At 42.8% G+C, this 72,089-nt stretch overlaps 2 protein-coding genes, 2 long non-coding RNA genes and 1 pseudogene across 4 annotated transcripts; 3 read left to right on the top strand and 2 right to left on the bottom strand.

Annotated features, from left to right (window-relative positions):
* Positions 1-3,969: 3,969 nt before the first annotated feature.
* On the top strand, positions 3,970-4,880 carry LOC123407073. The gene is made up of 2 exons (XR_006612537.1): positions 3,970-4,361; positions 4,450-4,880. It is a non-coding gene; the product is annotated as an uncharacterized LOC123407073 (long non-coding RNA).
* Positions 4,881-5,025: 145 nt separating this feature from the next.
* LOC123407072 (G-type lectin S-receptor-like serine/threonine-protein kinase At2g19130) lies at positions 5,026-8,030 on the bottom strand. Its single transcript, XM_045100113.1, has one exon. The coding sequence runs from the start codon at positions 7,814-7,816 to the stop codon at positions 5,246-5,248; it is 2,571 nt and encodes an 856-aa protein (XP_044956048.1). The 5' UTR covers positions 7,817-8,030; the 3' UTR covers positions 5,026-5,245.
* Positions 8,031-13,083: 5,053 nt separating this feature from the next.
* On the top strand, positions 13,084-18,789 carry LOC123407075 (adagio-like protein 1). The gene is made up of 2 exons (XM_045100114.1): positions 13,084-13,665; positions 16,819-18,789. The coding sequence occupies exons 1-2, from the start codon at positions 13,325-13,327 to the stop codon at positions 18,428-18,430; spliced, it is 1,953 nt and encodes a 650-aa protein (XP_044956049.1). The 5' UTR covers positions 13,084-13,324; the 3' UTR covers positions 18,431-18,789.
* Positions 18,790-19,408: 619 nt separating this feature from the next.
* Positions 19,409-20,342, bottom strand: LOC123409344 (annotated as a pseudogene).
* A 13,643-nt stretch (positions 20,343-33,985) lies between these two features.
* LOC123412420 lies at positions 33,986-34,749 on the top strand. The gene is made up of 2 exons (XR_006613508.1): positions 33,986-34,040; positions 34,436-34,749. It is a non-coding gene; the product is annotated as an uncharacterized LOC123412420 (long non-coding RNA).
* The last annotated feature ends 37,340 nt before the right edge of the window (positions 34,750-72,089 follow it).

Raw genomic sequence — 72,089 nt, forward strand, 5'->3', positions numbered from 1 at the left:
GCGTTTTAGGAGCAGCAGCAGCGTTTTAGCAGTAGCAGTAGCAGCATTTTAGGAGCAGCAATAGCGTTTTAGCAGCAGCAGAAAGATTTAAATGTGTTTCTTTAGACAGTCATACTGATACGTGTTTTGTCTGAATTTGTGTGAATGTTGTTTCATCGGTTGGTGCGATATTATCTTTAGTGTGCGGAGTTAGTCCCAAATGAAATCTTACAGTACTATTTATTATTTGTTCATACTAGAGTAGCTTTGCTGATTCTTTTTTGTCATGGTCTTTGCTAGCATGTAACTAGGAGCCTCATTGATGATTTTTCATCAATACGTGTTCACTTGTAAGGCTTGCAATTAATAGTGTAATTTTCTTGAAGAATGTCTGCCGATTGGAGTGATGACAATACTACGATCTTGACCGAGCTCTTTGTCCAACAAGTGTGTGCTGGCAACAGGCCAGACAAGCACCTGACTCCAAATGCTTATGAGGAAGTTGCAAATGATTTCAAAGTCAGAACAGGTCTGGAGTACACCAGGCTCCAACTGAAAAACAAGTGGGATAAGTTGAAGGCTGATTACAACAACTTCAGAAAACTCAAGTTGAAGGACACTGGTGGTGGGTGGGACTATGAGAGAAACACTGTCAAACAAGATGTTGAATGGTGGAAGAAAGCAAAAATAGTGAGTCATGACTTTTCCTATTTGTTCTTACCATATAAGCAATTGTTCGCGGAGTAGTGATGTTAATCAATCTTTGTTTTGTTTTATTTCAGGACATCCCTGGTTGTGGCAAGTTTCAAAAGCGTGGACTTCAAAATGAGAATAACTTATCTATCATGTTTGGTGATATCACGAGTGATGGTACAGATCATTGGAATCCCGCTTCAGTCACCATTCCCCAATCTAGTAGTGCAACTTCAGTTTTCAATGTGGACAACATACACGATGTTGATCTGGAGGAGACACAAACAGGTGAGTCGCATGCTGATGGAAAAGGGAAGAGACTTGGCAGGGTTGTGGATGGCAATAACAAGAAGCAGAAGACCTCACTTTTTATACAAGAACAGATAACCAGGGTTGGAGATATCGTACAGAGGACCCAATCTAGCTTTGAGTCATACATGAAGAAAGAAGAAAGTTCATCGGTTACTTCTGTGATGGATCTAGTTGTTGAGTGCCTGTAAGACTATTTTGGTTTGAACTTCATTAGTCTTTTCTTCCCTTGTTTTAGATGTGTGCCTTCATTTACCTTGTTTCAGCCGTGTCTTCAATCTTGGTAATCTTACTTGTGTTGCTTCGATCTTGGTAATCTTGTGTTACATTCTTACTTATCTTCTTGTTGTGACTAATCTGGTTGATAATTGAGTACTAATTGTTGTTACTTGTGTATGTTCAGATGTCATCGGATAGTGACAATGATAGTGATAGTTATGAAGAAAGGAAGAAGAGGGTATGCCACCATGTTCAATCAATGTCCAACATATATGTCGGTGCATCAGTACTTGCACGGAAGTATTGTGACAACTATTTGATCAAGGTAGACCCAAGGACTTCTATTCTCAGTGGGTTCGGATGGCTACAGGAGACAGTGGCAACACCTGGAGAAACATATACAATGTTGAGGATGAACGCTCGCCTTTTCTTTCAATTGCATGACTTGTTGGTCGAAAGGTATGGCTTCAAATCAACCTGTTTCGTGAGAAGTTATGAGGCACTTGCAATGTTTTTGTGGACTTTAGGGGGTTGTGAGTCTAATAGGAGAACACAAAACCGTTTCAAGCACTCGGGAGATACAGTCCATCGTAAGTTTCATGAGGTTTTGCTCTGTGTGATCAAGATGGCAGCAGATTACCTCAAACCTAAGGACCCAAACTTTAGTAGTGTGCACCCAAGGATTCAAAAGGATAGAAGGGCTTATCCACATCTTAAGGATTGCATCGGTGCACTAGATGGTACTCATGTCAGAGCTTCTATTCCTGCTGGCGACCAAGTTAGATACATTGGAAGGTCGGGATCAACAACTCAAAATGTTCTCGCAATCTGTGATTTTGACATGCATTTCATGTACGCATCAGTTGGCCAACCTGGTTCTATGCATGATACCAGTGTCTTGTATCATGCTATTGAAGCTGACAAAGATACCTTTCCTCATCCTCCAAAAGGTTAGTAGTTCCTATAATAGTTTTGTTTATTCAAATTCTTTATAAAAAAATCATAGGCTTTACATGCAATCTGCCTGTTGTTTGTAGGTAAGTACTATCTCGTGGACGCGGGCTATCTTAATAGACCTGGATATCTAGCACCTTACAAGGGAGAGAGGTACCATGTGCCTGATCTTCAACAAGGTGTGGCACCAAGAACACCTAAGGAGAAATTTAACAAGATACACTCATCCAAGCGTAATGTAATTGAGAGAGGGTTTGGTGTGTGGAAAATGAAGTGGCAGATTTTACTAAAGATGTCCAATTATTCGGTTGAAACTCAGAAGATGATAGTGGCTGCAACTATGACCCTTCACAATTATGTTCGATATCATGATAAGGGTGATCTTCACTTTCTTCGAGTCGACAGAGATCCCAACTATGTCCCTACTATCCCTTCAAGGTATCAACGGTACGCCATCCCTTCAAATGCATCAGACGCGTCAACCTCAGAGGCTAGCGATAAAGACATGGACATGTTTCGTAATAAACTAACAACTGATATTGCTCTTGGTTGGTGACTTTCGCTTGTGCTATAAATGTGAGTACGCACTAGTTTCTACCCCACGTATGTGTTTATATTTGTTAGAGTCCTACAGTTGTGAATCCTGAAGATGTCGAAAGTGTTTACTGTCTTTGTTATTCGCTGAAATATTAGCCATTATATTACTTGTCATTTATTCCCTTGTGGCAAGATGCATCATACTAGAATCCGGAAGATGTTGTTAGGTAGTTTAGTGACTACGTGCTTCTTTCACAATTGATGTGTATTTGCATCTATTAACAAATTTCGTACCTTTTTGTAGGTGAAATTATCTGAAGCAGAGTATACATCTTTTTTGTTCTATTCAAGCAATCACGAGCTCTGCACAAAGATTTTCATGCGTTAAAACATATTTCTGCAGGAACTTCAATAGAACTAGATTGATGTCTACAAAATAAATATGTGTTTATGCTGTTTTTATTCATGTTTGTCATCTGAAAATCCTATTTTTTATGTTGCTAAAATCCTGTAATTTCAGGAAACTCATGCTGAAGTGTTCTTGTGTGATAAATGTCATTATGTGTGAAATTTTGCAGAACGAAGTTTTGTGTCAGATTTGCAAAATGTCAGCATTATTGACCAGCAGTGTAATATTGACTAGTGTCAAAACAAGTTCGATGTGTGTGGGGAACCAATAACCTAGGAGTTGGAAGTTAGTTGCCGAACATGCTGCTCCTGATTTTCCATGGGGAGCCGGGAGCTGGGAGCTGGGAGTGGAGTTAAGATTTCCCAGAGTGGAGTGGATCCAAACACGTCCTTAATCACCAGAAGTGCTGGCTCCAGCCCCAACAGCTCCACCGCCCGCATGGAGTGGAGCGTAGACTGGAGCTACAACGGACATGATTCTACAGCATAAAATGGACGTGTCGCAGATGCTGGCTCCAGCCCTTAACAGCTCGACTGCCAGAACGCGTCGCATCAGCACCGACAGCCTCCGTCGACGACGCGAGCGGTGACAATGCTGAAACGCCATCGTTGTTGGCGTTGCAACTCTTGTCAGAAACGCCAAAGTAGCATGGTGTTTCAGGAAAATGAAAACGCCACAGTAGCCAGGCGTTTTGGTGGTGGTAAGAAACGCCGCACTAGACTGACGTTTTGTAGTGGGGCAGAAACGCCACGGCTTATGACGTTTCAAAAAGGGTTAGATAGTGAAATCTTTTCAAACTGGGTTCATTTTATGCTCAACTTTAAACCATGGGTTAGAACAGTGAAAAAATTCATCCCTATCCGGTTTTGACCTGGGACCCACCCGTCAGACCTTTCCCCATCCTCTGGCTCCGCCTCCCCGAGCATGGCAGTGCAGCCCTGCCGGCGCGGCCAGCAACACCGCGCGATGAGAGCCGGCGGGCTCCTCCGCCTCCCGTCGCACAGATCCGCACCGGACCGACTCCTGCTTCCCGAGCATACAAGCCTTCCTCTCACTCTCTCGCGTGACCTCGCCTGTAGCAGCACGCGCTCCCGCCGAGTCGGCTAGCCCCCCTTTACAAAAGCAGAGGCCGGCCGAGCACCTGCGCCTCGTTCCCCTCCCCTGTATCACTTTCCCAACTCCCATCCACTCTCGGATACCCCCGGAGGCGATGCCCGAATCGGAATCGGGTCCCCCGCCACGCCGCCCATTTCCCCGACCGGTGAGCCTCGCCCATTTCCATTCGCGTCACGGTGGGTGCGCCTGCGCCACAGGTCTCTATCTAATTCCCCCCTCATTTAATTTTCCAGGCTCCCGCACCGGAGATCGAGATCGTCGCCGTCTTCCCCACCGCCGGCAGAAATCGCGAGCTTTGGTGAGGTTCTGCACATACTCTTCGCTGCAATAGCATCATGTTGGCTGGCCTCCTGTGCTCCCTTTCCAACCAAAATGTTTCCCTGACCACGCGGCATCACCGGCACACCACCCTATACTGGTATGAGTGCCAAGCATATATGCACGGGGGTTCAATTTCTTATATCCCCAAGCCGCCTGGCCAGTTCCTCGACGGCTGTGGCACCGAACCGTCAAAGTTCATGGATATGCCATTCTATGGTTCTTATGGAAGTATGGAACATCGACTCTTATCATTGATTGCAAATTTGTTTGTTGCTATCAGTGATATGATAATATTGACTCTTTTCAAGAAATACAACGGGAGACAAACAAATTTGTTTAAGCATATCGAGAGCATAGCAAAGTCATCACATACCCTTTTTTTAGAACATATTACATACCTAATTTTAATTATCATGGCTAACATTAAGACATATTTAGACAGTGAACATTACATACCTAATTTTAATTATCATCGCTAACATTAAGACATATTTAAACATTGAACATTACATACCCAATTTTAATTATCATCGCTAACATTAAAACATTTAGTATCATGGCTAACATTAAGACATATTTTAAGCATATCATGGCTAACATCAAGACATATTTCATCTGATACAACTCTTGTTTCAAATATAACACAAGTATCATAACATCTTGGCATTGAATCTAGATAGTATCGGTTGGAGAAAAAAAAGGACATGATCATGTTGAATGCGAGCTTCCACCAATAGCTTGAAGAAGTCTTGGTATTGGGGGCATTCTGATATCAACTAGACCCTCAAGAATCTGAACCACCTCTCCCATTGTTGGTCGAGCAACCTCCTTATCTTGGATGCACCAACATGCAACCTTGCAAACCAGCTCAGCCTCATCAAGATTGACATTACCATCTAACTTCTGATCTAACAAACTCTCGATGTCTCCTTCAAGAAGCTTATGTGTGGCATGCACAGGGAAATAAACATCAAGATCGCCATCAGTCGTACATGGTCCACATGAGTTCCTCCTTCCAGATATTATTTCCAGCAACACCATCCCGTAACTATAAACATCAACTTTTGGTGTAATAGCAACACCAGTAATCCATTCAGGTGCAAGGTACCCTGCAGTTCCTCTGACTGTAGTCAAAACTCGGCTATGACCCCTTCCTAGAAGCTTTGCCATCCCAAAGTCTGCAATTTTTGGAAGGAATGAAGCATCAAGCAGTATGTTTTCTGGCTTAATATCACAGTGTATGATGCAGTCTCGGCAGCTCTCATGCAAGTAGGCTAACCCTCGGGCAACTCCCAGGGCTATCTGATAACGAGCAGTCCAACTCAACACAGTGGAATTGTTTTGAAATAGATGGACGTCAAGGGAGAGGTTTGGCATGTATTCATAAACAAGTAATCTCCTAGAACCCTCACAACAGAAACCAACAAGCTTAACTAAATTGATGTGCTGAACAGCTCCAATCGAGCTCACTTCAGCTCTAAAGTGCTTCTCTCCTTGATAAGCACCATCAAGCCTCTTCACTGCTATGGAAACTGAGTCATTTATAAGCCCCTTAAATACAGAACCAAAGCTGCCTCTCCCCAACTTCTCTGTGAATTTTTTCGTTGCACGGAGTAAATCAGTGTATCTAAATGCAATGATTCCATTACAACCGTCATTCAGTATGCGGCCAGAGCTCTTCCTTTTGTTTCTCCAAATAATTACTAGGATGCTGAGTCCGAATAAACCTAGAGCACAAACGCCTATACCAGTTGCGACTCCAATGGCAATCCTTTTTCTGTTATTTTCCAAACTTTGGATATCTTTAGCAGAAAGGCGAAGGTGAAGAGTTTCCAAACTTTGGATATCTTTAGCAGAAAGGCGAAGCTGCCCCAGAATGCCACTACATTCTAGTTGTCTTATGTTGAGTAGTTCATTATGCCAGATAGAACATCCACTATTGCTGAAGGAATACGCGGTGCAAGAGCAATTATTCAGGCAAAATTGTGCACACTCATTCGCGCTTTTGGCAGCTTCTACATTTGCGGCATTCTGGGGCAACCCAACGCATGGCACGGAGTGGAAGTTGTCTGTGGTATGTGTTGTGTTTTTGTTGCTAATGCAGTCTAACAAAGTCTTTCTCGAGCACCCACCAGTTCGATCTCCTAACTCCCAATCCTTGGGGGATGTGATGGTGAAGCCCTTCATACAGTCGCAGTTTAGAGCCGCATTATCATTGCAAATTGTGTAAGGTCCACAAATTGAATAGACATCACATGGACTTCTTGGTTGGGCGAAGACATTCTGCCAATATTGTGAGCGCTCGTTCCAAACGAACACTTTTACTTGGCCCGAGACGTCAATTACATGATGAGTAATCCTCTTTGCTTGAGCTAAGCTATATGTGTAGTACTTCTCATGGCGGGTGTCGACAAATTTTGATCTCCAGATCTTGTTTTCTGCCATCTCTGGCATCAATTCAAAGTACTTGCCGTTCCATGCACCACTGTACCAATATGGTGCAGAGCTGCTCAGCGGTCCAACAAATAACTGGTTGGCACCACTATGGTCTAACTCGTAACGATACACACCAGTAGCTGGGTTGATTGAGTTCTTCCAAGAAACAATACGACGGTTCAGGCCTGTGAGCTTGTCCCATCCAAGTTTTGCCTCTGGGAAAAATGTATCTGTGGGGTGATCAAAGCTCTGCCACAAAACTTCTGATGAGTTTGATGAGTCTGTTAGGATGAGATTCCCATTATTCAACAGCATAGCAGTGGTGCTATTTCTTTTGATGTTTGCTTGTGTGCTCCAGATGATGGACTTGGTGGACCGGTTCAAGATGACAAGGTTGCCATCCTGGGAGATTGTGAGCTCCGATGAGGTGATGTTCTTGATTGGCTTATCCCTATTTGCGACCCATGCAGAAGTGAATTTGGGGACCGTGTTGAACCACATGCCGAGGTACCAGTTGGTGGTGCCTTGGGAGGACTTGCTGCTGTTTGTTTCGAAGAAGCCAAGCGCGTACCTGCCGTTGTTGGAGACGAGTTTGTCGTTGACGGCGAGTGCTTGGCCGGACAGGATGGTGTCCGATGTCGCGGCAGAACATGCTGAGATGTACAGGAAGAGGAGCAAGGCGGTATCTATGAGGATATGCATGATGAACTGAAGCGGATCGCGCGAGGTTGCGGACGCAGAGGCCGCAAGCACAGGATGGTTGCTCAATGGTCTGGTCATGGAGCAGTAAATAACCGCGGTTTCAACAGTCAAACAAAGCTGCCAACCTAGTTGAATTGACATTTATTCTGGTGGTGATTGTCCACCGCGTGCCCATCCACTTGAAGGTGGGGTTGACATGTCGCCTTGTTCTGGGCTGAGTTTCTTTCTCTTTGACAGTGTGTTTTAGTCTTAGTTTGCATGGTGGAGACGAGAGCAGTGAACGAGAAGGTGCGGACACGAGCTCCATGCATCTGGGGCTAGTTTCAGCTTGGTTGGTTGCCGGCTCACGTCAAAGGTATTTTGCCATCACAACTGTTGCTATTAAGTTGCTGTTTGTTTTCAAGCTGTCTGGTGTAGCTTATGACACCACATCAACTTACCTCCACTTTCTCTTTTGGAAGGCAACGTGTTATTGCTGCGAGATGGACTCATATGAGAAAACACCTGTTTGGTGATACATACAAAAACGTGTTAGGTTCCCCTCAGCGTAACACTTTGCTGTAACAGGTTATACGTCCTAACCTCTTTTCGTATTTTGGTTTACAAGCAAGAGGGGACAGAAGCCCATCACGTGCTCATTTTAGTATAGCTATATACCAAACAATCTTGTATCTGTTGTCATTTTCTTAGGGTGTCCAAATTTGAAAGGATTTTATATTCCTCGGGAAAAATATTTGGCATGTACTCTTTGATTCGAAGTGTATAGAACTTTGTTTGTAAAGGATCCGTTCGCAATATTTGTATTGACTCTTAACTTCTTTTGGAATTTTTTTTTGCATTTTTCTTTTGTAGCAGTAGAACATCCTCTGTAAATTGTATAGGATTTAAGGCCGTGGCTGTAGAACCTATGTTCGCTTAATCTACTTACAAACTACTCGGCAGTGTTGTTAGATCACACTAGGAAAACGGTCCGTGCTTTGCAACGGGAGAAAAAATATCATAATCTTTAATGGTCATGACCACATTTTGCTGCATGGCAAAATATATACTATAACTCTCATTTTCATGAAATCATGAACAATTTTTGAAAATCATGAAAAAGAATTAACTCGTGAACATATTTGAAATCGTGAACATTCTTCAAACTCACGAAGATTTGCTAAAATCATGAACAAATTTTGAATTCACGAAAATTTTAAACTATTGGCAAACATTTGTTTTACATTTTTCTTGAATCAAGGAACATGTCTAGAGTCTGACGAACTTTTTTTTGAAATTTGGTGGAACAATTTTCGAAATTAATGGTTTTTTTCTAAATGCATGATCTTTTTTGAATCAATGGACATCTTATGAATCAATAAAGTATTTTTTTATTTACGATCAGTTTCTGAATTTTGAGGAATTTTTCAATTCATGAGCATTTTTTTGAATTAGTAAAATATTAATCAATTTCATTAACATGTTTTAATACTTGAACTTAAAAAATCAAGAATGTTTTCTGATTCCCCGAACATTTGTTTTAAAAGTTGCGAACATTTCTTGAATATGCGAACATTTGAAAAAAAAACATATTTTTTCTGAATCCACAAACATTTATGAATTATTAAATATTTTATTTGAGAATTCACTTTTTATTATTTTTCGAATTCCCAAATTATTTAAACTATAAAAAATATAGATGGAAGAGAAAAACAAAAATTAAGAAACATGTCGCTTGTACATGGGCCGGTCCAAACATGCACGTTGTGTGTTGTCCTAGCGCGTAGAGCGCATTATAGGATGTTCCTACTCCATGGGCCGGCCTAGTCTAAGATTCATATGTGTGAAACATATTTTTATCATTTATAGGTGGCGTTGGTGGGTAATGTTTTATAACTTTAGGGACAATTTCAATGACGAACGAGCAGAATCACTCTTTCCTTTATTAGTATTAGTGGGTAAAGATGAGGGAAGAATTCTAGGAAGAGTAAGGAGAAGGGAGAAAAGGAGGAAGCTTGAGGGAGGCCGGTCACAACGGTGATAATGGTGAGGCGAAATGGTGGCATATGCCTCGGATGCCAAATGGGAGGAGAAACGAAACAAGTGAGGGAGAAGGTGGAGGAAGACGGAGTTACCTAAAATTGTGATGATGGCGATGGGGTAGATGCCCCCGATGGCGTAGGCCATCGTCGCTAGAATGATAATGCTCCAATCATGCCTAGAAGTGCACTTGTCTGGTCCGGAGACGCACAATCAAAGTCGAGGAACAACAAAAGGAAGAAAAGCGCGTAAATTGGCAGCACCGTAGGGAAGAGGAAGCATGAGGTCCCATGTTACGTGTATGTACAACATCCAATACACAAAAGAGAGGGTGCGGAGGGAACCCGGCCGAACACCACGAGAGGGAGCCGCACGTGCGCCCGTGTCTAGGGTTCCTAGCATCGCTGCTGCCTCCCCCTAGCGAGTGCGTAGCCGCCGTCGCGACCGGAGTCCGTCGTTGCAGTCAGCCCCCTCACCCCTCCTTGCGCCCTTCGCGTCGCTTGAGGGGTGATCGGGGCGTCGTCGCTCACCTGCGCCCCCAATACCCATCCTTCACGCCCCTCTCTGTCGCCGCGGGGCAAAGCCCGGGCGGTGTCATCAACGACGAGATCTCCCTTCCCTGTGTGTACCGGCCTCTCGTTTGGGGGTGAGTCCGGATGGCGGTGTTCCGGGTGGCTTGTCCGCGGTGGTGCTGCCCCTTGGTGGCGAGGTAGTGGTAGCCGGTGTGCTTGTCCGACGCGTCATCCGTGTCCCAGATCTGGGCCCCTGGGCCCATCTGGGTTATGGGCAGGCTGGTTCGGTGCTCCGGCGGTGCTGCCCCTTGGTGGCGAGGTAGTGGTAGCCGATGTGCTTGTCCGACGCGTCATCCCTGTCCCAAATTTGGGCCCCTGGCCCCATCTGGGTTATGGACGGGCCGGTTCGGTGCTCCGGCGGTGATGTTGTCTGTCGGATGGAGATGCGCTCCTGCTCGGACGTGGAACGACGGAACAATGGCACACCTGCTGCATCGCGGTGGTGGGGGCTTGTATGCCTCGGCTGATGCGCTTGGTCGGCCCCCCCGCATGCCTATGGTGCTGTTGCTCCTAGTTTCCAGCATAGGTGCGTCTCTTTCCTTTAGGCCTCGCGAATTAGCTTCGGTGAGACAATGTCGATGATCACAAGGGCGTGGTGGCGCATGCTGGTTGATGGTGTGTGCGGTGAAGGGCTTCGAAGCGTCTGGGGTGTGATGAGGGTCGAAAGAAATCCGTGTCGAAGTTCGATGCTGACGCGAAGATGCGTGCAGGCGCCATCATCCATTCCTGAATGGCGTCGGGTTTTACCCCACCCACCTCCCTCGACGTATCGGGGGAAACTCAAGGACTTGTCCGTGCAATAATGTCATCACCGTCGCTTCCCCTCCTGAGGGTGTTGCTTGTTTCACGACGGTTCAAAGCACTAGGAGCGTGGTGGGACAACTTCGGCACGCGCATCACTTGCGATGTCTTCTTCATCTTGTTGATCCGTCGTTGTTTTCTTTTATGTTTTTTCTCCTTTTTCTTTTGGGCGCCGTTGTGCTACTATATTAATATAAAGGGATGCAAACCTGTTTCGAAAAATACACAAAAGAACTATGAAGCGAAAAAACCCGTACCAGATACTCACAGGTCCCAGCTTTTAAGTGAAAAAGCTCAGGTTTATCTCGTACCGACATATTTGAGTAAAGACAAATGCACAAATAAGCGAGATGAAACATATAAAAGAAGGCGCCGATCAAGAGTGTACTGGGGAGCAATGCTACACATACATAACTTTACATAAGTTTTACAAACAGATGGATTTTGATTGGAGATTAAGGGGGATGAAGGCCCCACCCCCGTTGAAAATCAAGGAGGGGGGGGGTTGTTAGTTACGAAGAAAGAATCCTAGTCAGCGTGTAACCTTATGCAACTTTTTGTATGTCTAGCATTTTTTATGTACTGGATGAGCGCACTCAACCAAAAAACACCCTAAGCGTCATTTTTTCTTCAAAATTCTAGAAGTTCAAAAATATGAACTGAGCTCAAATTCATCGCACCTGTAAGAGCATCCTTAGTGGATGGTGTATATTTGAACGTGTATATCTTCATATACACGTCCATATACACGGCGTGAAATTATACACGTCCTAGTTTTTCAGTGGAACGTGTAAATTAGGACGTGTATATTTCCCTCATTCTTTCCCACTCTGCAAGATAAGAGATTCAGTAGTGCACACAGGTTCAGAGAACAAGACAGGGGAGCTTCGCCGCATTGCAGTCGTCTCCCTCGTCGCCGGCAGCCTTCCCCGTGGCATCCAAGATGTCCATGGACTCGAGGGTGCCTCCCTCGTTCCATTCCCATCGCTAGGGTGACCGGTGGGCCACCACAGCGACGGCCCAAACCTCGTCTCCGGCGAGTACCCGGAGCCGAAGCCCTGCAGCAGGCCGAGCTCGAGCGGGTGGAGCAGGGAGCATCAGGAGCCCAAGCCGCCGGCCCCTCCTCTGCCCAGGCTGTCGGTCCTCCTCTGCCAGGGCGCCGCCCTGCCCCTCCCGCACCCCGCCCGATCTGGAGCGCCGCGCACCCCGACCTTTGCCAGATCTGGATCGCCGCGCACCCCGCCGCCGCAGCGCCGCCAGCAGCCCGCCGCCAGCAGCCCGCCCGCACCCCGCCGCCGCAGCGCCGCGCACCTCGCCCGCACCCCGCTGCCGCAGCGCCTCCAGCAGCCCGCCCACACCCCGCCCGCCACCAGCACCCCGCCCGCACCCCGCCCCGCATCCCGCCCGCCGCCAGCACCCCGCCCGCACCCCGCCCCGCACAGCGCCGCGAGCTCCACGAGCGTGGCTGACTCGTGTTTATTTACACGAGGAGTAGCCTCGTGGATGGACGTGTATAACTTCCACGCCCGTATACGCGTTCCACTGGGAAGCATTTTTCTGTTTGCAACGTGTATATTTACCATCCACCTCCATATACACCATCCACTAGAGATGCTCTAACTAAGCAGCTATAGAGGTGAGGGTACGTGAGCACGTATGAATATGTGCGTATGCGTTTGTACCGTGTTAAAAAAAGTTATATATTCTTTTTAAAACTTTAGTTTTTTTTTATTGAAACTTGCTACGGAGAGGTGAGAGGAGAGCGAGGGGAAGCAAACCGACCGCGCCACACCGGGGGCGCGCAGCCGGTCGCCCTGGTCCCGTGTGCTTTCGCCAAGCACGCGTGCAGGCGTCGACATTTCGAGAAGCAGCAGATCTGGGCCGTCGACGCGCCCCCGGAGATCCCATCCGACGGCGCAGGCCCACCCACCGAGCGGGACAGGGCACCAGTGAGTGGACGGCGACGTCGACGAGGCCGTGCTCACGCCGCCCTTTCCCCGTCCACTCGTTCGTCTTCCCTCATTCTCCCCTCCCCTCACATCCCCGACAGCGAGGCAGAAGCAACCCGAGCCGAGCCGAGCCGAGCCCCAGCCCACCATCTCCCCCACCTCCTCCCAGCCCAGAACCTCCTCCTCCTCCTCCACCTTCGCCCAATCCGCGCGCCCGCCCTCCACGCGCGCGGGCGGGCGCCCATGGGATGAGCCGCGGCGGCGGGGGAGCCCGGATCCGGACCTAGGGTTTCCGGCTGCCACGCGCCATGGAGTGGGACAGCGAGTCCGACGGCGGCGGCAGCGCAGGGAGCGGGGACGAGATGGAGGAGGAGGAGGAGGGAGGGGAGATGGTTGTTGTTGGGGGCGCCGGCGGGAGCGGGAGCGGGAGCGGGAGCGAGGGCGGGGGAGGAGGAGGAGGAGGGATAGGAGGCGGCGACGGGGTCGGCGGGATGTTCACGTTCGCCATCGAGGGGATGCTGCGCGGGGCCGGGCCGTACGGGCTGGTCGTCACGGACGCGCTCGAGCCCGACTGCCCTATCATCTACGTCAACCGCGGCTTCGAGGACGCCACCGGGTACCGCGCCGAGGAGGTGCTCGGCAGGAACTGGTTCGTCCCCCCTGTCCTCCTTCATAGCTTTGCTCTCCCTTCGGTTCGATTCGTTTGTAAAGCTGCTAGAATCGATGCCACTTAGGATCGACCAAACTTAATTTTTTGGTTTGTTTGGGTTGTTACATGTTACGTCCCGAGCTTCTATAGTGGTGACTTGTAGCAATAGAAGTGTGGCTAGATTGGGGAATTCTCCGGTTTATAGGTGTTGAAACGCTTCCTCTTTGGACCAAATACCAAGCCGTGACGTGGGTTTGTTATGGTGCAGGATTCCCTGTGCCTGTCTGTGCCTATTTGGCTGTGAGTAGTCTCCATCAGTATTGTTCGCTTTCGGTTAACCGATGCTACAAATGCTTGATGTAGGACTTCTGTTTACGTGTGTGCACCGAATAGACTTAAGTTAGTAGTAACTTATATCACCAAAAAGTACCATGATGTTTTTGCATCCTGAGCCCCTGGAGAAGTTTTCCTACCTTAAATTGTTGAGTTTGGACCATATCTTGAGGCTGTATTTACTCTATATGTTGGAACTGCTGAACTGCATCTTGGCCTGATATGCTAGTTTTGGAACCATGTTGTTTGAGTTCCCCTTGGTTCGCTAACTTTGTATCTAATGCGACCCTCCAAGATTGACTTAACTCTGATACTTCCACGCTAGTGTTTTTTGGATTGGTTATAGACTCTTTTTGGCATGATACTACATAAGTAATGACAAACAAAAGCATGTTTGTATGTAGTTTAATCTTTTTTTTTATGGTGATCATGTCTTATGTAGTATCCTTTGAGCAAACATAGTTGTTGGAATTTCGCAACTAAACATGAAAATGAACAAACATAGTTGTTCGAACTTTGCAACTAAACATGAAAATGAACACATATTTATCATGACAATCTCTAGAACAGAAAGGGGTGAACCTGATAAGTTAAAGAAGTATTCTCAATCAAGATTTGTTTGATGATCTGATCATACAATGCTATTTTGCACTCATCAATGCATCAGGAAAACTATACCTGTAGAGTTAGAGCAGGTTGTGAAAAGGGACTTTAAGGTAGTTAGCCTTAATGAAAATGAGCCATAAGTGCATAACACATAAGGGATAACACAAAATAGTGATGCCTGGAAATGAGTATTTTTTGGGTCACTGATAATCTCCTTTTGGAATGATATTACTACATAAGTAATGAAAAATAAAAACATGTTTGCAAGTACTTTTAATCATTTTTTTTTGTTTTAATGAAAAATAAAAACGAGGTTGTATGTAGTATCCTTTGAGGTTTGAGCGAACATACTTGTTGGAATTTAACAACTTCACATGGAAACGAACAAATATTTATCATGATGATCTCTATGACAGAATGGGGGTAAACCTGATAGGTTAAAAGTACTCCCTCCGATCCATATTAATTGTTGCTGAACTAAATCAGCGACAATTAATATGAATAGTATTATAATCAAATTTTGTCTGTAATGTTAAGTCTGCCGGAATCCCAGGTGTTTGTTGATCTCAGAGTTGACAATGCTATTTTGCACTTCTCAGTAGTATCATGGTAAATAATGATACCTGTAGAGTTAGAGCAAGTTGTGAAATGGAACTTTAAGGTATGTAGCCTTAATAAAAAATGAGCAATAACCACATATAACACAAAAGGGAGAACACAAAAATAGTACTCCCTCCATACCTAAATAATTGTTGTTGGGGAGAACTACGGAGGAAGTAATATCTATATCTGAAGGATCTAAGGTATACTTGGATAAGTGGTAAATTGTGACCAATTCAGGCCTTGCAAAAATAGTAATAGTAATATTCTGAAGTTCTCTCAAGCGCCATCTGCTTTGTAGAATGACCTCACGTATGATTATCTTGTGATATTTTGTTATTATTTGCATATGATAGATAAGTACAAAAGAGGGAGGGACCCGTAGATGTCTGTATACTACCATGTCATAAGAAAAAATTAAGGCCAATAGTATATTATTATGACGTTGAGTCGGTGACAGTAATTTAGACGGCAAATTTAGTTCTACTAATGTATGTGATGGAACAACTGTTTTCAAAGTATAGAAGGCTTAATCGTAGGAGTCATTGCATGCTTATTATGTTGAGTTTTTGATAGTCAAGGAGTGGGGGAGTATGCCCGCTCAGTTATCATGTATTAGGGTATTACCGCACATGTAATCTTAAGTTGTTTTCTGTTTGTATGAAAATATGTACCAATCGTGCTGGGCGCATGACAAAATTATGTATTCTATATTGACAGCATGCCTGCATAGACCCCCCCTCCCCCACAACACAGTCACTGACCCCACCTCCTGAAGAGAGCAGTGCTCAATATATTTTTTCTTGTAACCATAAAACCTGTTTGCTTTGCATGTACAAATTTGGAAATATGAATGTGCAATTTCCAAGTTCAATAGTCTATGTGATAACTCATACAAACTTTGTGGACCTATAGTAGACTGTACTCGGTTGTTTATCTTGTGCTATATTGGCAGTCTAGCACTTATATACCTACTACTTTTGATATCACAGTTACCTCAGCCTGTAGTCCTTCGTCCTAAGAAATAAATAATTTTCATTATTTACTGAAACATATTCCAATGCCTTGAGGGATGTTTGCTGCAACATAAATAATACAATATCGCTTGTAATGGCAAATTGAATTTGCGAAAGCATGGTTTACAATGTTCTGCCAACTGTTGTGCTTGTGCATCTCGACCATGAACATTGAATTTGATAAAGTCGTTCGCTGTCTTTGGCTGACATTTTGCATCATTATTCACCTCAAAACAGACATGATAATTAAGAGAATGCCGATGAAAACTCCTGAGAAAACAGGACCCTACCACCAAGGGGTCCTTGTGATACTACCGGGCATTCCTCGGTGATATAGATTCTTGTATACTACCTGCTATTCCTGGGTGATAGTGCCAGAAAACGTCTTACATTATGGGACGGAGGAAGTAATTAAATTTGGAAATGGCATTTTGAAATTAATGGTAACAAAATATATCCTGTATGCAAGTGCTGTTCTTTTCTTGAACCATTTCTCCTTTCTTAGCTGTGCCATGATGTAGCTTTGTGTGCAGTAGTTTACTTTTGAATTTACTATCCTTGATGTTCTTATACGCTGCTGTTTGTCCTCCTCTTTCAGCCGGTTTCTGCAATGCAGAGGCCCATTTGCTCAAAGAAGGCACCCATTGGTTGATGATGCAGTAGTTTCTGGGATTCAGAGATGCATAGACAATGGTACTCAGTTCCGTGGTGATCTGTTGAATTTCAGAAAAGATGGCTTTCCATTGATGAACAGGTTGCATCTGACCCCTATATATGGAGATGATGATATCATCACCCATTATATGGGCATTCAGTTCTTCACTAATGCAAATGTTGATTTGGGACCAGTACCTGGCTCAGTTACAAGAGAACCTGTGAGATCTACACGGTTTGCTCCGGATAACTTTTTCCGGCCCATAACCACCGGACTAGAGCAGGACAACTTCTGCAGGGAGTATTCCAGTCTCTTCCAGCTAACTGATGAAGTACTTTGCCAGAGTATTTTGTCAAGGTTGTCTCCAAGAGATGTCGCATCTGTGAGCTCTGTATGTCGACGGTTGTATGACTTAACAAAAAATGAAGATCTTTGGAGAATGGTTTGCCGTAATGCATGGGGTAGTGAGACTACTCAAGCTCTTGAGACTGTGCCTGCTGCGAAAAGATTGGGCTGGGGTCGGTTGGCCAGAGAACTAACCACCCTGGAAGCTGTTGCCTGGAGGAAATTGACAGTTGGAGGTGCAGTGGAGCCATCTCGATGCAACTTCAGTGCTTGTGCTGTAGGGAATCGTGTTGTTCTCTTTGGCGGGGAAGGTGTTAACATGCAACCGATGAATGACACATTTGTGTTGGATTTGAATGCTAGCAATCCGGAGTGGAGACATGTCAATGTAAGCTCAGCTCCTCCAGGCCGCTGGGGCCATACACTATCGTGCCTAAATGGATCTTGGTTAGTTGTGTTCGGGGGATGTGGAAGGCAGGGCCTTCTTAATGATGTATTCATGCTGGATTTGGATGCGAAACACCCAACTTGGCGGGAGATCCCTGGTGTTGCACCACCAGTTCCGCGTTCATGGCACAGCTCCTGCACTTTGGATGGGACAAAGTTGGTGGTGTCTGGTGGTTGTGCTGACTCAGGTGTACTACTCAGTGATACCTTTCTTCTTGATGTAAGCATGGACAGACCTGTATGGAGGGAAGTACCTGCATCTTGGACACCACCTTCTAGATTGGGCCACTCAATGTCTGTCTATGATGGTAGGAAAATTCTGATGTTCGGCGGTCTTGCCAAGAGCGGTCCTCTCCGACTACGATCCAGTGATGTGTTCACAATGGACTTGAGCGAAGAAGAGCCCTGCTGGCGGTGCCTCACCGGGAGTGGAATGCCTGGGGCGGGAAATCCGGCTGGAGCTGGTCCGCCTCCTCGTCTTGATCATGTTGCTGTGAGCTTGCCAGGGGGAAGAGTGTTGATATTTGGTGGATCAGTGGCAGGCCTCCACTCGGCATCACAGCTGTATCTCTTGGATCCGACTGAAGAGAAACCTACCTGGAGGATACTTAATGTTCCTGGGCGACCTCCGCGATTTGCGTGGGGCCACAGTACTTGTGTCGTTGGAGGTACAAAAGCGATAGTGCTTGGAGGACAAACTGGAGAAGAGTGGATGCTCACTGAAGTACACGAGCTCTCTCTGGCTAGTAGTAACTCAGTCTGAGGTACAAAGGTCTTTGCAGCAAGCTTCCCTGAAAACAAATGGGATCTTTCATGTGGCGTTAAACTTGATCGTCTTCAGCACCAGGGCTGGAGCACTGAATGTTTGGCGCTCCGAATGGATGTATTTTCCTGGAAGAGAGAAATGGTTGGGTCTGAAGTAAAGATTAAACCTCTTAAACCGGGGTTGCTTGCTATGTGTAGCTAATGGGTAGTGATATGTTTTTCTTGTTGTTTGTTTGGTCTTCATATGAGATAAGTATAATTCATAAGCTACTCCCATGGAATGAGTATCAGTTTTATGTATTCCCAGACGATTCTGACTTCCATTCTGTTAGGTTAAGAAAAAAGGATTACGCTGTACAGATGAATCCTCTTTTGTTTTTTGTGAAAACTGTGATAGTTATGAGATGTATGGGTGGTCTTGGATCAATCCTCCTTTTCCTGTAAGACATGTAGCAGGCTGTAGCAAGTTTCCCTCAGGTGAGCTTATTAGTTGTGTGTGTGTTAACTTTTCCTTTTTTTTTCCCTCTCTTGTTGTAGACAAATAATGTACAGTTATTTTGTGTGTGTAACAATGCTGAACTGTCATGTTCTAATGCCATTCCTTTTATATTTTGGAACTCTTGAGAATTGCAGCACTTCAGTATTGATAACACAGTAAGAAAAAACAAAAATGTTACACGGGAATTTTTTACAGAAGTTTTACGGACTGCTCTTTCTCCTCACTAATCTCCTCCCCTGTGGGGCCCGCTTCATCTTGATCACCAATCAATACATTCCACCTTAGCTCAGCCCGTAAAACTCATGTAAAATTCCTGTAAGTGTAGCATTGCTCAGGAAATTGCTAGTTGTTCTCTCGCTTAGTTGCCTGCACAACATAGTACTACTACTTACAATTCCATTACAGCGGTAAGTTTTGCTTAAAAGGTGTTCACTGACACTAAATTTACATTATTACAAAACACATCATCTTGTACCCTCAAGGACTAGAAATAGACCCCGAAGCGACGAAGTAGAATGGTTGTAGACCATGCATCCTACGCAGCAGAAGCAGGTACGTCGTCGGCGGTGCCAGCGAACCACGGGCACTGGAGCGCCACGGTCGCCGGCAGACGCTCGCTGGGGTCGCATGCCAGGAGCCCGTCTAAAACCTCGAATCCGTCGCGCGACAGGCGCTCCTCCGGGAACAGCTCGCGTAGCCGGCTGTTGCCTCGGCGTGTCGGCGGCATCTGCCCCGCGGCGGCGAGCGGCGTGTGCGCGAATCCTACACACCCGCCACCGAGCACGCGGAAGACTCGGAGGAGCTGGTCGACCGCGTTCTGTCCCGGGAACAGCGGCTCTCCGGCGAGCAGCTCCGCCATGACGCAGCCGAGCGACCAGGCGTCCACGAGCTCGTCGTAGTCCGGCCTCCCCAGGAGCATCTCGGGAGCCATGTACCAGCGCGTGCCGGCCCGGCCGCGAGGCGGCGGCGCGCTCGCCATGGACACGGCCAGCCCGAGGTCGCATATCTTCACCGCGCCATCGCCGCCGACGAGGACGTTCCCGGGTTTGATGTCCCTGTGGACGATGCCGCGCTCGTGCATCCTCCCGGCGCCGCTCAGGAGCTGCCGCATGACGCGGCGCGTCTCCTCCTCCGTGAACGGCCGGCGGCGAGCGCGCAGGACGTGGGCGAGGCTCGGGCCGACGTGCTCCAGGACGAGGCTGCACTGCCCGGTGCCGGGGTCCCGCGCGATGCCTTGTAGGCCGACGACGGAGGGGTGGCCGCGGCACGCCGCGAGGTAGCACGCCTCTCGCAGCAGGTCGTGATGGAGCGCGTGGGCGCGGTGGCGCTCCCTCTTGCCGCCGCCGCCGCCGTCGGTCGAGCAGACAAGAAACTTGAGGGCGACGTCCTCTCCGGTGGCGCATAATCGCATTTCTATTCCAAAATGCAGTACAAAGCTAAAACATTTATGTGGACTGCGGGTTTGGTCGGAAAAAGTGGAAGGACTAACACTAGTGGGGACGGGGCCTTTAGCCCCGGCCCGTAAGGGGCTTTAGTCCCGGTTCACCAACCGGGACTAAAGGGGCGGGACTAAAGGCATAACCTTTAGTCCCGGCCATGTTCCAAGCCGGGACTAAAGGTGCTCCACGTGGGCGCCTCGTAGCGCCCCAGGGGCAGGCCCTTTAGTCCCGGTTCGTTACACGGACCGGGACTAAAGAGTTTCAGATTTTGTTTATTTTTGGGTTTTTTTTAATGAAATTATTTTTGGGTTTTAGGGTTTTAGGGTTTAGGTGTTCGGGAGATTAACGTGATGCCTCGTTTGATGTTCGGGAATTAGTTTTCATATAATTTAAATAGAAATAATTATGCATATATATATATAAGATTAACTTATCTTACAAGCGAGCATATATATACAATTATATGGAGATCTGAATTATCGGGACTAGAGCCCGTCTATTCGATTACATGGACGAACATCAGTAATGGCCCCTAGCTACACTAAATTGTCCTTTGTCATCTATAGCTTCCGTCCTCAGAAAGGTCGCAAGCTTCTCTGCAATAGCAATCGCGCGTTGCTCTGGTAGGACCTTCGTCCTCATGGCCGTGTACTATATAAGAAGAGGAGATGAATATGAATATCAATCATGATAACAAAGAATGACGGGTAAAAATAGAGGTGTGAATATTCATTGCTTACGTCGAATCTGTGATCCTTGTGCTCAGAGGTAAACGTGCGAATGGTCTCGCAAACATAGTATCCGCATAGGTGCGTCCCCCGTGGCTGCTGGTCGCACTTTACGAGAATAGAATATATATAATCAAAATAATAATCTAGCATCATAAATGTATTGAAAATAGAAGTATATCATACTACTACTTACCTGAGCCGCTTTAAAGGTCAGCTTCTCAGGCTCGATACCGGGAGTCACGCACTTGAACCGCTTCCAAACCTTGCCCGACAAGGATAATGATTTGCTAAGTTTTTCATTAACTGATATATCAGAAAATCATCGAAAGAGACCGATAGAGCGCCAGAATGATTGAAATTACCCTAGGAGCATGTCCTGCAGGCTTTGGAACTGTTCCAAGGGTCTCGATAATGGGTCGAAGGCATCAACTCTTCCCTTATCAATTTGAATGTCCAACAGAATCCAATGAAAGCTGCACATGTATATATATATATGTGTGTGTGTGTGTGTCAGTAACTTATCAATTACACTTATAAGTGAATGGACACAACAGAGTAAAGACCCGCACCTGAAGTTGTATGGAAACAGTATGTGATCACAATTTTTTTGATCTGTTAGAAACCTTAGAAGGTTTTCCTCCGTCTCCTTGGGTTTATCAGTTAGCGTCGCTATATGTATTTTATCTGGGTCAATAAACCCAATATTTATGATGTTCCTACTTTTACAATCCAGAATCTTCATTCTGCATAATAGAGTACAAGTTATATATAGACAATGAATTGAAATAACTAAACAAGTTATATGTAGACAACGAATTGAAAAACTTACAGACAATAGCAACTCATAAGCGATTTGTCGAGGGCGTCGCCATTGTACATCTGAAAGAGTTCATCAAAGTCGATATGGATTTCTTCGGGGCGGCCGTAGTACTCCCGTGGGACACTCACCACGATCATCGTTCTCCCATTCTTTGATTCACTTAAGTACCATGTATGCAAGTAACGCATATTTGTTGGGAGATCATCTTTGCTGACCAAAGGCGCTCCCATGACAAACTGTGGCATAGGGGCTACCACAGCCTTGGGTAACCCGTCGTCTTGGGAAGCCAGAATGTCTTCAACCGGGATACCCCTTTCAGCCGCCCACTTCTTTGCTAATTCGAAATCTTGCCCCTGCACCGGAGGGGAGACATTCTCGATTAACACCCTGAGGGGTGGGATCGACTGTTTGGCCTGTTGTCCAAGCTGAGGAACGTCTGATTTTTTCTTGCTTGTAGTTGAACTTGATTTGTTCCCACTTGCACTTGCACGTGATCTGCTCTTTTTCACTACCTTTTGCAATGTGCGTGTATAGTCATCAGGCTTATGGTGTAAGTCATACTGTGATGGAAGGGTCGTGAAGTATTTTGCAAATGCTATTTGCTTCTCGGTGTATTCCGGGCGGGGCTCGGGTTCCTTCTTTTTCATCTGCGCATCATGATGTTCCTTTGCTATCCTGGCGTTTTCCTCGGGGGTACGATCATAAGGTCTGATAGGAAGATTAGCATGAGGTACCTTTGGAAGGGGCGACCGTTTGCGCTTTGGGGGGCCCCGTCGCTTAGAAATCGTCAGCGGAGCGTTCTTGCTGGCACGCTTCCGCTTAGTATCCGGAGCGGGCGGCGGCGGAGACGGACGACCCAAGTCCGGCGGGGGTGATCGAGATGGACTCGTGTTGTGCTGGCCGACGTCATGTGGAGGGCTTGGAGGTAATGGAGGTGTAGGTGACCTACGACGACTTGGAGGCGGTGTTGTCCTTGGGGCGGAGCCTGGAAGCTTGATGTAGTTCTTGTCCCATAGGATGACTCCACCCAGTACTTCTCCGAGTGTCCTCTCATCTTAGGGTCCAGCTATGTCGAGCTCCATATCATGAAACCCCGCCATGATTTCATCCACCCCGACTTTAGCAAAGCCAGTTGGAATCTCACGGCCATGCCAGCGTGCATCAGGGCCAGAAGGTAAAGCTTGTCCGACGGCCACCTTCATGGATATGTTCTTGAATTTCCGATGGAGTTCACATGATGTTGACTCCTTGATTCCATCAACGGGGTAGCCGGGACCGCCCCCTATCATTCTTCGTGCATCGTCGGGCGGGGCCTCAGATTCAGCCACGCTGCTTTTCCGCTTAGATGTGGCGCCGGTAATATCAAATGCAGGATCTTCCTGACACGGTACTCCTCTAAGCTCATCAATCTGCTTCTGTTGCTCGTTAATCCTGGCAAGCAACTGGTTGAACTTGTCATTCTCCTCATCCTGCTGCCGCTTCTTTGCTCTCTCTCGGCTTCTGTAAGTGTCTTGGTCTCTGTCAAACCCAAGCCACCACGGGTAAGAAGGACCGAAGCCTCGCGTTCGTCCTCCATGTTCGTCATTGCCGAGGACCAGTGTGAGCAAATCTTTATTGAGCCTGGCGGGAGATGGCGCCGGCTCAATGCTCAGGAAAACCTTGAGCGTCGGTCGCCAACAGGCATCTTCACAGGGTTTAGCAGTCTAGGCAGAGTTGAACCGTTGTTGATCAGACGTTGTGTCATCTTGCCCCGACTTGTAAGCGTTGCATGTTGGCAGATGAAACCATTTGTAACTCCTGTAACTGCGTGTTTCTTGATCCTGTGATCTTCTGTACATGCAAATTCTATAGATAGAAAATGAATAGATACAAATGGTTTCTTCTGAATATAGTTTGTTGACGGAACTCAAACAAAAGGCAAAAGAGATAAATGATGTACATGCAAATTCTATAGAAATGAGGTGCTCAACTTTATTTCTATACCAACACAGATTAATGTTCTCAGCAATAATCGCATTTCTATTCCAAAATGCAGTATACAAAGCTAAAACATTTATGTGGACTGCGGATTTGGTCGGAAAAAGTGGAAGGACTAATGCAGAAATGTCGTCCCATTAAGAATTTTAGGTATTTACAATTCCATTACAGCAGCAAGCTTGACACTAAATTTACATAACAAAACAGAGAGTCACTTGCAAAAAACCAGCACATTTACGATTAGATTTGCAGAAAACCATCAAGTCGTTAACCCTTTAAAAACACCGTAATTTTTTCAATCTAATTGCAAAAAAACACTTATCAGGTATTTAGATCTATTTGATCGCTTTCTGACAAATGGAACCGAATTTTAATGAGGTGACATGGCAAAAATATTAACATACACATTCCTAAAACAAATAAGAAAACGCAATCAACCCCTGCTCCCGAGCAACCCCACTGCTCCCGATAATCATGCGGTGGCGATAGCAGGGCAGGTTGCGGCGACGGCTGCCGGATGACATGCTGCGGTAGGTTGACCTCCGGTCATCGCCCCTACGGACGGGCTCCTTGCGGCTGCCGCCATTCCTACTAGTGCTTGTTGGAGAGACCATGCCGGTGGACCTCAAAGATCCATCCATGTCGGATGCCGCGACACTCCACATCGCCGCCCGCCACCGGCGAGGTGCTCTCCACGGGTAGCCTCCTCCGCTTCGTAGCCGTCCGCGCCGGAATGGACGATAAGGTCCATTGTCCGTGTTGGCGAGGTCCGCCTTGCCACGTGAGACCGCGCCGGCGAGGTCCGACGCCACTAGTGCTCTCGTCCGTGCGGCTGTTGCTACCACACGGTGCAACTGCGGCGTGGTGGAGCTCGATCCCGTTGGTCCTCGCCATACAGCTCGGTGGAGCTTGAGCCCACCAGCTGCTGCTACCGCACGTCCGCACCGTGCAGCTCCACCTTATCCTCTCTTCTCATTTTTTCACAAAATATGTTATCCTATTAGATTTTTTACAATTTGGCCTATGCTATTCTATCTATTTGCGATTAGGAATGTCGATTTTAGATTCCACGGATGTGTGTGTTAATTTTTTGCCATGTCAGGTCCTTAAAATTCGGTCCCACTTGTCTGAAAGCGATCAGACGGATTTAATCACCCGATCAGTGCTTTTTGCAATAAAATTAGAGATATTGTGGTGTCTTTTACAATGGATTAACGATTTGATGATTTTCTGAAAACCAAGCCGCAAATGTGATGGTTTCTTGCAATTAACTCCAAAACAAATCATCTTGTACCCTCCAGAGAAATGGACACCGAAGCGATGACGTAGAATGGTTGCAGACCACACATCCTATAAAGGAGGGAAGTTGGCGGTGCCACTGAACCAAGGGCACCGGAGCCCCACGCCACAAATTGACGCTCATCGGGGTCAAACCTGAGGAGTTGATCTAACGCATTGGTTATACCTCTTTATCATTTTTAATATACTCCAGTAAATATTCTAAAGTACCTCGATATGAGTTTTGTTGAAAAAATATCAGTTGCGACGTAGTTTTTATAATATACCTTTTTCATGTATAAACAAAGCAGTATATACGTAAACCTTTAAAAATATGTAAACTCACATGAATTTTTTCCTACTGCCGAAGCGGATGCAATTCTGAATATCCCCCTTAGATCGGAGGGAGGGGAGGGCGTCCTGGCCTGGGCTCCCGAAAAATCTGGTATCTACTCTGTTAAAACAACGTATCGCTCTGTGATGACCCAATATGAGCTTCAGGCTCTAGAAGAGGGGACGGTAACACAAACTTCACCGACAGAACAGCAGATGTGGGCTAGATTATGGAAGCTCAAGGTTCTCCCGAAGGTGAGGGTGTTTTGGTGGCGGGTTTTGCGAGGTATTTTACCTGTTGAATCTGTTCTCAAGCATCGCCATATATCTAATGATAGTGCATGTAAGCTTTGTCTTAACCCACATGAGACTCTCAGGCATGCTCTATTGGATTGTTCTCATGCAATGAAGTTTTGGGACATAGCACCAGAATGGTTAGATGTCCATCAACCTAATGTGCAACCTCAAACGTGGAAAACTGACATTTTATGTGATCAGCGGCATTCGGAGGCTGACAGGGCGAAGCTGGTGTCGATCATGTGGTCCATCTGGACTCCGCACAACAACATTACTCATGACCGGGGTCCTCTTAGTCCAAGCCAGTCGATGATCTTGACGAGAGATGCTCTAGCGATGTTGGACATCCCTCAGAACCAGGCGGGTACCCTACCTGGGCATGGGTGGAGGCCACCAGATCAAGACACTATCAAAATTAACACTGATGGCAGTGTGGCGCTTCAGCATAGCAGAAGTGGCGGTGGAGGGGTAGCTCGCTCCAAGCAGGGCTTTATCGCTGCCTGGTGCAAACCCTTCGGTGGGGTGACTGATCCCCTTGTTGCAGAGACCTTGGCATTGCGGGAAGGTGCTCTTTTTGCTCGGTTGAGAGGCTTTTCGAAAGTGATTTTGGAGACAGATAGCTTGGAACAGGTTCAGCTATGGCATTTGCGTCACAATTCTCGCTCAGTTGTGCGCCTATCTTGGATGAAATAGGGGAGCACGTAGCTTTCTTATCTTCTTTTTGTATTCAGCATTGTAATAGAGCGGCCAACACGCCTGTCCACTTGTGTGCAAAGCAAGCTAGCACTAGAGAGGTGACAGAGTGCTGGATGCAGTCGCAACCTAGCTTCCTTGTAACTTGCCTCCAGGCAGATTTTGCCGGGGCTTTTGCTGAATAAACTCCCATATTTCCAGCTCAAAAACATGAATTTTTTCATGAAACTCACTTTAAGGTATCTAGTAATTATTAATGAAGTATATTAAAAATAATAATGAGGTATAAAAGACTCAATTATGTGGTACATGAGGAGGGGAAGTACGTACTCCTAAGAACATATAGCCATTTTCATATATATATATATATATAACTATTATGTGATGAATCAATATAAATGTAACTAATATATAGGAAAAAATTATCCTATCACCCAGGGGTAGTTACCCCATATGTTCCATATACTATCATGCGATAGTATGTATGCTAATTTATCATTTTAATTATGTTCATATGTTATATGGAAGATTTTTCAAAGTGAGTTACATGAAAAAATTACAAATTAACCCATAGTTTTTATTATATTTTTGAAATATGTATCTATTTATATGTAAAAAAGCGCATACACAAAATATGATACATACTACCAAAAAATAGTATATATACTACCTAAACATTATTATATACTACATACTACGCGTACACACTATTCGATTTCATAGATACTACATACAACATACAAAACGCAAGTGGTGCTAACTACCACCGGTGGTAGATAAAATTGGTCTAGGATCGGGTCTCCATCAAAGCGCATACACAACGAGGTCTCCATCAAGTGTTTATATATATTTTTCATATATATATATATATAGGGTTGCGCTATTCGTCATCCTGAGTGAGGAATAGTTATTCTTCACCCCCTCTATTTGAACATTAATGCACTGTAATTTTACATTTCATATTTTTTTTCTTATTTTATACGTAAAAAAAGACTGTAAGAAAATATAATTAACGTAAAAATATTTTATGTCACGTAAAATTACGAACATACAAAAATATTGCAAAAAATATAATAAATTTATTTTTTTCTGGTCTTGTGACCTATATTTTTGTTTTTATTTTGTCAAAATTTACATAATGATTCAATATAAATGTTATAGTTAATTTATCTTGAACTCTAGACAGGCCTAACAGTTTGTTACATCAATATACTCTAAAAACACTACCAGTGCCATGTAATGCATATAAGAAACACATTCATAAAACATTGAATTAAAATAAATAAGTTCTTGAAATTATGGTTCTTAGGTTTATTGTAAAAGAATGTAAAAGATGATTTTATTCTTAACAAGAAGCCCTAAAAATAATATAAGGTAGTTTTGCGACTAAACAAAGTATTAATTTAACATTATAAATGTTTTTGTAGTGGTACGTATGGAAATCACATGACAAATTCGTACCTAAATATAAATGATGATTTTGAGTTGTTTAACACGATTAGTTATACGAATAAAAAACAGGTTCAATTATGAGAAGGTAAACTAGTTTATTATAAATACACAGAAACACCCTTTCTAATTTGACTTGGAGTGGTGGTTGAGCATTTGTTGAAGAGACTGAGGCAGTTCTAACAAGTCAAACCAGAATAAGGGGAATGAACAAGCTTAAATCCGTGAACTTAACCCAAGATATCTGCAAAGGTTATCTCATCAATAAAGTGATCCCAACCGATGAAGATGAGTGGCCCGACGAGGATGAAGAAACAAACATCTGCATCCAAAGGGATGATGCAAAACCACATGTCCTTCCTATTGATGTAGGTTTTCGAGAAGATGTGGAACAAACCGACATCAACTTTCAATTGTTACAACAACCACCAAACAAACTAAAGTGTAACGTTTTAGACCTTTGCTTCCACAACTCTCTTCAGTCCCCGACTGATTGCAGACCACCTAGAAATATCTAGGAATTGGTGGAAGGAGTGGATGAAGATTTCAAACATTATGAGGTGACAAGATGTTCAAAAGCTTTGTGACACAGCAGTGAGTTAGGTTGAGGTTATGATAGACAAATTAGGAAATAAGTACTATTCCCACACTTGCGCAAGGACCGTCATCAGAATGATGGAAGGGAATAATCGGTCTATGTCGCGATGTACAACTAGTTGTTTAGACCAATGCCGTTATAAAAGAAGGGCAATAAAGTGGGCAAATAAATGAAAGGAGTAGCTAGAGAAAGGAAAAGAGAAAAAATAAAAAGGAAGGAAAGGAGTATGTCATGTGTATTGGATTATTGATATTTTTTGGCAATTATTAGATTGAATGTTTTTTAGAATAATTTGGAATTTATTTGATTTTATTAAAGTTATTTGAATCATTTTAATTTACTGTAAATATTTGAATTAGTTGGAATTATTTGAATTAATTTGGAAAGTAGAGCTACTTCTAGTACTACATGCATGACCACTACAATACTACTAAAATATGCTAACTACGTTTGGTTTGGTTCTCTCGAAAGCAAACAATTCTCAATATTCTATTAATTAAGAAACACTAGTATACATATCTCAAGAGTCCATGGCAATAATTTTTTATTCTAAAATCCAGAAAAAAATACTTTCGCTAAATTACTCCAAACTTATAGTTTTATGGAACTTGAAACATTTACAACAAATTCATTTTATTCCATGCATGAATTGAGACTATTTAGAGTGCTAGCAATACTTGATATGTTCATTTTGCATCATACTTTTATATCAATATTTATTGCATTATGAGATGTTAATACACGTTATGGTACAATACTTATGCATTTTCTCTTTTATTTTACAAGGTTTAAATGAAGAGGGAGAATGCCGACAGCTGGAATTCTGGACGGAAAAAGGAACAAATCTGAGAGACCTATTCTGCACAGCTCCAAAAGTTCCGAAAAGTTACGGAGAATTGTTTTTTAATATAAAAAAAAATTAATGGACGAACGAAATACCTGAGGAGACACGGTAGGAGGTCACAAGCGAGGGGGCGCGACCTACCCCCCTGGTCGCGCCCGTCAGGCTTGTGGGCTCCCTGGCAGGCCTCCGGTGCCCATCTTCTGCTATATGAAAGGTTTTGACGTGGAAAAAAAAATCAAGAAAAGAGCTTTCAGGACGCAGCGTCGCCGTTTCGAGGCGGAACTTCGACATAACCAACCTAGAGCTCCGGCGGAGCTATTCCCGCCGGGGAAACTTCCCTCCCGGAGGGGGAAATCGAAGCCATCGTCATTACCAAGGATCCTCTCATCGAGAGGGGATCAATCTCGATCAACATATTCATCAGCACCATCTCCTCTCCAAACCCTAGTTCATCTCTTGTATCCGATCTTTGTCTCAAAACCTCAGGTTGGTACGTATAGGTTGCTAGTAGTGTTGATTACTCCGTGTAGTTGATGCTAGTTGGTTTATTTGGTGGAAGATTATATGTTCAGATCCTTAATTATTATTAATACTCCTCTGATTATGAACATGAATACGCTTTTGTGAGTAGTTACATTTGTTCTTGAGGACATGAGATAAGTCTTGTTATAAGTAACCATGTGAATTTGGTATTCGTTCGATATTTTGATAAGATGTATGTTGTCTCTCCTCTAGTGGTGTCATGTGAACGTCGACTACATGGCACTTCACTATTATTAGGGCCTAGTGGAAGGCATTTGGAAGTAATAAGTAGATGATGGGTTGCTAGAGTGATAGAAGCTTAAACCCTAGTTTGTGCGATGCTTCGTAAGGGGCTGATTTGGATCCATATGTTTAATGCTATGGTTAGATTTATCTTAATTCTTCTTTCGTAGTTGTGGATGCTTGCGAGAGAGGTTAATCCTAAGTGGGATTTTTGTCCAAGCAAGGACAACACCCAAGCACCGGTCCACCTACAATCAAATTCTCAAAGTAACGAACGCGAAGCATATGAGCATGATGAAAACTAGCTTGGCATAAATTCCCATGTGTCCTCGGGAGCGCTTTTCTTTATATAAGAGTTTGTCCAGGCTTGTCCTTTGCTACAAAAAGGATTGGGACACCTTGCTGCACCTTTGTTACAATTGTTACTTATTACCCGTTACGAATTACCTTATCACAAAACTATCTGTTACCGATAATTTCTATGCTTGCACATAATACCTTACTGAAAACCGCTTGTCATTTCCTTCTACTCCTCGTTGTGTTCGACCCTCTAACTTATCAAAAGGACTACATTAGATCTCCTACACTTTTGGGTCATCAATACTCTTTTCTGGCGCCGTTGCCGGGGAGTGAAGCGCCTTTGGTGAGTGAAACTTGGTAAGGAAAAATTTATATGCTGTGCCGAAATTTACTGTCACTTGTCACTATGGAAAATAATCCTTTGAGGGGCTTGTTTGGGGTATCTTCACCCTGACCGGAAGCACAAGGAGATGCTCCTCAACCTGTTGCACCTACTGAAAACATTTATTATGAAATTCCTTCGGGTATGATAGAAAAACTGCTAGCTAATCCTTACGTAGGAGATGGAACACTACATCCTGATTTGCATCTAATCTATGTGGATGAGCTTTGTGGATTATTTAAGCTTGGAGGTCTGCCCGAGTATGATGTCAAGAAGAAGGTCTTTCCTTTATCTTTGAAGGAAAAGGAGTTGACATGGTATAGTCTATGTGATGATATTGGATCATGGAACTACAACCGATTGAAATTGGAATTTCATCAGAAGTTTTATCCTATGCATCTGGTTCATCGTGATCGGAATTATATTTATAATTTTTGGCCCCGTGAAGGAGAAATAATCGCTCAAGCTTGGAGGAGTCTTAAGTCAATGTTATATTCATGCCCCAATCATGAGTTCCCGAGAGAAATTATTATTCAAAAATTTTATGCTCGGCTCTCTCGTAGTGATTAATCCATGCTCGACACTTCTTGTTCTGGTTCTTTTATGAAGAAATATATTGAATTCAAATGGGACTTATTGGAAAGAATTAAATGCAACTCCAAGGATTGGGAACTCGATGAAGGTAATGAGTTAGGTACAAGCCTTAAATTTGATTGTGTTAAATCCTTTATAGACACCGGTGCTTTTCGTGATTTTAGCACTAAATATGGACTCAATTCTGAGGTAGTAGCTTCATTTTGTGAATCTTTTGCTACTCATGTTGATATCCCCAAGGAGAAATGGTTTAAATATCATCATCATATTAAAGTTAAAGTGGTAGAACCTATTAAAGTTGAAGAAGAAACAATTATTTATAATGCTAATCCTGTTATTCCTCCTGCTTATATTGAGAAACCACCCTTTCCTGTTAGGATAAAGGAACATGCTAAAACTTCAACTTTGGTTCGTAAGAGTTGTACTAGAATACCTATACCTCCTGAAAAAAAATAAAGTTGAACCTAATATTTCTATGGTTAAAGATCTCTTGGTTGATAATATTGATGGGCATGTCAGTCATTTCTGTGATGATGTTGCTAGAATTGCTAGACCTGATACTAAAGGTAAACATAGACCTATTGTTGGCGTGCCTATTGTTTTTGTTAAAATAGGAGATCATTGTTATCATGGGTTATGTGATGTGGGTGCTAGTGTGAGTACAATTCCCTTTACCTTATACCAAGAAATTATGAACGATATTGCACCAACCGAATTAGAGGAAATTGATGTTACCATCAAGCTTGATAATAGAGATATTATTGCACGAGTTGGAATTGTTAGAGATGTTGAAGTCTTGTGTGGGAAAATAAAGTATCCTACTAATTTTCTTGTTATTGGTTCCCCACAAGATGATTTTTATCCCATTATATTCGGTAGACCCTTCTTGAATACTGTTAATGCTAAGATTGATTGTAAAAAAGAAACGATTACTGTAAGTTTTGGGGATTCATCTCATGAGTTCAATTTATCTAAATTTCGTAGACAACCCCATGACAAAGAATTGCCTAGTAAAGATGAAATTATTGGTCTCACTTCTATTGCTGTGCCTCCTACCGATCACGTTGAACAATATTTTCTAGACCATGAAAATGATATGTATATGAATGAAAGGAATGGAATAGATAAGATTTTCTTTGATCAACAGCCTATTCTGAAAAACAGCCCGCCTGTTGTAATACTCGGGGATCCTCCTCCACCTAAGGGTGATCCCGTTTTTGAGCTTAAACAATTTCCTGATAGTTTGAAGTATGTTTATCTTGATGAAAAGGAGAAATGTCCTATTATTATTAGTGCTAACCTTTCAGAGCATGAAGAAAAGAGATTATTGAAAACTCTGAGGAAGCACCTTGCCACTATTGGATATACTCTTGATGATCTTAAGGGCATTAGTCCCACTCTATGTTAGCACAAAATCAATATGGAGCCTGATGCTAAACCAGTTTTTGATAACCAACGACGATTAAATCCTAAAATGAAGGAAATGGTAAGAAATGAAATACTAAAGCTTGTGGAGGGAGGTATAATTTATCCTATTGCTGATAGTAGACGGGTTAGTCCCGTTCATTGTGTCCCTAAAAAGGGAGGTATTACCGTTGTTCCTAATGATAAACATGAATTGATCCCACAAAAAAATGTTACAAGATATAGAATGGTAATTGATTTCAGAAAATTAAATAAGGCTACTAGGTAAGATCATTACCCGCTACCTTTTATTGATAAAATGCTAGAAAGACTATCCAAACATACACATTTTTGCTTTCTAGATGGTTACTCTCGCTTCTCTCCAATACCTGTATCAAAAGAGGATCAAGAGAAGACCACTTTTACTTGCCCTTTCGGTACCTTTGCTTATAGACGTATGCCTTTAGGTTTATGCAATGCACCTGCTACCATTCAAAGATGTATGATGGCTATAGTCTCTGACTTTTGTGAAAAGATTGTTGAGGTTTTCATGGATGATTTTTCCGTTTACGGAACTTCTTTTGATGATTGCTTGAGCAACCTTGATCGACTTTTGTAGAGATGTGAAGAAACTAATCTTGTCTTGAATAGGTAGAAGTGTCATTTTATGGTTAATGAAGGCATTGTCTTGGGACACAAAATCTCCGAAAGAGGTATTGAAGTTGATAAAGCTAAAGTTGATGCTATTGAAAAAATGACGTGTCCAACAGATATGAAAGCTATAAGAAGTTTCCTTGGCCATGCTGGTTTCTATAGGAGATTTATTAAAGACTTCTCTAAAATTTCTAAGCCTCTCACTAATATTTTGCAAAAGGATGTTCCATTCGTTTTTGATGATGATTGTGTAGAAGCATTTGAAATTCTTAAGAAAGCCTTGATCACTGCACCTGTTGTTCAACCACCTGATTGGAACCTACCCTTTGAAATTATGTGTGATGCTAGTGATTATGTTGTTGGTTCTGTCCTAGGACAAAGAGTTGATAAGAAATTAAATGTCATCCATTACACTAGTAAAACTCCATTCACCATAACTGTTGTCATTTACTTTTGAAATCTAATGGCGTGTAGGATCTTCACAAGAATACCCTACATACCATAATAGTGCACTCTTGAAGCCAATTCAGATCTCAGCCATCATGATATAGGTGCGCCCAACATGTTCTCCATTTGCACAGAAGTCAACAATGCAGTAGTAGGAGTCTGAAGGTATAACATACTGCTAGTGAAGTGTGCAGATGCATAATCGTATTGTTCTTTTCCCTATTTCTGTTAAATGCACTGCTGTTACTTGTTAGTAGACCTGATGCTAGTAGCACTGCTGTTAACTAGAACTATTTTAACTAGTTACTACTGGTTGTAATAAGCCTTCACAAAGTATCACTAAAGTGCATGAAAAAAATATTTTGTTTTGAAATGTCTCGCAGCCAATTAAAGTAACTGCGAATTTGTATTTGTGTTAGATGATGTTTTCTATGACCTTGTTCATTTCTCGACTCTTGACTTTGATGATGCAACACATCTGAATCGTGCTTTCTTGCAGGTGTCAATGGCAAATAATCATTTTCTTCTTGCAAGCATCAATGGCAAGAATGGCATATTATGCAGAGAAAGAGGATGAGAAGAAACTTGTGCTTCTCATTTAATCTTTGTCTAACTCTCTTTATGTGCGATTGTGTACTTGTTGGGTCCTTTTTCTGTGCACTTGCACCTGCAGAAGTATTCTGTTGTGCACTTGTAAAATTATTTTGATGTCACTTGTCAGGCCTTGAACCTTAATGTGTGGAGGAGTCGGTGAATGATGTATTGTATTTCATGTGTTGTGGTACTGAAATGAAATATACAGTTTATCTGCAATCTTTTATCCTGTTGTTGTATTTGTTTTTTAATGGACCTATCTTGTAATTTGAGTGCTTCTAGCAAAATAATGCTTCAAACAAAACAAATCAGGCATTTTCAATAGTAAAATAGGTATTGGGCCAGGCCCATATAAGCTAGATTGGTCGATTGGGCTTTAAAACCTATGATGATTCGAATTGGTCACTAACAATGCCACGTCATCTTGGCCACGTCGGATTCTACGTGGCTCACACAAATGGGTAATGACCAAATCAAATTTTTGGTCAATAGAGACCTACGACCAAAATTTTAGAAAGGTCATGCTTGGTCATTCTTGACGGCCAACTGTTGACCTTGTAAATTTGGTCAAAAAAGGTCAATAAATGACAACAATGACGAATCAATGACCAATATAGGGAGTCATAATTCACCTTATTTCTTGTAGTGCAGTGCTCAAAGAAACTACGCTACCACTGAGAAGGAATTTTTAGCAATTGTGTTTGCTTGCGATAAGTTTAGACCTTATATTGTTGATTCCAAAGTAACTGTTCACACTGATCACGCTCCTATTAAGTACCTTATGGAAAAGAAAGATCCTAAACCTAGACTTATTAGATGGGTTCTTCTGCTACAAGAATTTGTTCTGCATATTATTGATAGAACGGGCGTTGATAACCCCGTAGCAGATAACTTGTCTAGATTAGAGAATGTTCTTGATGACCCACTACCTATTGATGATAGCTTCCCTGATGAAAAATTAGTTGTTGTAAATGCTTCACGCAATGCTCCTTGGTATGCTGATTATGCTAACTACATCGTTGCTAAATTTATACCACCAAGCTTTACGTACCAACAAAACAAAAAGTTCTTCCTTGATTTAAGACATTACTTTTGGGAAGATCCACACCTATATAAAGAAGGAATAGATGGTATTATTAGATGTTGTGTACTTGAGCATGAACAGGGAGATATCATATACAAGTGTCACTCCGAGGCCTACGGAGGACACCACGCTGGAGATAGAACTGCACACAAGGTATTACAATCTAGTTTTTATTGATCTACTCTCTTCAAGGATGCACGTAAGTTTGTCTTGTCCTGTGACGAATGTCAAAGAATTGGTAATATTAGTAGTGTTGGGGAAAGTGGCATGGGAAACAAAAATTTTCCTACGCGCACGAAGACCTATCATGGTGATATCCATCTACGAGAGGGGATTTCCGGTCTACGTACCCTTGTAGATCACACAGCAGAAGCGTTAGTGAACGCGGTTGATGTAGTGGAACGTCCTCACGTCCCTCGATCCACCCCGCGAACCGTCCCGCGACCCGTCCCCCGATCTAGTGCCGAACGGACGGCACCTCCGCGTTCAGCACACGTACAACTCGATGATGATCTCGGCCTTCTTGATCCAGCAAGAAAGACGGAGAGGTAGATGAGTTCTCCGGCAGAATGACGGCGCTCCGGAGGTTGGTGGTGATCTAATCTCAGCAGGGCTCCGCCCGAGCTCCGCAGAAACGCGATCTAGAGGTAAAACCGTGGAGGTATGTGGTCGGGCTGCCGTGGCAAAAGTTGTCTCAAATCAGCCCTAAAACCCCACTATATATAGGAGGGAGGGAGGGGAGGAGGCAGCCTCAAAACCTAAAGGTTTGGCCGAAATTGGAGGTGGAGGAGTCCTACTCCAATCCTACTTGGAGTAGGATTCCACCTTCCCACTTGGAAACTCTTTCCACCTTGTGTTTTTTCCTTCTCAAACCTTATGGGCCTTAGTGGGAACTTATTCCAGCCCACTAGGGGCTGGTTTATCTCTTCCCATAGCCCATGAGACCCCTTGGGGCGTGACACCCCTCCTGATGGTCCCCGGCACCCCTCCCGGCACTCCCAGTACACTACCGATGAGCCCGAAACTTTTCCGGTAATGCACGAAAACCTTCCGGTAACCAAATGAGGTCACCCTATATATCAATCTTTGTTTCCGGACCATTCCGAAAACCCTCGTGACGTCCGTGATCTCATCCGGGACTCCGAACAACATTCGGTAACCAACCATATAACTCAAATACGCATAAAACAACGTCGAACCTTAAGTGTGCAGACCCTGCGGGTTCGAGAACTATGTAGACATGACCCGAGAGACTCCTTGGTCAATATCCAATAGCGGGACCTGGATGCCCATATTGGATCCTACATATTCTACGAAGATCTTATCGTCTGAACCTCAGTGCCAAGGATTCATATAATCCCGTATGTCATTCCCTTTGTCCTTCGGTATGTTACTTGCCTGAGATTCGATCGTCAGTATCCGCATACCTATTTCAATCTCGTTTACCGGCAAGTCTCTTTACTCGTTCCGTAATACAAGATCCCGCAACTTACACTAAGTCACATTGCTTGCAAGGCTTGTGTGTGACGTTGTATTACCGAGTGGGCCCCGAGATACCTCTCCGTCATACGGAGTGACAAATCCCAGTCTTGATCCATACTAACTCAACGAACACCTTCGGAGATACCTGTAGAGCATATTTATAGTCACCCAGTTACGTTGCGACGTTTGATACACACAAAGCATTCCTCCGGTGTCAGTGAGTTATATGATCTCATGGTCATAGGAACAAATACTTGACACGCAGAAAACAGTAGCAACAAAATGACACGATCAACATCCTACGTCTATTATTTTGGGTCTAGTCCATCACATGATTCTCCTAATGATGTGATCCCGGTATCGAGTAACAACACTTGCCTATGGCCAAGAAACCTTGACCATCTTTGATCAACGAGCTAGTCAACTAGAGGCTTACTAGGGACAGTGTTTTGTCTATGTATCCACACAAGTATTGTGTTTCCAATCAATACAATTATAGCATGGATAATAAACGATTATCATGAACAAAGAAATATAATAATAACTAATTATTATTGCCTCTACAACAAGTAGACGTCAAGAAATGCCTATGAATTACTCTCTAGTTATGGAACAATTTGATGTTTGGGGTTTTGATTATATGAGACCTTTTCCAAAATCCAACGGGTATACTCATATTCTAGTTGCTGTTGATTATGTTACTAAGTGGGTAGAAGCTATTCCAACTAGTAGTGTTGATCATAACACTTTTATTAAAATGCTGAAAGAAGTTATTTTCCTTAGATTTGGAGTCCCTAAATATTTAATGACTGATGGTGGTTCACACTTTATTCATGGTGCTTTTCGTATATTGCTTGCTAGGTATGATGTTAATCGTAGAATTGCATCTCCTTATCATCCTCGGTCTAGTGGGCAAGTAGAATTGAGCAATAGAGAAATAAAGTTGATCTTGCAAAAGACCGTTAATAGATCTAGAAATAATTGGTCTAAGAAAATTGACGATGCATTATGGGCTTATAGAACCGCTTACAAAAACCCTATGGGTATGTCTCCGTATAAAATGGTTTATGGTAAAGCATGTCACTTACCTCTAGAGCTAGAACATAAAGCTTATTGGGCAATTAAAGAGCTTAACTATGATCTCAAATTTGCTGGTGAGAAGAGGTTATTTGACATTAGCTCACTTGATGAATGGAGAACCCAGGCCTATGAGAATGCTAAGTTGTTTAAAGAAAAGGTTAAGAGATGGCATGATAGAAGGATACAAAAGCGTGAATTCAATGTAAGCGATCATGTCTTGCTATACAACTCTCGTTTAAGATTTTTTGCAGGAAAACTTGTCTCTAAATGGGAAGGGCCTTACATTATCGAGGAAGTATATCGTTCCGGTGCCATCAAGATCAAGAACGCCGAAGGCACAAATCCGAAAGTAGTGAATGGGCAAAGAATCAAACATTATATCTCAGCTACTCCCATAAATGTTGAAACTAATATTATCAATACCATAACTCTGGAAGAGTACATTAGGGAGACCTATCAGAACGTCTCGGACTCCGAAAAGGAATAGGTATGTGTTACAGTAAGCAAACTGACTCCAAAACATTTTCTATGACAATTTTTACCAGTTTTGGAATATTTAAAAAAATAGGAAAATTTAGAGCAGTCCGAAGCATGCATGAGGAGGCGACATGCCAGGAGGGCGCGACCTACTCCCCTAGGCGCGCCCTGCAGGCTTGTGGCCACCCCGTGCACCCTCCGAACTCCGTTTTCTTGTGGAATACTCCTTTGGGCCGGCAAAAATTCATTACATAATCTCCCGAAGAGTTTGACCTTCGTATCTCGACAATATCTCCTGTTTTCGTTTTGAGCTGTTTCGGCAGCAGATTTAGAGTAAGATGTCGTCCCAAGATTCTGCGGGGGAGAGCTATGTATCACATTATCTTGCCAATCCCAAGCTCTACGGGGACGTAGATCCTTATGGATTGTTCTCGGAAGAGGAACGGGAGATATGCAAGTATGCGGAAAAAAGCTCGGACAAAGAGGAGATTCCCTGCCTCGACCCGAAGATATGCATGTCGAGTTCAAGAAGTCGAGCCTCCCAAATACAAGGAGAAAACCCAAGGTTCTATTTATCCCTTCTCGTTTTCTACAGGAGAGCAAGGGTGAATTATTTCAAAATATATTGAGTCTCGAGCAGGAAGTAGATGATCTGAGGGAACAAAATTTCATGCTTAAGAGGAAACTTGATAAGCTTCAACCTTCACCAACAACTCCAACATCGCTAGCTCCGAAGAAATACAACTGAACACATGGGTATGGGCACTCCCCTTGGCTTGTGCCAAGCTTGGGGGAGGCGCCCCGGTATCGTATCACCATCACACCTTTTACCTTTTTCGTTTTTCTTCGTTCGATCCTTTTGGTTATATCTTGATCTAGTAGAATAAAGTTTTAGTACGATATAGTTTTGAGTTTTAGAACGCGGTTGATGAAGTCGTATTCGCAGCGATTCAGATCGCGGTGGATTCCGATCTATGCATCGAACGTCGGTGCCTCCACGTTCAACACAAATGCAGCCCGGTGACGTCTCCAATGCCTTGATCTAGTAAGAAGGGAGGAGAGGTTGAGGGAGAGCTTGATGACGAGATGATGTATATACTTCTCGCACCTCGTTGGTTATTGATACGTCCCAAACGTATCTATAATTTCTGCTTGTTCCATGATCTTTCGGGTGACAATGTTATATGTTTTGCTACACTTTTATATCATTTTACACATATTTGGACTAACCTACTAACTCAGTGCACCCAGTGCCAGTTTATGTCTCCTGATGTCTTTTTTCCAGGGGCTTTTACCCAATTTTTCGAAGCCCGAAAAAAATCCAGAAAAATATATAAAAAAACCAGCGAAACAGAAGCTTCGGGATCACTGAAGGAGGGCCAGGGGCCTCCCAGGCGCCCTTCTGGCGCGACTAGGCCCCAGGCCGCGCCAGGAGGTCGCCTGAGTGGGCCCCACCTCCTCCGGTGCCCTCCTTTGGCCTATATTTAGTGTTCCGTGAGGAAACCCTCGCAGACTATCTGGAATCGCAAATTTCTCCATCGTCCCGCCGCCGCAGTGCTTCCGAGATCGGGAGCATGAGGAGACCTCTTCCTGGCACCCTATCGGAGGGAGGATTGACCTCCGGGAGCTTCTCCACCGTCATGGACGCCTCCCGGATGTGCCGTGAGTAGTTTCCCTTGGACCATGAGTACATGACCAGTAGCTATGTGATGTATTCTCTCCAATCTTGTGCTTCAATGGTTAGTCCTTGTGAGCTGCCCTACATGATCAAGGCATCTATGTAATTCTCTTGCTATTGCTATGCTCGGTTTGTTGGGATCCGATGGATTATGAGATTATGTTTAGATTGTTATGAGTTATATATTTGATTATCCTTTTATATTATGTTCCTTAGTGATTCATGCATGTTCTCCGTTGCTTTTTATTGTTTTATCCAATTAGTAGGTCGTAACTCCAAGAGGGAGCGTTATGCATGATTGTGGGTTCGGCCCCCTCGATGTCTAGCTTGAGTGACAGAAACATGAGACTAGGGGATGTGCTTGTTGCCACCAGGGAGAAAACAACGGTTCTTGTGACCAAGGTTGCAAGGATTGTTTACCTTATGCATAGTTCATTAATGCAGTTGTCCGTTGCTTTGAGTTTACACTTTGGGTGGGGCTCGCGACTTAATACCGGAGAGATGTTCTGGATAGATATCTCAAGGTGGATGATTAGTAAGTAGATGCTGATGAATAAACGGTCTACTTGTCTCGGCGTATTGCCCATTACTATTGAACCTCTAACTATCAAGGAGCATAATTAGCATTGCGGTGCGATCATAATTCTGTCAATTGCCTAACTGTGATTTGTTTACCCTAGCATAGTTGTTTATCGTCTTTTGGGAGAGAGATGCTACGGCGACATAAATCTTATGTCTTCTCTTGAGCTTGCGTTGGTTTTTCCCTTAAAGAGGAAAGGGCGATGCAGCACAAGAGCAGTAAGTATTTCCCTCAGTTTGAGAACCAAGGTATCAATCCGGTAGGAGAATCGCGTCTAGTACAGAGTACTTGCGCAAACACAATAGAGCTTGCACCCAATGCTAGGAATATTAGATACTTCAAGTTTAAAAATTTTGCTCTTGTTTTCATAGAAAAATATTTTCATTTTATTAAAAAAGTCGAAATTATATTATTGTTTTGTGTTTTTTAAACACTACTTTGGACTTTCAAATTTGGTTCACATTTTTCAAAAATACATTCTTCTTCCAAAATGTGTTCGAATAATTCCGAAATCCATACACTCTAGTACATGGTATAGTAAATAATATGCTAAAATAAATATTCCGCTACTCTTCGCTATATTAAACATTTGCTCTTTTCATTTGTCACCAGGCATAAGGTCTAGTGGCCAGCAACATGCTTGTAAGAGATTGACGTCACGGGTTCCTTGCAACAACACACATTTTGCTATTTTTCTGCGCTATATATGGGCCAGCCATGTAGGGGCGCTCCTTTCCATGCGCAAAAGGTCGACTGGTTGCTGCATTGAGCGGCGTATTGGAGCTCCCTCCAACACGGTCCACAAACGTCTTGAGCGAGCTTCTCGGATAGAACTTTATCATCCAACGCGGATATGTATTTGTTTCCGGACGCGTACAAGTGTCTGTTTTCTTGTAAATCAGACATAAATCAGAGGGACTTTGCAGCAGCCAGGACCTGTGGCACGTAGGACATGAACATCATCAGCCCACCTAAAACCGAGGCGGAGGCTAGGAGTGCAGATTCCAGAACGTCCTATTTGCCGCTCGTAGCGGCAAATTGCGGCCGCAACGCATAGACATGTGACCACATGGGGTGGTCCATTTCCCACTGTTCGTATCGTTTAGCAGTTCCTGTTTTGCGAACCTTCTGGAATTTCCACTCTGGTAATCTTTGGTCTTGGAAAGCTTTCGGCATCTTTCCGAACCATTTTTTATTTTTTTCTTTTTGTTTATTTTATTTTTATTTTGCTTAATTTTTTCCTTTTTAAAGTAATTTTTTTATATTTTGAACAAATGTCCACTACACATTATTTTCAAAAAATTTCACGCTTCCATAAAATTCCTGTTTCAAATTTTGTTCGAAATTTCAAAGAAGTTTAGAATTTCAAATTTTGTTAACGTCTTTTGAAAGAATTGGGATTTCCTTGTTTAGTTATTTATAAAATTTAGTTATTTTTAAAAATATTTGTTCAAAAAATTGCAAAGGTGTTCAGTTATTTTCAAAATGTCCTTGTTTTCCAAATTTGCGAACAATTTTGCAAAAAACCAGACACATTACAAAACAAGATTAGTTTTTGCAAATAATGACCAATTGTTTTGAAATGGGAACATTTTTTGAAATTCGAGAATAAAAAGTTGGAAGCACGATGATATTTTGTAATTTCCATACAAAATTTAAAAACATGAATCTTTTCAAATTTTGTGAACAAATTGTATAGAAGAACAAAACATAAAAACACGAATAATTTTACAATTTGTGAACAAATGTTCTATAGAAATCAACCAATTTTCAGATGCTAACATTTATTGAAAATCTAAATGCTTTATGAATTTACTTGAAACCTGAACATTTTTAAAAATTACGAATATTTTTTACTAAAACTCAAAACCTTTTTCCATATTCCCCGGAACATTTTTTGAATTTCTGAATTTTTATACAAGAACATTTTTTATATTGGTGAACAAATTTTTGAAATGTAGCATTTCTTGAATTTGAAAAACAAATTGGACAATAGGAACATTTTAGAAGTTGTTGAACATTTTTGAATTTGTGAACAAAATTTGGACAATACTAACATTTGTTTTGAATTTGACAAAAAAAAAATCATGACCATTTCTTTAATGTGAGAACAAATTTTAAAAAGGCAATATCTCAATATAATTTCTTGATTTTTTTATTTTGTTAATTAAATTTAAACTGCAAAGCATTTTTTGAAATTATACATTTTTTTGACGTTTGGTTTTTCAAAAGAAGTGAACAAAATTTGCAATTCTATACTTTTTCATATTTTCAAATTGAATAGGAGAACATTTTTCGAAATTATAATTTTTTCCTTGAAATGAAACATTTTTCAGGATATTTTTCTACAAATGTGAACATTTTTCAAAATACTCACTACTTTGAGAAAAAGTCAAAACGTTTTTCTATATTCACAGGAATTATTTTTGAATTTGCGAATTTTTAAACATGAATATTTTTTTTGAAATTTGTGACAAAATTTCTGAAACGGTTGCATTTGTGAATAAATTTGGGAAATAGGTACAGTTTTTTATGTTGTCGAATATTTTCAAACATTTGTGAACAGAATTTGAAAATACATATAGTTTTTGAATTTGTGAACAATTTTTAAATCATGATCATTTCTTTAATGTGCAAGCCCTCAAAAAAATCTTTAATGTGGAAATAAATTTTAAAAATGGGAACATTGTATTGAATTTCGTGAACATTTTTTAATTTGTTTATCAAATTTAGTTCACAAAACATTTTTTAAAATTCTGCAATTTTAAGAATTTTTAAATATTTGTTCAAAATAATTGCACAAAAATTGAAATTCCTTCCTTTTTCGTATTCTGGAACATTTTTTCAAAAGAATAAAACAAAATTTGAAATTTTTTTTTTGGAATTTCTGAACAAAACTTTTGTTGTAATTTTAAATATTTTTTTAAAGTGAAAAAGAAAAGGTGAAAGAAAATAAAAAAGGAAAATATATAAAAAGAAACATAAAAAAATAAAACAAAAAAACAAAATATTAGAAGTAGAAAAAAAGAAAATGAAAAAGTAAAGAACCGATGTGAGGAATCTACTAGAAGGTTCCAAAAGTCGAAAAACCAGATGGAAAATCATTGAGGGGTCCCAGAACTGGTATCGCTGAAATGCTAAACGGACCCACCCATTCCTGAACAATCGCTTGATCCCTTATGCGAAACCGCGACTCCGTACCGTAAAGAGGGGCAAATAGGGTTTTCCCATATTTCCATCGGTATGCTCATTGAGTAACAAGCATGACTGCAAGTCATGGATTGAAGGCTGCATAGGGAATTTACCCATGTTTGGGCCTCCATTGTGGAGTAAATATTTTATGCAGTGGTTTAATAACTAGTTGAACAACGCAAATACAATTAATTAACATGCTTGCGTTTCTTGAGCTTAACTAATTTGACTAGGATTTGAAGATTTTAATTAAATATTAATTTTGAGAGAGAATAAGAGCACTTCTCAAATATTCATTTTGGATTTTAATTTGGATCATTAAAATATTCAACGCAAAAATTGGCCAATTTTTTTATGATGTTTTATTTAAATTAATAGGTTGGGATTACTTTGAAGTTTATTTAGTTATTTATTTGGAGTTCAAAAACTTTTTGGTAATAATTTAGAACCTGAAATATAATTTACAGAAATATTTATAATGGCCGAAGTAGGGATCATAAAATGATTATATGTATTTCAGTTAATGTTTGGGCTGGAAATACTTTTCCCAAGCTCCAAATATTAGATATGTGATATCTCTAAATTTCTATTTACTTTTTGAAATTGAATTGGATTGGTTCAAATGTCAAACTCAATTTCAAAACAGGAAAATAAAATTGGCACACCCTCAGTTCTTTTATCCAGCGGACCCATGCCTTAATAGTTTCAAAGGTGAGATCTGAGGATCTCGTATTTCAATCATAGTTCTTTGACACTAATATTGACATGGCCCGTTATGAAGTGCATGGTTCTAATCCCCTTGGCTGCCAAACCCCGTCATGAAAATATTGTCACCTATGTACCCGAACTTCGCATCGCGGTGCACGCCCCAAGCCCTTGCATAGCCCTTTCGAGGGTACAAATGTTATGCTGGCACGACAAGGACACGTACCCCACCGCTGCACACATCGAGGATTTGGGGTGACCCTTCTCACGATCTTCTAAGATCAGCCCATTGGTCTCATTTTTAGTCAAAACCGGACCCGTAGCATCTCTAATTGATCTCTTATAATTTCTTAGAAGAGGATAAATTCACCTTTTTCTCCTCTGAAGTGCACCTTGTTGAACCTTTAAAACCAATAATGGAGGATATCTTTTTACTCCGCGACGATCGCGTCCCTTAAATATACTTGACCGCCAACAGTGGAGTGAAAATTCCCCACATCACACTTCCCCTTCTCTTCCATTATGCTGCAGCCCAAGCCCTACCGGCGCGCCCCCATCCCTGCCCCATCCACTCTGTCCCCATCCGTCACCAAAATGCATGGCCGGATCCATCCATCGCCACTCCCCACCGTCCATCCGCAACGCGGATCAACACTGCCACGAGCCATCCCGAGTCCGTGGTCACGGTGATGCTTCCTACTACCGCAACGACACTTCTCGCTTCCCCGACCTCCCAGCATCGTCGTCGCCGCATAGGAAATAGCTCGACATGCGACTTCGGCGATAGGGGATGTGGTTTGCGGAGATCACCAACCATGAAACACATGAGAAGATTTGGGTTTCATCTTTTCTCCAAGGCGCCAACGCTTGGTGCAACTCCCCCGATGGCCTGCCATAGTTGGCGCCTGTCAACCCCTTGATGTCCACCGCACGGGACACGTGGGGAGCCTAGTAGGCCCGCGAGCTCCTCAAGGAAGAGCAAGTCGGCGAGGTGTACATGTCGGAGCTCCACCACCTATACCCGGAGCGTGTCGAGGAGGCGCACTGGCTGTACGAGATGTACAAATCCAGGGTGACTAAGGCCATCGACCTTTGCTCCGGCTCTAACCCTGGCTCCGACGACCGTGGAGATGGCAACGGAGTAGGGCAAGGTCATTGCGGCGGCGGAGTGGGTGAGGAGCCCATGACCGAATCGGTCTGGGCAAGGTTGATGAACGAGAGTGATAGCAAGTATTCTTTTTCAGGTTTTTATGCAATCTAATTTTAGAAAATAAGTTATGTAAAATAGTTTATGCAACTAGTTGAATCGAGTTCGAATCAAGTTTGATGAAATTGTTTGGATCAAATTTGCATTTAAAGAGTTAAGTTTAGGAATTCAGTTAGAAACACCATTTTTTTAGGAGCAGATATACTCCTCTAAAGATACTCTGGTCGTTTGCTCCTCTGAATTATAGGGGATCGATAGAGCTGCTCTCACCTGGCACAAGATTGGTCTCCACTTGCCATCTCTCTTTCCCCCTCCTAGTCGGGGTCGCCATACTCCACGCCTCCTAAGAGCACATAATCACACGCTGAGGAGATAACATCATGTATACACATGTCTCCTAATAAATTGTGCATGTGCAAGAATTTATAAAAGCTTCTATCATAAAAAAGAACTATAGTTCTCTCTATAGGATTCTCATAGTAATCCTAAGTGAAGTATATAACAACTAAAAAGATTCCTCTTGTAAGAAGCAAGATAGCTACATGGCCTTGAAAATATTCCATCAAAAAAAAAAAAAAACTCCAGAAGCAGTAATGCTTGCATGTACTACGAAGGTTCGGTTTGCTTATTATACAAGTAGAAAACAAACGTCCTCTTTAAGCCCTGTCTTTTGAGCATCTGCGTGTTGTGGAGGCGTGTAATTTGTTACTGTTTCGCAACCAGAATGGGTTTTCTTCTTTCTTAGGGGTGGCAATCCAGCAAGAGGGATGAATAAAGCTGATGCTGGGAATGACAATGCTGCATTTAGGAATCAGATAATAAATCTCTCGTATTAATTTGCCCACGCATCAGTAGCATTCCTCTCGAGAAATTCTTCAGCTGTATATGTACAAAGCTGGTGTACCTTTCTAACCACGTATGTCCACACACATATTTACAGAGGTGAAGCATATCTATATATATGTACAGAGCTGTTATACCTTTCTACAATATACACACTACGTTGTCCACACACGTATTTACACGAAACATAAAGAAGAAGGACGACTTGATCATATATAGCACTAGAAAATTAACCAGGAATTACTAGAGCTTCACCCAGATCGCTGATGAACGAAATGGTTAATGGATGATGAGAGGCGCTAGAACCAGAGCCTCAGCTCCAAGTCCACCTCGTCTTTGCCCCCGGGGCCTGCCTTCTCCGACCCACCGGCGCCGCGGCTACCGTCGACTTGAGCGGCAGCCGGCGGTGCGGCGGGTGCCTCTGCCTCGGCCTCCCGGCGGCGGTGGACGTTCATGTGCCCTCCGAGCGCCTGTGCGGTGGTGAAGCCCCGCTCGCAGAAGCGGCACAGGTGACACTCCCGAGCCCTCCTCGCGGCGCTGTCCTCCGGCGAGCCCTCCTTGCTGAGGCCACCTCCCTCCATTGAACTCAACCTTGCTGGAAGCTGATGGGGTTTGTGTGTGAGTAGCAAGTGTGTGGTGGATTGGAGTTGTACGCTGTGGTTGGATGGATCTTAGGAACGCAGCAATGGCGGCATTATATAGCCGTGGAGGCTGTGTGCATGCTGGGGGAGTGTGCATGCTGGTCGCTAGCTTCAGCGAGCGGAAGACTGCCCAGGCCGGCGGCCATTGCCGGCCTAGTTGGCAAATATAGCGTGGCGGTGGGTGTGCCGGTGCTGATGGGCTGTGAGAGGCTGGTTTATATATATAGCTCTACCGGCCACCTGGATTTGATCATAGCGTACGTACATGCATTGCTTCCCTCCATCCAATTCCCTTTCCAAGTAAAAATCCTTTGTTCGATGCAAAAAAAAAAGGTGAAATCCTTTGAATACGTGACGAGGCATGCACGCACGCATTTTTGTTTATGTTTTGATTCATGAGTGAATGAATCAATATTATTTTTGCAAGGAAAATATTATTTCGTAGTCAGGAAAACATTGTTGTAGCGGTCAGGAAGTCACCGATGCAAAGCAAAAGACGCCGACAAGGCGACAACCGTGATTTGTTCTGAAAATCGCCATCCCAGGGAAGAAAATAAATAAAAAGAGCCTACGGAACGCCCCAAGTCCGGCTAAAAGGAGTCGGAGAACACGAACCTCACACACTCCACACCGCTGGCAACCTTTGCCGGTTGAAGCTGGAGCTGGACGAGCAAGACACATAACCATGTTGTCTACTGTACTTCGCAAGATAGCGCACTAAGACAAACCTGCAAAAGAAATATCCAAATTTTGCACCACCACACACACTGACACACACACACACACACCTTCCTCCTAGCGACGCCAGATTGCACGACGGGAACGTGAACGAGCCGAGAACAACTAATGCCCACACACACACCTTCCTCCTAGCGACGCCAGATTGCACGACGGGAACGTGAACGAGCCGAGAACAACTAATTCCATGGGCAGTGCTCTGCGTCGGCGCGTCGGTTGAATCGCGCGGGGCGTCCAATCCGTCAACTGTACGCGGGCCGCGCCGTTGCAATAAAATTCTTTCGATACAATAAATTTTGTTTACGATGGAGTAATTTTTGTCCACAGTTATAATAAAAATATAGTTGTAGCAAAAAAAATATCAATGTGGTAGTAACAAAAAAACAAAGCTGATGATGCGTGGTAGCAAAAAAAAACGTTGTAGCAAAACAAACCGGTGAACTCGGATTGCAACTCTGACGAACGTGTATGTAACTTTTTTAGTGAACGGTTGCAGCAAAAAAGGATACCGGTTATAGCAAAAATTAACACGGTTGTAGCAAAAATCAAGAACACCGGTTGTAACAAAAAATTCGACGAACTCTAGTTAGAACCAAACGTGGATGTAATTTTTCTAGTGGACAGATGTAACAAATGAAAAACACTTGTAGCAAATTTAAACACTAGTTGCAACAAATTAAACAAGAGAAAATTTGCATGTCTAATCAGTCATGCGCGGATCACGCGCGACCTGCCGAAGCGTTCGGCCGGTGTGTGATGGCGAAACGTTTCCCTTATTCCATGTATATGGCAACACCATCAACTCGCCACCCAAGACCGGAGGCCAAAAACTAAACCGAATCCTAACCATACTATCATCAAACTGAAACAGCGGGCTCCATGTCCCCTCCGTCGTCTAAGCGACGAACAGATGGAAGGAGTGTAGACGAGCGACGATGCCATGTCTGCAATCTTTTTTAACACGGTACATACGTAAGGTTTATATACACATACACACACTTATTTTTATGAACGCATGCATGCACACCTATTCGAGTATCTACGAGAGACTGAGTCGACATATCATTTTGAGATTTATGAAGTCATCATAGGGCGTCTCCTCGTCAACGGGAACGTCTCGTCCCACTGAAAGTGTATCACCGAAAATCCTGAAATAAATCCAGAAATAATGCAAACACTAGGACTTGAACCCTGATGGGTTAAGGATATCACTGTCCCTCTAACCATCCAACCACTGGTTTATTTGCGATATCATGTCTCCTTTGATATCCTCGAGCCGGTGTTTGGCCAAGCTGATTGGCACACTAACCTCTTGTGGGGTAATACAACAGTACCCCTCCCATGAAAAATACTCCATCCAACCAACATTATTCGTTGGAGAAATGGATATATTTAAATGTATTTCAGTTTTAAAGACATCCGTTTTTATTCATTTTTATGACAAGTAATTCTGGACAGATGGAGTATAAGACCATCTACAGCCGTACCTTGCAAATCCGGCCCATCAAAAGCCTGTGGACGCGTCCGGGCGCGTCCGAACACACTGGTCGGTCACGCCTCAAATTTCCTTCTCCACATCCAACCCTCTCATATTTCATCCCTCATATCCATACAAAAACATGGAGAATATATCCTACGTACTACTACTGATCATCTTCCTCGTCGGAGATGGCATGCACGGGAGCCTGAGCCACGTGTGCCGCCTCCTGCGCCGCGCGCGCTTCCTCCATCTGATGCCTGGCCACCGCAGGCGACTCAGAGCGGATGGAGTTGAGGATGGCCAGCTGCTCCGATCACAGATCAACCACCGTCGACGTTCCTCCTCCTACTCCTGTGGCAGCGCCTCCTCCTTCGACGCCTGTGGCTCCTCCTCGGGCTCCTCCCCCATCTCCCCCTCCTCGAAATCCACCTCCGATTCCAAAGGTTGCCCGCTTCCCTTCGGTTTCGGACCTGCTGAAGGAGGAAGAGACGGTGTTGGATCGTGTAACGCCAGCGGCATGGTGGCATGGCTGGCGGGTGTTGGGGAAGGTTTCACAGGAAGCAAAAAAATTCCTACACACACACAAGATCTATCCATGGTGTTGACCATCTATGAGAGGAGAGATTCTATCTACATACTCTTGTAGATCGCTAAGCGGAAGCGTATATAACGCGGTTGATGTAGGCGAACATCTTCGCGATCCAAATCGCAGTTCGTCCCGCGATCTCATCACGATTTGTCCCGCTATCCCATCACGATCCATCCCGATCTAGTTCCGAACGGACGACACCTCCACATTCAGCACACGTACAGCTCGATGATGATCTCCGCCTTCTTGATCCAGCAAGTGGGGCGAAGAGGTAATTGAGTTCTCCGACAGCCTAATGGTGTGGCGGCTATGGTGGTGCAACTGATCCGGCAGGCCTTCGCGGTGCACTGCCGATCCTAATCTGGAGGAAGAACAAACTAGAGGGAGGGAGAGTTGATGCGCCTTAGATTGTGTGTTGGCTGCCCTCTCTCCCCTCTAGTATATATAGGAGGGAGGGGGAAGGGATGGAACCCTAGGGTTTCCCCTAGGGTTGGCCGGCTGAACCCAAGAGGAGGAATCCTCCTCCACCAAAGGAGGTGGAATCCTACTCCTAGTAGGATTCCCTCCCCACTTGGCCTCCTCCCACCTCTTTGATGCAAGGGCCTTTAGGAGTTGGCTGCTGATACGTCCATTTTGCATCATGTTTTCATGTTGATAGTTATCGCTTATTTGGCTGTTATTTCACTTCACGGTACAATTCTTATGCCTTTTCTCTCTTACTTTGCAAGGTTTACATGAAGAGGGAGAATGCCAGCAACTGGAATTCTGGCCTGAAAGTGGAGCAAAGTTGAGATACCTATTCTGCGCAACTCCAAACGTTGTAAAAATCAACGAGGATTGTTTTCCGGATTTATAAAAAATACTGGGCCGAAAAAGTGCCAGAGGGGCGCCAGGGGTTGGCCACAAGCCTGCACGGCGCGGCCATCCCCCAGGCCGCGCCATCTCACCACACAATCACTTGTTACCGACAATTTCAGTGCCTGCAAATTTTACCTTGCTGAAAACCACTTGTGAGATCCTTCTGCTCCTCGTTGGGTTCGACACTCTTACTTATCGAAAGGACTACGATTGATCCCCTATACTTGTGGATCATCAAGACTCTTTTCTGGCACCGTTGCCGGGGAGTGAAGCGCCTTTGGTAAGTGGAACTTGGTAAGGAGACATTCATATAGTGTGCTGAAATTTATTGTCACTTGTCACTATGGATACTAATCCTTTGAGGGGCTTGTTCGGGGTATCTTCACCTCGAACGGAAGCACAAAGAGTTGCTCCTCAACCTGCTGCACCTACTGAAAATATTTTCTTTGAATTTCCTTCAGGTATGCTTGAGAAACTGCTGGCTAATCCTTTTACAGGAGATGGAACATCACATCCAGACTTGCATCTAATCTATATAGATGAAGTTTGTGGTTTATTTAAGCTTGCAGGTGTGCCCGAGGATGAAGTCAAGAAGAAGGTCTTTCCTTTATATTTGAAGGATAAGGCGTTGACATGGTATAGGCTATGTGATGATACTGGATCATGGGACTACAATCGTTTGAAATTGGAATTTCATCAAAAGTTTTATCCTATGCATTTAGTACATCGTGATCGGAATTATATTTATAATTTTTGGCCTCGTGACAGAGAAAGCATCGCTCAAGCTTGGGGGAGGCTTAAATAAATGTTGTATTCATGCCCCAGTCATGAGCTCTCGAGAGAAATTATCATTCAGAACTTCTATGCTCGGCTTTCTCATGATGATCGCACCATGCTTGACACTTCTTCTACCGGTTCTTTTATGAAGAGAGATATTGACTTCAAATGGAATTTATTGAAGAGAATTAAACGCAACTCTGAAGATTGGGAGCTTGAAGAAGGTAAGGAGTCAGGTATGAATTTCACGTTTGATTGCGTTAAATCCTTTGTTGAGATAAATACCTTTAGTGATTTTAGCGCTAAGTATGGACCTGACTCTGAGATAGTAGCTTCATTGTGTGAATCTTTTGCTGCTCATATTGATCTCCACAAAGAGAAGTGGTTTAAATATCATCCTCCTTTAGAAGTCAATGTAGTTAAACCCACTGCAGTTGAAGAGAAAGTCATTGCCTATAATGATCCTATTGTTCCCAGTGCTTACATTGAGAAACCACCTTTCCGTGTTAGGATAAACGATCATTCTAAAGCTTCAACTGTGATATGTAGAGGCTATATTAGAACACCTACACCCCCTGAGCAAATTAGAGTTGAACCTAGCATTGCTATTATCGAAGATCTTCTGTCTGAAGAAGTTGAGGGATATAATATTCACTTCTGTGAAGATGCTGCTAGAATTGCTAAACCTCACGCTAGAGACAAACATAGGCCTGTTGTTGGCATGCATGTGGTTTCTGTTAAGATATGAGATCATTGTTATCATGGCTTATGTGACGTGGGTGCTAGTGTTAGTGCAATACCTCAATCCTTATACGATGAAATCAAAGATGAGATTGCACCTGTTGAGATAGAGCTGCGAAAATTGAAAATGGTGCACGGGCACCACGGTGCCCGTTTTCAAAAATCATATTTCTACAATGCGAAAAAACTGAAACTTTTTGTGTACACACACAAACATGTATGTTATGTATTTGCAAAATTTCAAATCATTTTACTTTCACATGTGGCATACAAAGAAATGACAAATATGTATTTCTAAATGGGCTTCTTTTTTTATTATTGGGCCGAATTTTTGTTATTTTTGTACAGCTTACAAATTACATTTTTCAAAACAAAATTTCACTGATTCGTAATGAATACATATAAGTTTCCACAAAATTATTTTTGAATTTTTTTGAAACTTTTAAATATGTTTTTTGATTTTTTTTTAGAAAAAGGGCACCAAGGTGCCCGAGCACACAAACATGGCACTCCTATTGATGTCACTATTCAGCTTGCCAATAGAGATACTATCTGCCCCGTGGGAATTGTTAGGGATGTTGAAGTCTTGTGTGGTAAAACAAAGTATCCTGTTGATTTCCTCGTTCTTGCTACAAAACAAGATAGCTTTTGTCCCATCATATTCAGTAGACCTTTTCTCAATATTGTCAATGCTCATATTGATTGTGAGAAGCAAACTGTCACTGTTGGCTTTGAAGGTGTGTCACATGAGTTCAGTTTCTCTAAGTTTGGTAGACAACATCATGAAAAGGAGTTGCCTAGTAGGGATGAAACTATTGCCTTAGCCTCTATTGCCGTGCCTCCTACTGATCCCTTAGAGAAATACTTGCTTGAGCATGAAAATGATATGCATATTCATGAAAGGGAAGAAATAGATAGAGTTGTCTTAGAACAATATCCTATCCTTAAGAATAACTTGCATGTTGAACTGCTTGGGGATCCACCCCTACCAAAGGGTGATCCTGTGTTCGAGCTTAAACAGTTGCCTAATACTCTTAAGTATGCCTATATCGATGAAAAGGAGATATATCCTGTCATTATTAGTGCTAGCCTCTTAGAGCATGAAGAAAAGAAGTTGCTGAAAACTCTGAGGAAGCACCGTGCTGCTATTGGATATACTCTTGATGATCTTAAGGGCATTAGTCCTACCCTATGCCAGCACAAGATTAAAACTGATCCTGATTTCAAACCAATTGCTGATCATCAAAGGAGATTGAATCCTAAGATGAAAGAAGTAGTGAGAAAAGAAATACTAAAGCTCCTGGAAGCGGGTATTATCTATCATGTTGCTCATAGCGATTGGGTGAGTCCGGTGCATTGCGTCCCTAAGAAGGGAGGCATTACCGTTGTCCCTAATGATAAGGATGAATTGATCCCATAGAGGATTATTACTGGCTATATGATGGTGATCGATTTTAGGAAATTGAATAAAGCAACTAGGAAAGATCATTACCCTTTGCCTTTTATCGACCAAATGCTAGAAAGACTGTCTAAACACACACACTTCTGCTTTCTAGACGGTTATTCTGGTTTCTCCCAAATACCAGTTGCACAATCTGATCAGGAGAAAACCACTTTCACCTTCCCTTTTGGTACCTTTGCTTATAGACGTATGCCTTTTGGCTTATGTAATGCACCTGCCACCTTTCAAAGATGTATGATGGCTATATTCTCTGACTTTTGTGAAAAGATTGTTGAGGTTTTCATGGATGACTTCTCCGTTTACGGGTCTTCCTTTGATGATTGCCTCAGCAACCTTGATCGAGTCTTACAGAGATGTAAAGACACCAATCTTGTCTTGAATTGGGAGAAGTGCCACTTTATGGTTAATGAAGGCATCGTCTTAGGACATAAAATTTCTGAAAGAGGTATTGAAGTTGATAAGGCTAAGGTTGATGCAATCGAGAAAATGCCATACCCCACAGATATCAAGGGTATAAGAAGTTTCCTTGGTCATGCTGGTTTCTATAGAAGGTTCTTTAAAGACTTAAGATTTCTAGGCCTCTTACCAATCTCTTGCAAAAGGATATTCCTTTTGAATTTGACAATGATTGTGAGGAAGCCTTCGAAATACTTAAGAGGGCTTTGATAACTGTACCTATTGTTCAACCACCTGATTGGAGCTTACCTTTTGAAATCATGTGTGATGCTAGCAATTATGCTGTTGGTGTTGTTCTAGGGCAAAGAGTCGATAAGAAGTTGAATGTTATTCACTATGCTAGTAAAACTCTAGAAAGTGCCCAAAGAAACTATGCCACTACAGAGAAGGAATTTTTAGCAGTCGTGTTTGCATGTGAAAAGTTCAGGTCTTACATAGTTGATTCCAAAGTCACTATTCACACTGATCATGCTGCTATTAAGTACCTCATGGAGAAGAAAGACGCTAAACCTAGACTTATCAGATGGGTTCTCTTGCTACAAGAATTTGATTTGCACATTGTTGACAGAAAGGGTGCTGATAACCCCGTAGCAGATAACTTGTCTAGGTTGGAGAACGTTCTTGATGACCCACAACCTATTGATGATAGCTTTCCCGATGAGCAACTGAATGTCATCAATGCTTCACGTAGTGCACCGTGGTATGCTGATTATGCAAACTATATCGTTGCCAAATACATACCACCTAGTTTCACGTACCAGCAAAAGAAGAAATTCTTCTTTGACTTAAGACATTACTTTTGGGATGATCCTCACCTTTATAAAGAAGGAATAGATGGTGTTATTAGATGTTGTGTACCTGAACATGAACAGAGACAGACCCTACAGAAGTTTCACTCCAAGGCCTTCGGAGGACACCATGCGGGAGATAGAACTGCACACAAGGTATTACAATCAGGTTTCTATTGGCTCACTCTCTTCAAGGATGCCCGTAAGTTTGTCTTGTCTTGTGACGAATGTCAAAGAATAGGTAATATTAGTAAACGTCAAGAAATGCCTATGAACTATTCACTTGTCATCGAACCATTTGATGTATGGGGCTTTGATTATATGGGACCTTTTCCAAAATCCAATGGGTATACTCACATCTTAGTTGCTGTTGATTACGTCACTAAGTGGGTAGAAGCTATCCCCACTAGTAGTGCTGATCACAACACCTCTATCAAGATGCTGAAAGAAGTTATCTTCCCTAGATTTGGAGTCCCTAGATATCTAATGACCGACGGTGGTTCACATTTCATTCATGGTGCTTTCCGTAAAACGCTTGCTAAGTACGATGTCAACCATAGAATTGCGTCTCCCTATCACCCTCAGTCCAGTGGTCAAGTAGAGCTAAGTAATAGAGAGATTAAACTGATTCTGCAAAAGACTGTCAAAAGGTCTAGAAAGAATTGGTCTAAGAAGCTCGATGATGCACTGTGGGCTTATAGAACTGCCTATAAGAATCCCATGGGCATGTCTCCGTACAAAATGGTGTATGGGAAAGCATGTCACTTACCTCTTGAGCTAGAGCATAAAGCTTATTGGGCAATCAAAGAGCTCAACTTTGATTTCAAACTTGCCGGTGAGAAGAGGTTATTTGATATTAGCTCGCTTGATGAGTGGAGAACTCAGACATATGAGAATGCCAAGCTGTTCAAACAGAAGGTTAAGAGGTGGCATGATAAGAGGATAAAAAAGCGTGAGTTCAACGTAGGTGATTATGTCTTGCTATATAACTCTCGTTTAAGATTCTTTGCAGACAAGTTTCTCTCTAAATGGGAAGGTCCCTATGTTGTTGAGGAAGTATATCGTTCCGATGCTATCAAGATCAACAACACCGAAGGTAATTGTCCGAGAGTTGTAAATGGGTAGAGAATCAAGCATTATATCTTAGGTACTCCCATAGATGTTGAAAGCAATATTATCAATACCATAACTCCGGAAGAATACCTAAGGGATATTTATCAGCCTGTTTCAGACTCCTAAAACGAAGAGGTATGTGATTCGGTAAGAAAACAGAGTCCAAAACTTTTCCAGTAGGAAATTTCTCCATTTTGGAATATTTGAAAAAATACAAAAATTGGAAGTAGTCCAAAAAGTGCGCGAGGAGGCGACAAGCCTGCACGGCGCGGGCACACCCCCTGGCCGTGCCGTGAGGGCTTGTGGCCACCTCGTGCGCCTCCCGGACTCCGTTTTCGTGCAGGGTACTCCTTCTGGTCTGGAAAAAAATCAATATATATACTCCCATTTGGTCTGACCCCTGCATCACGCAGATCTCTTCTATTTTTCATTTCGAGCCTGTTTTCTGCCGCAGATTTAGAGCAAGATGTCGTCCCAGGAATCTGTGGGGGAGAACAATCTCCGTCAAATCTATGGAGAAGTTCATGCTGACCTGAAAAGGATGGAGGTCATGGAGGCTAAGGAAAGGCTACCTAAAGAAACCAAGGGCAAAGCTAAGGAGAAGGATCACGCATGGGACGGAGTGCAATCTGTGCTCAACAAGGAAGAAGTTGAAGAAGTGGATTTCCTCCAACCTTACCTCCACCTACTGTCTCCATCTTTCATTGAACTCTTGAGGTTTTGTGAAACAACTCGTGCTCGTAATACTTGCCTCACTCGTGAAGTTGTTTTGCTGGAGAAACATATCACAGATCTCCAAGGTATAAATCAAAGACTGATGGCCCTCTTGGAGTCAAAGATTGCAACAACTCCTCCACCATCACCACCAAAGGAAGATAACTGAGCATTGGTATGGGCAATCCCCTTGGCTTGTGCCAAGCTTGGGGGAGTTGCCCCGGTATTGTATCACCATCACATCTTTTGCCTTTACCTTTGTTTCAGTTTGTTCCTTTTCAGTTTTCTCTTTCTCTAGTAGTTTAAAAGTCTTAGTGTTTTAGTCCTGAGTTTTGCTTTGTGTCACCCCCGATGTATTCTTGCTCGTGAGCCATATAATAAAGAGTGTCTTAGTTGAAGGGCTTTGCCTCTTGCCATGATCAAAAGAGTGAGAATAGAACAAAAGCATGAAAGATCATATAATGATCTTATGGGAAGTGATGGCTTCACATATAAAAAGAATGAGGATTGAAACTTGTTGAGGGTAGGCAAACGTAGACCTTGGTTATTGTTGCAATTAATAGGAAGTGATAAAGAAGGAGAGGTTCACATATAAATATATCATCTCTGACACCATCTATGATTGTGAACACTCACTAAACTATTGCATGCCTAGAAGTAGATGTTGGACAAGGAAGACAACATAATGAATTGTGTTTGCTTGGCTCCGAACAATGTTATATGATTAGAGATCCCTTAGCATGTGACGATTGCTTCCACCTCATATTAGCCAAAACTCCCGCACCAAGTAGAGATACTACTTGTGCATCCATAAACCTTCAAACCAGTATTGCCATGAGTGTCCACCATACCTACCTATGGATTGAATAATATCCCTCAAGTAAGTTGTCATCGGTGCAAGCAATAAAAATTGCTCTCTAATATGTATGATCTATTAGTGTGTGGAAAATAAGCTTTATACGAACCTGTGATGAGGAAGACATAAAAGCGACAGACTGCATAATAAAGTTCTTTATCACAGGGGGCAATATAAAGTGACGTTCCTCTGCACTAAGAGGACACGCATCCAAACCTCAAAAGCGCATGAAAACCTCTGCTTCCCTCTGTGAAGGGCCTATCTTGTACCTTTACTTTTTGTCCTTGAAAGAGTCATGGTGATCTTCACCAATTCCTTGTTTTGCCTTTATCTTGGCTAACGTCATATGCTTGGGAAAGATGTATATTCATATGTCAACTTGGAGGTAAGCATTCATGAATTATTATTGTTGACATTACCCTTGAGGTAAGCAGTTGGGAGGCAAAACTATTAGCCCCTATCTTTCTCTGTGTCCAGCTGAAACTTTGATCTCATGAGTACCACGTGAGTTGTACCAATTGTGGAGAACGAAAGAATGATTGAGTATGTGGATTTGCTTTACAAGCTCTTATTTGACTCTTTCTGATGTTGTGATAAATTGCAATTGCTTCAATGACTAAAGGCCATCGGTTGTTACTTCTCGGTAAGGTTCTTGATCCATGCTTTACTTTGTGAAGGAATTATAACTTTAGCATGAGAGATTATATGTTGGTATTGCTGTTCTGATCTTGATCATGATGCATGCATGTTCATATCTTGTTTTGTCGACAGCTCTCTCCCTAAACATGTGGACATATTTATTGAGCTAGGCTTTCGCTTGAGGACAAGCAAGAACTAAGCTTGGGGGAGTTGATACGTCCATTTTGCATCATGTTTTCATGTTGATATTTATCGCTTCTTTGACTGTTATTTTACTTCACGGTACAATTCTTATGCCTTTTCTCTCTTATTTTGCAAGGTTTACATGAATAGGGAGAATGCCGGCAACTGGAATTCTGGCCTGAAAGTGGAGCAAAGTTGAGATACCTATTCTGCGCAATCCAAACGCCATAAAAATCAACGAGGATTTTTTTCTGGATTTATAAAAAATACTGGGCCGAAGAAGTGCTAGAGGGGTGCCATGGGTTGGCCACAAGCCTACACGGCGCGGCCACCCCCCAGGCCGCGCCATGAGGGCTTGTCGGCAACCTGCTGGCCTACTTGCCCCCCTCTTCTACAATATGAAGGGTTTTGTCCAGAAAAAAATCAGGGATGAGCTTTTTCGTGGATTCGTCGCCGCCACGAGGCGGAACCTGAGCTGAACCTATCTAGAGCTCCGGCAGGACGATCCTGCCGGGGAAACTTCCCTCCCGGAGAGGGAAATCGTCGCCATCGTCATCACCAACACTCCTCTCATCGGAGGGGACTCGTCACCATCAACATCTTCATCAATACCATCTCATCTCCAAGCCCTAGTTCATCACTTGTAACCAATCTCCGTCTCGCGACTCCGATTGGTACTTGTAAGGTTGCTAGTAGTGTTGATTACTCTTTCTAGTTGATGCTAGTTGAATTATTTGGTGGAAGAGTTTATGTTCAGATCCTTGATGCTACTCATTACCTCTCTGGTCATGAATATGATTATGCTTTGTGAGTAGTTACTTTTGTTCCTGAGGACATGGGATAAGTCATGCTAATAGTAGTCATGTGGATTTGGTATTCGTTCGATATTTTGATGTGTTGTATGTTGTTTTTCCTCTAGCGGTGTTATGTGAACGTTGACTACATAATAGTTCACCATTATTTGGGCCTAGAGGAAGGCATTGGGAAGTATTAAGTAGATGATGGGTTGCTAGAGTGACAGAAGCTTAAACCCTAGTTTATGCGTTGCTTCGTAAGGGGCTGATTTGGATCCACTAGTTTAATGCTATGGTTAGACTTTGTCTTAATTCTTCTTTCGTAGTTGCGGATGCTTGCGAGATGGGTTAATCATAAGGGGGATGCTTGTCCAAGTAAGGGCAGTACCCAAGCGCCGGTCCACCCACATATCAAACTATAAAAGTAACGAACGCGAATCATATGGACATGATGAAGCTAGCATGACAGAAATTCCCATGTGTCCTCGGGAGCGTTTTCCCTCCTATAAGACTTTGTCCAGGCTTGTCCCTTGCTAAAAAAGGGATTGGGCCAGTTTGCTGCACCGTTGCTACTTTTGTCACTTGTTGCTTGCTACGAATCATCTCACCACACAATCACTTGTTACCGACAATTTCAGTGCTTGCAGATTTTACCTTGCTAAAAACCACTTGTCAGATCCTTCTGCTCCTCGTTGGGATCGACACTCTTACTTATCGAAAGGACTACGATTGATCCCCTATACTTGTGGGTCATCCGCTGCCCAGCCGACTAAGGGCGGGTGCACCACCTCCTAGTCCCATTTGGCCCCTAGGTGGGTGGACTTCTTTTGATGGACCCCCGGAACCCATTCGTCATTCCCGGTCAGTACCAGAAATGCCCTAAACAATTCTAGAGCCCAAATACCCTCTTCATGTATATCAATCTTCATCTTCGGACCAATCCGGAACTCCTCGTGACGTCCGAGATCTCATCCAGGACTCCGAACAACCTTCGGTCACCAACATACATAACTCAACTATACCGAAACAGCACCGAACCTTAAGTGTGCAGACCCTGCGGGTTCGAGAACTATCCAGACATGAACGAGACACTCTCTGGTCAATAACCATTAGCGGGACCTGGATGCTGCTACTTCTCAAACAACAGCGCCAGAAATTGACACATTGACGGAGACTTGCTTGCGTTGTTTTTTTCCCTTGAAGAGGAAAGGGTGATGCAGCATAGGAGCAGTAAGTATTTCCCTCAGTTTGAGAACCAAGGTATCAATCCAGTAGGAGAATCTCGTCAAGTCCAGAGTACCTGCGCAAACACAAAAGAGCTTGCACCCAACGCTATAAAGGGGTTGTCAATCCCTTCAAGATTGATTGCAAAGTGAGAACTGAAGGCAGAAAGTGCAACAAAGTAAAAGTGTAAGGCTGCAAATATGGTGTGAAGTAGACCCGGGGGTCATAGTGTTCACTAGAGGCTTCCCTCAAAATAGCAAATATTACGGTGGGTGAACAAATTACTGTCGAGCAATTGATAGAACTGCACAAAGTCATGACGATATCTAACGCAATGATCATACATATAGGCATCACGTCCGAGACAAGTAGACCGATACTTTCTGCATCTACTACTATTACTCCACACATCGACCGCTATCCAGCATGCAACTAGTGTATTGAGTTCATGACGAACAGAGTAACGCCTTAAGCAAGATGACATGATGTAGAGGGATAAACTCAAACCCTTGATGGCAACAACACGATGCGTGCCTCGCTACCCCTTCTGTCACTGGGTGAGGTCACCGCACGGTATGAACCCAAAACAAAGCACTTCTCCCATTACAAGAATCATAGATCAAGTTGGCCAAACAAAATCCACAACTCGAAGAGAATTATAAGGATATGCAATCATGCATATAAGAGATCAGAAGAAACCCAAATAATATTCATAGATAATCTGATCATAAATCCACAATTCATCGGATCTCGACAAACACACCGCAAAAGAAGATTACATCAGATAGATCTCCATGAAGATCATGGAGAACTTTGTATTGAAGATCCAAGAGGGAGAAGAAGCCATCTAGCTACTAGCTATGGACCCATAGGTCTATGGTGAACTACTCACGCATCATCGGAGAGGTCATGGTGTTGATGAAGAAGCCCTCCGTATCCGAATCCCCCCTCCGGCAGGGCACCAGAACGTGCCCCAGATGGGATCTTGCGGAGACAAAAGCTTGTGGCGGCGGAAAAGTACTTTCAATGATCTCCAGATTGTTTTTGGAATTTTTGGGAACATATAGGCGAAAGACCTAGGGCAGAGGAGGCCCAGGGAGCCCACAAGCCTGGGAGGCGCCCCCTGGCCGCGGCTAGGGGGCTTGTGGGGTCCCTGGTGGCCCCGTGCCTTGGTTCTCAAGTTCCCCGATCGTCTTCTGTTTTGGAAAAAAATCTTTTTGGAAGTTTCATTCCGTTTGGACTCCGTTTAAAATCCTCCTCTGAAAAGGGTCAAAAACAAGGAAAAAACAGGAACTGGCACTTGGCACTGAGTTAATAAGTTAGTCCCAAAAAAGATCTAAAAGGCATACAAAACATCCAAAGTTTGACAAGATAATAGCATGAAACCATCAAAAATTATAGATACGTTGGAGACGTATCAAGCATCCCCAAGCTTAACTCCTGCTCGTCCTCGAGTAGGGAAGTGATAAAGACTGAATTTTTTGATGTGGAATGCTACCTAGCATAGTTGTCCTTTGTAACTTCTTTCATGTGACATGAATGTTCAGATCCGTAAGATTCAAAAAAATAGTTTCCTATTGACATGAAAACAATAATACTTCAAGCAAACTAGCAAGGTAATCATGAACTTTCAAAATAACAAGGCCAAGGAAAGTTATCCCTACAAAATCATATAGTCTGGCTATGCTCCATCATCCTCACACAACTAATTTAAATCATGCACAACCCCGGTATTGGCCAAGTAATTGTTTTCTCACTCTTACTTTCTTAAACTTTTTATAACTATCACGCAATACATGAGCGTGAGCCATGGATATAGCACTATAGGTGGAATAGAGTGTGGTGGTGGTTGTGAGACAAAAAAGGAGGAGATGGTCACATTGACTCGGCGTATCAAAGGGCTATGGAGATGCCCATTAATAGATATCAATGTGAATGAGTAGGGATTGCCATACAAAGGACGAACTAGAGCTATAAGTATGTGAAATCTCAAAAGGAGAACTAGTGGGTGTGCATCCAACTTGCTTGCTCACGAAGACCTAGGGCAATTTGAGGAAGCCCATCATTGGAATATACAAGCCAAGTTATATAATAAAGATTCCCACTAGCATATGGTGGTGACGAAACGAGAGGCTCTCAATCATGAAGAACATGGTGCTATTATGAAGCACAAGTGTGGAAAAAGATAGTAGCATTGTCCCTTCTCTCTTTTTCTCTTTTTTTTATTTGGGCTCTTGGGCTTCTTTTTTTTATTTTTTTTATTTGGGCTCTTTGGCCTTTTTTTTATTTCCTCACATGGGACAATGCTCTAATAATGATGATCATCACACTTTTATTTACTCACAACTCAAAGCTCAGAACGATGATGACTCTATAGGAAATGCCTCCGGCAGTGTACCGGGATGTGCAACGATCTAGCTTGGCCTATGACATTGAAAAATCTCGCTAGATATCTTACGATCATGAAATGGCAATATGAGAGTGACGGCACAAGTCATCAGACGGAACGGTGGGAGTTGCATGGCAATATATCTCGAAATGGCTATGAAGATATCATAGTAGGTAGGTATGGTGGCTGTTTTGAGGAAGGCATATGGTGGGTTTGTGTACCGGCGAAAATTGAACGGTATCAAGAGGCTAGCAATGGTGGAAGGTGAAAGTGCATCTATACCATGGACTCACATTAGTCATGAAGAACTCACATACTTGTTGCGAAAGTTTTTATTAGTAATCGAAACAAAGTCCTAAACGCATACTCCTAGGGGAAGGGTTGGTAGGTGTTAACCATCGCGCGATCCCGACCTCAACACGAAGGATGACAATCAATAGATCAATTATGCTCCGACTTCCTAACATAGCGATTCACCATACATGCATGCTACGGGAATCACTAACTTCAACACAAGTATTTCTAGGTTCACAACACCCTACTAACATAACTCTTAATATTACCAAATCCACGTCTGAAAACTAACTGAGAGGAATCAAAACTTCTCTTTCTACTGAATGCACATGAAGATGGAGGTTTCAGTATCCCCTTTGGGTACCTATCACCTTTGTGACTACTTTCATAGCACAAGCCAACTACCAAGTCACGCACCGCCGTGCTCTAAAAGATCTAAGTGAAGCACATAGAGCAAAATTATCTAGCTCAAAAGATATAAGTGAAGCACGATGAGCATTCTAGCAAAATCACGATGAGTGCATGTCTCTCTCAAAAAGTGTGCAGCAAGGATGATTGTGACACAACAAAAAGAAAAGACTCCTACGATACAAGATGCTCCAAGCAAAACACATATCATGTGGTGAATAAAAATATAGCTCCAAGTAATGTTACCGATGGATTGAAGACAAAAGAGGGGATGCCTTCCTGGGGCATCCCCAAGCTTAGGCTTTTTGGTGTCCTTGAATTTGGCTTGGGATGCCTTGGGCATCCCCAAGCTTGAGATCTTTCCACTCTTTATCCCTTTGTCCATGAGAACATCATCCCAAACTTGAAAACTTCACAACACAAAACTTAAACAGAAACTCGTGATATCATTAGCACAAGAAAACAAACTACCACCTCTTTAGGTACTGTAGCAAACTTGGTGTTAGATTACTGTATTCTCACTTTTCCATGGCTAGTACCCCCGATAATATCCATAGTTTCATCAAAACAAGCAACCAACTCAACAAAAACAGAATCTGTCAAAAATAGACCAGTCTGTAGCAATCTGTATACTTCGTATACTTCTGGTACATCAAAAATTCTGAAAAATTACGACTGCCTGGGAAAAAGGCATATCAACCAGCAGCAATAATAATTAACTCAAAAGCTCTTTCTGAATAAAAATGAAAATAAATCTCGTGAGCGAAAAGTTTCTGTCTTTTTCGAGCAGGATCAAACAACCATCACCAAGACTAGTCATAAAGGTTTTACTTGGCTCAAACACAAAAGGAAACACAAAATACACTATCATAACAGAATTATGATGGTGTGGACGCAACAAAACAGAAAGAAAAAGATAAAATCATTGGATTGCCTCCCAACAAGCGCTATTGTTTAACGCCCTTAGCTAGGCTTAAAGCGATAGAATCACGTATCGTCGTCTTTGGTGCTCAAACCATAAGTAGCCCTCATCATGGATTCATAAGGCAATCTTATTTTCTTTCTAGGAAAATGTTCCATGCCCTTCTTTAAAGGAAATTGAAATCTAATATTCCCTTCCTTCATATCGATGATAGCACTGATAGTCCTTAAGAAAGGTCTACCAAGAATAATAGGACATGTAGGATTGCAATCAATGTCAAGCACAATGAAATCCACGGGTACATAGTTCCTATTTGTAATAATAAGAACATCATTGATCCTTCCCATGGGTTTCTTGACAGTAGAATCCGCAAGATGCAAATTAAGAGAACATTCATCAATCTCATTAAAACCCAGAACATCACATAAAGACTTTGGAATCGCGGAAACACTAGCACCCAAATAACACAAAGCATTGCATTCATAGTTTTTGATTTTGATTTTGATAGTAGGTTCCCACTCATCATGAAGCTTTCTAGGGATAGAGACTTCCAATTCAAGTTTCTCTTCAAGAGATTTTATCATAGCTTCGACGATATGATCGGTAAAGGCCTTGTTTTGGCTATAAACGTGTGGAGATTTTAGCATGGATTGCATCAAGGAAATGCATTCAATCAAGGAGCAACTATCATAATTGAATTCCTTGAAATCCAAAGTAGTAATTTCATTACTACTCAAAGTTTTAATATCTTCTACTCCACTTTCAATGCTTTTAGCATCAAGATAGATGGACTCCAAATCATTGGGGCGTGTTTCAACCAAAGTGGATTCATATCCAGCCCCATCATCATTAGGTTTGACACAAGAAAACAAAGATTCAATGGGAGTCGCACCAAGCACTTTAAGATCTTCGTGATTCTTATCACGAGAACACGCCTTTTTAAGCCATTCATGTCTAGCACGAATTTGGGTGGTTCTTTCTTTGCTCTCACTCATGGAAACACGCAGAGCTTTCAAAGTTTCATCCATATTGATCTTGGGAGGAGCACATCTAACTTTCAAAGCATCAATATCACTAGACATCATATGAACGCTCCTAGCCAAATCGTCAATTTTGAGTAGTTTTTCCTATATGGACGCATTGAAAATCTTTTGTGAGTTGATAAACTCTTTGATATTACTCTCTAGATCAGAGTGTAATCTATTGTAATTTCCATGAGTATTGTTGTAGGAGTTGCCAAAGTTATTAGAGGGGTTACTAGGAAAACGCCTAGAAACATAGTTTCCTCTAAAAGCATTGTTGTTACCAAAATTATTCCTGCCAACAAAATTAACGTCGAGGCTAGCGTTGCTACTCTCAATCAAGGAAAACAAGGGCATATCATTAGGATCTAAAGGAGCACTTCTACTAGCAACCAAATTCATTAACTCATCCATCTTAGCACTTAACGAGTTAATTTCTTCTATAGCGTGTACCTTCTTACTAGTAGGTGACCTTTCAGTGTGCCACTGAGAGTAGTTCGTCATGATATTGTCTAGGAGTTTTGTGGCTTCTCCTAACGTGATTTCCATGAACGTTCCACCTGAGGCGGAGTCCAAGATATTTCTAGAAGCGAAATTCAAGCCAACGTAGAAGATTTGTATAATCATCCAAAGACTCAAGCCATGAGCGGGACAATTTCTAATCATCAATTTCATTCTCTCCCAAGATTGTGCAACATGTTCATGATCAAGTTGCTTAAAATTCATGATATCATTACGGAGAGAGATAATCTTAGCCGACAGAAAATACTTGGATATGTAAGCATCTTTGCACTTATTCCAAGAATCAATACTATTTTTGGGCAAAGACGAAAACCAAGTTTTTGCTCGATCTCGCAACGAGAACGAAAAAAGCTTCAATTTAATCACATCATTATCCACATCTTTTTTCTTTTGCATATCGCAAAGCTCAATGAAGGTATTAAGATGGGATGCGACATCTTCACTAGGAAGGCCGGAGAATTGCTCTTTCATAACAAGATTTAGCAAAGTAGCATTGATTTCGTATGACTCCGCACTAGTGGCGGGAGCAATCGGAGTACTAATAAAATCATTATTATTAGTATTCGAGAAGTCACAAAGTTTGGTGTTTTCAGTCATGGCGACTTCAGCAAGCAAGCAAGTACACAAGCGAACAAAGAGCAAGCGAGAGAAAAGGGCGAACGAAAAAGGCAAACAAAAAAGGCAAACAAAGAAAAGGGCAAATATTTTTTAAATTTTTTGCTTTTCAGAAGTGGGGGAGAGGAAAATGAGAGGCAAAAAAGTAAATGCAAGAGATGAGTTTGTGGCACTTACTTGGATGACTTCTTGACTTGATCCTCCCCGGCAACGGCGCCAGAAATCCTTCTGCTACTTCTCAAACAACAGCGCCAGGAATTGACACGTTGACGAAGACTTGCTTGCGTTGGTTTTTTCCCTTGAAGAGGAAAGGGTGATGCAGCACAGGAGCAGTAAGTATTTCCCTCAGTTTAAGAACCAAGGTATCAATCCAGTAGGAGAATCTCGTCAAGTCTAGAGTACCTGCACAAACACAAAAGAGCTTGCACCCAACGCTATAAAGGGGTTGTTAATCCCTTCAAGATTGATTGCAAAGTGAGAACTGAAGCCAGAAAGTGCAACGAAGTAAAAGTGTAAGGCTGAAAAAATATGGTGTGAAGTAGACCCGGGGGCCATAGTGTTCACTAGAGGCTTCTCTCAAAATAGCAAATATTACGATGGGTGATAAATTGCTGTCGAGTAATTGATAGAACCGCGCAAAGTCATGACGATATCTAAGGCAATGATCATACATATAGGCATCACGTCCGAGACAAGTAGACCGATACTTTCTGCATCTACTACTATTACTCCACACATCGACTGCTATCTAGCATGCATCTAGTGTATTGAGTTCATGACGAACAGAGTAACGCCTTAAGCAAGATGACGTGATGTAGAGGGATAAACTCAAACCAATGATGAAAACCCCATCTTTTTACCCTTGATGGCAACAACACGATGCGTGCCTCGCTGCCCCTTCTGCCACTGGGTGAGGTTACCGCACGGTATGAACCCAAAACCAAGCACTTCTCCTACTGCAAGAATCATAGACCAAGTTGGCCAAACAAAACCCACAACTCGAAGAGAATTACAAGGATATGAAATCATGCATATAAGAGATCAGAAGAAACCCAAATAAGATTCACTCATAATCTGATCATAAATCCACAATTCATCGGATCTCGACAAACACACCGCAAAAGAAGATTTCCTCGGATAGATCTCCATGAAGATCATGGAGAACTTTGTATTGAAGATCCAAGAGCGAGAAGAAGCCATCTAGCTACTAGCTATGGACCCGTAGGTCTATGGTGAACTACTCACGCATCATCGGAGAGGTCAGGGTGTTGATGAAGAAGCCCTCCGTATCCGAATCCCCCCTACGGAAGGGCACCAGAACGTGCCCCAGATGGTATCTTGCGGAGACACAAGCTTGCGGCGGCGGAAAAGTACTTTCAATGATCTCCTGATTTTTTCTAGAATTTTTGGGAATATATAGGCGAAAGACCTAGGGCAGAGGAGGCCCAGGGAGCCCACAAGCCTGGGAGGCGCGCCCCCTGGTCGCGGCTAGGGGGCTTGTGGGGTCCCTGGTGGCCCCCTTCCTTGGTTCTCAAGTTCCCCGATCGTCTTCTGTTTTGGAAAAAAATCTTTTCGAAGTTTCATTCTGTTTGGACTCCGTTTAAAATCCTCCTCTGAAAAGGGTCAAAAACATGGAAAAAATAGGAACTGGCACTTTGCACTGAGTTAATAAGTTAGTCCCAAAAAAGATCTAAAAGGCATACAAAACATCCAAAGTTTGACAAGATAATAGCATGAAACCATCAAAAATTATAGATACGTTGGAGACGTATCAGATGCCCATATTGGCTCCTACATATTCTACGAAGATATTTATCGGTCGAACCTCTATGTCAAGGATTCAGTTAATCCCATACACTATTCCCTTTGTCCTTCGGTATGTTACTTGCCCGAGATTCGATCGTCGACATCTCCATACCTAGTTCAATCTCGTTGCCGGCAAGTCTCTTTACTCGTTCCGTAATACAAGATCCCGTGACTAACTCCTTAGTCACATTGCTTGCAATCTCATTGTGATGTTGTATTGCCGAGTGGGCCCTAGAGATACCTCTCCATCAAATAAAGTGACAAATCCCATCCTCGGTTCATGCCAACCCAACAGACACCTTCGGAAATACCTATAGAGCACCTTTATAGTCATCTAGTTATGTTGTGACGTTTGATACACACAAAGCATTTTTCCGGTGCCCGGGAGTTGCATGATCTCATGGTCATAGAAATAGATACTTGACATGCAGAAAACAATAGCAATAAACTGACATGATCATATGCTACGTTCAAAGTTTGGGTCTTGTCCATCACATCATTCTCCTAATTATGTGATCCCGTTATCACACGACATCTCATGTCTATGGTTAGAAAACCTTGACCATCTTTGATCAACGAGCTAGCTCTTAGAGGCTCACTAGGGACAGTGTGTTGTCTATGTACCCACACATGTATTTGAGTTTCCAGTAAATACAATTCTAGCATGGATAATAAACAATTATCATGAACAAGGAAATATAATCATAACTAATTTATTATTGCCTCTAAGGCATATTTCCAACAGTCTCCCACTTGCACTAGAGTCCATAATCTAGTTCACATCACTATGTGATTCACACCCAATAAGTTGTGGGGTTTAATCATGTTTGCTTGTGAGAGAGGTTTTAGTTAACGGGTCTGAACCTTTCAGATCCGTGTGTGCTTTACAAATCTCTATGTCATCCTGTAGACGCTGCTATCATGCGCCATTCAAAACTATTCCAAATGACCGCTCCACTATACGAATCCGGTTTGCTACTCAGAGTCATCTGGATTAGTGTCAAAGCTTGCATTGTCATAACCCTTTTCGACGAACTCTTTTATCACCTCCATAATCGAGAAAAAAATCCTCAGACCACTAGTCAATAAGGATAACTTTGACCACTGTTCAGTGATTCATTCCTGGATCACTCTTTGTACCCCTTGACAAACTCATGGCAAGGCACACATCAGGTGCGGTACACAGTATGACACACTATAGAGCCTATGGCTAAGGCATAGGGGACGACCCTCGTCCTTTCTCTTTCTTCTGCCGTGGTCGGGCTTTGAGTCTTACTCAAATTCACACCTTATAATACAGTCAAGAACTCCTTCTTTGACTGATCAATTTTGAACTCTTTCAAAAAAATTGTCAAGGCATGTCTTTATTGAAAGTTCTATCAATCATCTTGATATATCTCCATAGATCTTGATTTCCCATGTTCAAGTAGCTTACTCCAGGTTTTCCTTTGAAAAACACCTTTCAAACAACCCTATATGCTTTCTAGAAATTCTACATCATTTTCAATCAACAATATGTCAACCACATATACTTATCAGAAATTCTATATGCTCCCACTTACTTCCTTGGAAATACAAGTTTCTCGCAAGATTTGTATAAACTCAAAAGCTTTGTCATCTCAACAAAGCGTATATTCCAACTCCGAGATGCTTGCTCCAGTCCATAGAAGGATCACTGGAGACCGTCGAGGAAACAATGTTTTGACATCCATCTTCAAGCTTTTATATTTGAAAAATGCAACAACTACTAACATAACTCCAACACACTTTAGCATCTCTACGAGTGAGAAGGTCTCATCGTAGTGAACTCTTTGAACTTGTCGGACACCTATTTGCAACAAGTCGAGCTTTCTAAATGGTGACATTCACCATCATCGTCTGTCTTCCTTTTAAAGATCCACTTCTACTTAATAGCCTTATGACCATCAAGTAGTTCTTCCAAAGTGTACACTCTGTTTTCATACATGGATCCTATCTCGGATTTCATGGCGTCCAGCCATTCGTCGAAATCGAGGCTCACCATTGCTTCTCCATAGCTTGTAGGTTCATTGTTGTCCAGAACATGACCTCCAAGACAGGATTACAGTACCACTCTGGAGTAGTACGTCGTTAGAGAAGTGATTGGGTGTTTAGGTCCTATCCACGATAGCCAGTTGGTCTCCTAGATGTTGATTGTCTTCCCTGTACTGATGCGCCTAATCACTCCTTTTTTTCATAACTTCCCTTCAATCAAGTATCGATCTCCAAATTTGAGAAGGGTGGTTACCAATTTCTACCACCAAGAAAGATGTGTTCGGAAAATACACACCTTTCAAGATCCTAGTACTCAGAGAGTCTGGATCAACCAACACTCTCCACGCCTCATGGGCTAGCAATGACAGATTGAATATCTCCATGTCTCTAAATTTCATGCCGCCAAAGGATTTAGGTTGTGTCATTACGTCCCATGCAACACATGTTGGCTTCCTCCTTCTTTGCTTCCTTCCCCACCAAAACTAACAAATTATGGAGGTAATATTGTCACACAAATCTCGTGGCAATCTAAAGCAGGACATAGAATAGACCGGTATAGATCGGGCAACCGATTTGATGAGGACCTCTTTGCTAGCTGCCGAAAGTAGTTTCTCCATCCACCCTCTTACTTTATCCCATGCCCGGTCCCTTAGATACTTGAAAGTTCCTATCCTTTATTGACCGACATCCGTTGGCATGCCCAAGTACTTGTTGCTCAGAGATTCGTTATCCACATGAAGTGTGTTCTTGATAGTGTATCGCATACTCTGAGGACAACCCTTACTAAAGAAGATCAAGGACTTTGCATGATTGATTCTTTACCCCGAAGCATTGCAATAAGTGTTCAATAAGTTTGACACCATTGTCGCCCCCTCACCACTTGACTTAAAAAAGCGACAGACTATCGTCTGCAAAAAGGAGATGGTTTATGGCCGGAGATGTTGGTGCCACCTTGATTCCTTTAAAAGGCACGAAAGGCCCTCTGCCGCAATCAAGAAAAGGTAAGGGGAGATAGGGTCTCCATGTCGAATACCTCTTGTATGTGTGAATTGCTCTAACTTCCATATATCCATTGAACATAACTGAGAAAGAGACTGACGGTACCATGCTCATAATTGTGTTGATCCATGTGTGTGCAAATCCTAGTTTCTCCATCATTAATCGTAAATATGACCACTCCAATCTAT

This window comes from Hordeum vulgare, chromosome 7H (assembly GCF_904849725.1).
Source record: "Hordeum vulgare subsp. vulgare chromosome 7H, MorexV3_pseudomolecules_assembly, whole genome shotgun sequence".
In the NCBI taxonomy this organism is placed as follows: Eukaryota; Viridiplantae; Streptophyta; class Magnoliopsida; order Poales; family Poaceae; genus Hordeum; species Hordeum vulgare.

What these genes read in the sequence shown, in the direction of transcription:
- LOC123407075 (XM_045100114.1), top strand. Translation starts at nt 13,325, where the DNA reads ATGGAGTGGGACAGCGAGTCCGACGGCGGCGGCAGCGCAGGGAGCGGG. An exon ending in GAGGTGCTCGGCAGGAACTG is followed by an intron (nt 13,666 to 16,818) that starts GTTCGTCCCCCC and finishes CTCCTCTTTCAG; the next exon opens with CCGGTTTCTGCAATGCAGAG.
- LOC123407072 (XM_045100113.1), bottom strand. Translation starts at nt 7,816, where the DNA reads ATGTCAATTCAACTAGGTTGGCAGCTTTGTTTGACTGTTGAAACCGCG.